We start from the raw sequence: 72089 nt of genomic DNA on the forward strand, positions 1-72089 counted from the left end.
ATTCAAAAATAACAAATCATGTGATCCAATGAAACAATGACAGTCTCTATCCCTATTTTATCACCACATTTAAGGCTTTTAATGTGTGGTTCTATGCAGTAACTATACATGTAACTATGTATTATACAACAAAAATGTTTAATTAAAAAACAGAGATATGTCTCGACTATCGGCATAAATTCATAAAAAAAAGACAATCTGATGGACAGCAGTTTTCCCAATTAACTATATATCATTGGACAATGAAATAATGGGCAAGGCATCGAAATGGTCACCAAACTGATATGTCCAGAAAGTAATGTATCTTTATAGAAAACATTGTTATATATTGTTAGTAATTTCTATCAAACTAACTTAGTCAGAAAGTTTAACATTGAAAATTAGTAATTAATTAGTCAAACTGATATGTACTTATAGTAATGCAACTTTATTAAATAAAATATATCGTCGATCTATCACACATATTTCCAATGAACAGCAGACAACTTAACATTTTAAATTGCTAAATAATTAAGTCACTGTTTCCTAACTTATAGGCCAGGACCTCAAAATATTCGGCAAACTGATATGTACTGAAGTAAAACAACTTCATGCAAAATATAATTGATCTATCATAAGTAGTTCTTCAAACTAACTTCGACAGAAAAATAACAATCATTGTCGCAAACGACGACAATGTCTTTATACTTATTACAGTTTTAAAGATAATAGGCTCAAATCAAAAGGTAAAATGGGTTATATAAAGGGGAAACTCCTATAAGTTATTTAACAGTTAAAAACTGTTATGATGTTACTGGCAGATTGATTTGTCAAGGGCTCACATTGTTTAGCAATTTTTAAGATAACAGCCAAACTTACATTTTACCCCTGTGATCTATTTTTAATCATAAGGTCCGAACCTCTTGACAATTTTTTAAGAAGGTACCCATATAATGATTGCAGTCAAGTGCTTCTGTTGGCCCAGCAGATTCATAGGAGAACGTTTTTGTAAAAGTCGATGAACAACGACGATAAGTAATGAGAATTTGTTCACTTGAAAATTTTGGTCAGACGAACTAAAATTGGATGAAACACATCCATAAAATAACAATCGACCCAAAAGATAAAGAACACATCTTTCTGAACAAAAAATACATAAAAGATACTATACATGCATTATTCAAAAAATGAAACAAATGCATATCATCGGACGGAACACAAGAAAGAACAAGTAATTCACACACAAAAAATATATAATACAGATACACAAACTCCGAAAATGTATTGATTTCAATGACCAACCATGATTAGTATTTCATTATACAATTCAATGTACTATCATTGTTTTAATTTCTTCAAACCCAGAGATATTATGAGCATAGTTTTTTTTTAACTAGAGGCACTCAAGAGCCTGTATCGCTCACCTGACTCTACTTGGGTTTTTTAAATCATATGAAAAGAGATTAAATTTGGCTACAAAGTAACAACACTTGGCCAGCGCCTCATTACGAAAGGAACATTTATGCTATGTTTGGTTTCATTTAATTCAGTGGTTCTCTAGAAGAAGACTTTTGTATGCATTTCCAATAGGGTCCTATGTTAAACTAAGTCACACAACTGGCGGCCATCTTGGATGTTGGATCGGCTACAAAGTAACAACACTTGGTCAGCACCTCATAAGGAACATTCATGCTATGTTTGGTTTCATTCAATTCAGTGGTTCTCTAAAAGAAGACTTTTGTATGTTAATCCCATAGGGTCCTATGTTAAACTAAGTCCCCCGCTGGCGGCCATCTTGGATGATGGATCGGCTACAAAGTAACAACATGTGGTCATCACCCCATAAGGAACATTCATACTATGTTTGGTTTCATTCCATTCAGTGGTTCTCTAAAAGAATTCATATGTATGCATTCCCATATGATCCCATGTTAAACTAAGTCCCTCGCTAGCAGCCATCTTGGATGATGGATCGGCTATACAGTAACAACACTTGGTCAACATCTCGTAAGGAACATTCATGCCATCTTTGATTTGATTCCATTCAGTGGTTCTCTAAAAGAAGACATTTGTATGTATTTCCCATTGGGTCCTATGTTAAACTAAGTCCCCAACTGGTGTCCATCTTTGATGATGGATCGGCTACAAAATAACAACACTTGGTCAGCACCTTATAAGGAACATTCAGACTATTTTTGGTTTCATTCCATTCAGTGGTTCTCTAGAAGAAGTTCAAAATGTAAAATGTTAACGCCGACGACGACGGACGTAGACGACGGACGCCAAGTGATGAGAAAAGTTCACCTGGCCCGAAGGCCAATGATCACATCTGCAAGAAAACATTCTTACTGAAATATCTAGCAGATAGATTGACCATTCAAACTCCTGAAGATCAAATTGGTTCTTTACCAATCAAAAGTTTAAATGACGACTATAAAACATGCAAGCAGAATGCATGCCTTTACTCCCATCTTTACATGATCAACAGCTTCTTTTTTAGAGGTGTTACTTAAGTATAAACACTGATGCTACACTAAAGATCTTCCTTTTCTTCATTGCACAACAACACAGCTTATTTTACTAGCAGCACCTGAAAAAAAAACATATATAATGTATAAGAATAGTTAAACTAAGTATTTTAAAATAGCTTGAGTCAATCTGCATACAACATGTCAAGTGTCTATAAAAGCCAGGTAATTGTTTTTGTATGTTCATATTATTGATCTAGGATAGAATGATGAACTGTATGCTGAACAGAAGGAAGACAATTGCTTACAAGACTCTTTAATTTATACACCAAACATATTATACTCGCCAATTATTTATACTTATAGCTGTAGAAAAAAACCAGACCAAATCATAGAAAAAAAATCACTTCAAGTTTAGGTGAACTCTGCTATGTTGACCTGTACGCCTAATCATTTTAAACAATCACAAATAAAGTCGACCCTTTACTTTCAGTAAAAGAGATATGCACCTAATTAGAAAATAATGACATGGATCAATGGGCCATGACAATTGTCTTGGTTAGATGAACCAACATATTCACTTTCTTACGCTTTAAAAACATTCCATACGCCAACTATAGTTGACTTTTTGCTTGTGATGAGTTTATTTGCTAGTAGTATCTAATAAATTGACATCATTACAAATAAAGGGGGAAATTTGAATGGGAACATATAGTTACAACCCCCTTTACTCTGGGTTAGGACCCCCCCCTTTTTTTTTAAATGGCTGGATCCGCCACTTGTTAAGCAACCACCTGCATATAACGTTATAAAGGGACAAAACTCAAGAACCTAAAAAAGTGACGCAACCCAAATGTAATCTTCATCTTTGTTTTGAAGATTCATAACATTTGGTCGAAGCAGACAAGTTTATAGAGAAGGGAAACGAAATATTCAGCAATATTTCCATTTGTAAAGGGGCATAGTTCTAAAACGGTAAAAACACGCTTATTTTTTAATTTGATTTGTTTTTAGTGGTAAAAAGCACTGTTTCCTAACGTTTGGTTGAGGCAAAATTAAATTAGAGAATGGAGACGACTTTCATGACTTTCATGAAGTACATGTATGTACGTAGGTACAGACGGACGAGCAGACTGAAAAGGGTAAAAAAATATCGCCCAATCCACTACGGCAGGGGCAAGCATTACCAAATAGAAAAACCGACCAATGCAAAGAACCATGAAAATTTTGTCAAGCACAGATGAACCCTGCTTGACAGACATGTCAATTTTACCTAAAATCATTTTACACACTTAATATCTTTGATCTTCAACTTCTAGTGTGTTATTTAGAAATCGACCTAATCACACAAAAAGTATCTATCTGTAATGACACTATGTACTATATGTTGCTAAATTAGTTTTCTTATTACTCATTATTGAAGAAAAAATACTTGAAAATTCACAAAATAACTAGTTTTTCAGCAGTCTTTGAGTGATGAAGAACAGAAGGCATCCGGATATATATATATATATATTAGATTAGAGTTAGATTACTGACAAATGAAAAATACATTGTGTATAAAATAACATCTACACACACTTAATAAACACGTGTCTCATGTCTATCTCTAGATTAGCCTTCCGTGACAAGGTAACACTACGACTATTGAAGTTATATTTTTATATAGCGGATGTGGTCGAGTGGTCTAGAGCGCTGGACATTAGGCTAAGCGATTGGTGCTGTAGTGTATCAAAGGTGTGAGTTCGAATCCCGCTGAGGGACGAACAAAAAATTGTCAGTAGAAAATCTAACTCTAACACTGTTTGGAGTAATTTTCAGACTTATATAAATATTTGTATTAAGGCCATGTATCTCTATCACTCTGAGATCCAGTGGGCATATATATTGTATGGTTTGTCACTTGTTTAGACTTGTTTGTATGATATACTTATTTCTAGTGACTGAATAATGAAATGCATCATGATCCCATATGATATATAAAAATTGTTGAGTTAGATTACTGACAAATGAAAAATACATTGTGTATAAAAATAATAATATAACATCTACACACACTTAATAAACACGTGTCTCATGTCTATCTCTAGATTAGCCTTCCGTGACAAGGTAACACTACGACTATTGAAGTTATATTTATATATAGTGGATGTGGTCGAGTGGTCTAGAGTGCTGGACATGAGGCTAAGCGATTGGTGCTGTAGTGTATCAAAGGTGTGAGTTCGAATCCCGATGAGGGACGAACAAAAAATTGTCAGTAGAAAATCTAACTCTAACACTGTTTGGAGTAATTTTCAGACTTATATATATATACTAAGAGGTTTTCATGTATTTTTTCCACTAAAATATAAAGCATTATGTGGAATTAACTAAATCTGTCTCGCATCCTCTTCCCTACAATTCAAATTTTGGTACTTTCACAACTGGAACAATAACTAATGTGATGAAACCGATGGACTCCTTGATTCATGAGAGTGCTGATTCATGGTCCCAGGTTCATGATCATGATGATGATAGCACTGTGTCAATGTGAGATGAATGTGAATCTGTTTTGTAAAAAGTTAAATAACAACAAGAATGTGTCCCCAGTACACCGATGTCCCACTCGCACTATCATTTTCTATGTTCAGTGGACCATGAAATTGGGGTAAAAACTCTAATTTGGCATTAAAATTGTAAAGATTGTATTATATGGAACATGTGTACTAAGTTTCTAGTTGATTGGACTTAAACTTCATCAAAAACTACCGTGACCAAAAACTTTAACCTGATACAGGACAGACGGACGGACAGACAAACAAACGGACAGAAGAACGGACACACAGACCAGAAAACATAATGTCCCTCTACTATCGTAGGTGGGGCATAAAAATACTGAACTCCAAGGAAAATATCAAACGAGTTGATAACAATATATAATATTTTGTCATTTCAGGGAACTAACTCATATAGGAAGTCGTTAGATAGTTTAGAGCTACTAGTATAGTAACAATGAGTAGAGATCATCATTCTGAACATTTTTCCTTCCGTTGTTAAAAATGAATATCCCAAATTATGAGTGTGGCCAAGTTTGGTTAAATTTGGGCCAGTACCTATACTGTGTCAGAGGTGAAGATATTTGTAAAAGTTAATTAAAGAACCTTGGAGAAATTAAATAAGTGTAATAAAAAAAAAATTGTATAAGAAAAAATATTGAATAATAATTTCCTGTCAATATGAACATCTACATAGTATGTCCTTATTATCTACAAAATTTCATGAAATACTGTTCTGCTTTCAGAGGAGTTGAGATGACAAACTGTTGAAGTAGTACCTTAAAGCAAATAAGTTCAAAGGGGCGTAACTCCTAGAAAAAAATTGAATCCTAATTTCCAGTCGATATGCACATCTAAATAGTATGTCCTTAATTGTTATCTAAAAAGGTTTCATGAAATTCTGTTGTGTGGTTTTAAAGGAGTTGAGACGACAAACTGTTGCAGTAGTACATTGAAGCAAATAAGTTCAAAGGGGCGTAACTCCTAAAAACAATTGAATCGTAATTTCCTGTCAACATGCACATCTACATAGTATGTCATTGTTATCTAAAAAGGTTTCATGAAATTCTGTTGTATGGTTTCAGAGGAGTTGTGATGACAAACTGTTGCAGTAGTACATTAAAGCAAATTAGTTCAAAGGGGCGGAACTCCTAGAAAAAAAATTGAATCGTAATTTCCTGTCGATATGCACAACAACATAATATGTCTTTTTTATCTAAAAATGTTTCGTGAAATTCTGTTGTGTGGTTTGAGAGGAGTTGCTATGACAAGAAACAGGACTGATGGACGGACTGACCGACAGACTGACAGGTCAAAAACATTATACCCTTCACAACTTCATTGCATGGGGTATAATAAAGATGAGGAACGACCATGAAGACACTTGGCCTTCAAGCTAAAAGTGTGTTATCAAAATCATTGTGAAAATTTTTATTAAAAACATTAATTGTTATAAATTAAAACAAATAAATTAAATGACATACATAAAATACATTAATGTACAATAATAAAAAATAAAAGGGATAACAAAGGTTATGGAACACATTTGATATGTTTGCATTAACCATTTTCATACATCAAGTCTTAGCTTGTCAATAACACAGACTATCTAACAGGTCTAATACCATGAATACCTTTGCATCTTCTTAATATCACAGATTATATAAATTAACTTTCTTGTATACATGCTTTTAAAAGATTCATTTACTCTGTCTATGGCTAACACAAAAACAATAGACAACTTTCGAGTTCGGTGCATTTCTGTCAAAAACTCTGGTTTTAGTGAACGTCATTTGTGCGTTTAGGGGCGTCGTCACTTCCATTCCAATGTTGAGCGAGTGGTTGGAAAACTATAATTCTATATTGTACGAATTATTCGGCAAATTGAATTCTCAAAATTGACAATCAGCATTGCTATCATTAGGGAATTGTCATAATGTACCTACAGAACAACCATTATTTCTAGTTTATCCTGCACAATGACGATCACTAAGACGCTTGATGAACATAAATAGTGCAGGGATACAGGCGACCCCCTCTATCTGGTAAATGACGTCATAAAGGCGTGTATAATTGATGAGTTTTTGCCGGTGACGGATGAACTCGAAAGTGGTCTATTAAAGAATAATCCCCCTAAACCTATGTTTCATTGTCTGACAATTTTGACTATAATGGAAAATAAGAAGAGCTGAACATTTGGAAATTTTTTACCATGTCAGACTTTTTCTATTTACAGCAATTTTCAAATAATGGACAGAACTTGGATTTCACCCCTGTTGTTAATTTTTGAGCCATGTGGGCCATCTAGGTTGGCAGGTGCAGTCATCAGACACATTTGCTAAACTATGTACCCTAATGTTGATTGTAGCCAAGTTTGGTTAAAATTTGGCTCAATAGAAGAAGATTTTTTTTAGTTAACAGACAATGATGAAAGACACCAAGTGATGAGAAAAGTTCATTTTGCTCTTTGGGCGAGGTGAGTGAAAAATCATACTTTTTTTCATTTACACATCACAGTGGCAGATCCAGGGGGAGGGTACCCCCCCCCCTTTTTTAGACGATCAATGCATTTGAATGGGGACATATAGTTTCAAATGGCTGGATCCGCCAATGCATCACACATTGCCAGGATCTTAAAATAAATATATTTTTTGAATTACTATTTTTAAATTATAAATCACACTCACAAAACATGCAAAATGACATATACAATACATAATATATAAATCTTCTATTGCATGTCTATAGGTATAAATAAATACATGTATTATTTTATACATATATTTTGTTTACAACAGGGTTGGAAAAGTATTACACTGGGGAAAATCCAGGCAGGAAAACCAAGGCTGGGCAATACTCCCAGGAATGGGTAATACTGGGCAATATGATGTTGTAAGCTTATTTCAACACAAATACTCACAAAACCCGGATTTTTGCCAACCATGGTTTACACCTCTATCATGTTTATTTTGATATTGTTCATTTGTCAAAAAAGAAATAGAATAATTAGTTTTTTTTATACAATTTTGCTCATTGTAAATTATTCATTGACTGGTGGATTTCTTAAACAAGAAAGCTTAAGGTCACAGTGAAAAACTACACAGAGATCAATAACTATTGAAAATAGAACTGACAAAACTTTAAACATATTGACCAATAGGAGATGACTCTGTGAAAAAGTTGGGTTAACAATAAAAGGTCTGACTTCACTTCTCAAAAATGTTGAATTTATATTTATTGAATGCGAGTCTATATTTTTTCATCTTTCAATAAATGCTAGAAAATTTAAAAAATAAGAGAAAGACTCATTTGCTTAATAAGACATGTAAGCCAAATAACCTGTAATTTGTTTGCTTTGAGTGCATCACAACTCTTCTTTTTGACAATTTACTCGAAATGCCTTATCATTATTTGTGTTAAAACTAAAAGTAATTAGTGATAATTAAACCTATGCACAGGCGCTCTCTAATCTCCCTGAAGTTTTAATTTTTCAACTTCACAAGAAGGACATTGACAAGTGGGGTACACATATTTGCATTTCCATTCTAAGAGATTTTTCTGATTCCTACATTTCTTTTTGAAAACATTATAAGATATTGCAGTATCCTGTAATAATATTTGTGGTATCAATGCACGCTTTCCAAATGATTGTGCCATGCATTGGTAACCTTTGCACAAAAGGCGATGAATCAAAGGGACAAATTCCTGTCCATTTTCTTTACATATTTCTAGTTCTGGAAATAAGTGTTCAAGATCTGTCTCAATTATTCCCAAATATGCAGCTACATCCACTATTTGGACAAGGTCAGTTCTTATAATAGGAAGAGCCACACTAAAGTTTATTCTATGTCTAAGATGCTGAAAACTAGCAAAACTAAATCGAGACAAATCAACTAAATAATAGTCCTTGTGATCATCTGTTGACAAGAAAAGTCCCGTAAAAAAATTACAAGTTGAAATGAGGTTTGCATCAAACTGACCAAGACAGATCTCCTTCTGGTCAAATTTCACATGTATTTTTCTGACCGTTATAGACTGCCTCATGTCTGTGAAGTAAAAAAAAAAAATGAATTACCAAGCTTGTCCATGTTTTGTTTTTTTTTCATTACTAATACCTGCATACAATGTAAAATATTTTATATTTTGAAATTTTCGGTGCAGAAAACATGTTAAATACTGTTTTGCATGACAGTCAGGGGTACTACTTGTACAAGTTATTTTTAATTACTTGAAGAAGTAATATAAATATACTTATATAAGTAAATTTGTAGGATACTTATACAAGTGAATTTTATTTACTTGTATAGGTAAAAAAATATTGACTGAGTTATGTCCCTTAGACATTCAGATTTTTTTACTTCATCCTATCTTCTTTTATTGAATTCTTAGGATTTCTTTGCTCTAATAGAATTTTAAATTATTTGCCCTTTGCTTATATACTTAATATCTTTGGGCAATATGTTTCTTTGTTGAATTAACGAGATGAAACATTGAACTCTAATAAAAAAAATTGAGCAAACCTGGGAAAAATCATTAAAGGCATGAATTTACATCTTAAAAATTGAGGACTTTTGTGGGATTGTTAGAAAAATTTACTTATACAGGTAAATTTTTGAAAAAAAATAAGGGGAGATTATTCAAACATTATTTATTTACTTATACATGTTATATGTGTATATTCTTTTTTACTTCTTCAAGTAAATAAAAATTACTTTACAAGTAGTACCCCTGACTGCATGATAGGATCACAAAATGATCATGGTGTCTGGTTGTCTTTTTACAGGTTTAAGTGTTATATATAGTGTTATATGGTTTTTTATTCTATTGCATCCTCCAGTCCATATTTGGGAGATTCAAAGCTTGTCATATGTCATGCTCATTGATGTAGATTTAATGGTATCATATCTCATCCATCTGGATTCAGCTGCATATTTATATATCTGCAAATTAAAGCTAAAGGACATCTCATTTTAACAAGATCTTTACTGACAGAGGGGAAAGTTTGATGATGACAATATGTCTCTATCCAAGTGAGCAACCCTAATGATTTCAGATGATTGAAATGCGGAATACACAAACACATGTTACATAGTACATTTTGTTGTATTTTTCATACAAAGAATGAGCCATAGACATTATAGACCTGCTAGTGCTAGTTATAGGTTTCATAACGAGTGAGAATTAGATATCGATTGATATCAACTCGAGTTATTTAATTTCAATAATAATAAACGAGCCTATGTCAAGCGATATCTAATTCTCACAAGTTGTTAAACCTATTTCTCTTATGGCAAAAAGTTGTATGTGCGTGGCCTATTTGTTGCGAGTTGTGTTGCTACGGCCGTTTTTCTTTGCAACCCATACTTGTTTACTTATGACAGATATTTATAATTTTTTAAAGTAAAATTTACCAAAATTGTCTAGGGATCATCAAATTAACGTAATTTTGATATCACTTTTTCATATCACACTCCGTACAGTGTGATACATAAAATATATATTCACGTGGGAGTTGGATAACAGGCCCCAACCATAAGAGAAAATATTTCACAATATTGTTGTTTCATGCCATTTTTTTTATTATTAATAATAAGGCTGGGAAAGACGACAGGTTTGTAGCATGTCCTATTTTCATGTAAATATTAACGTGATTAATGCTCAGTATTGGCAATTTAATTTGGAGAGCATGTCACAAAAGTGGATATTAGAAGCAGTGAATAACAGATAACAAGCTTTGGTTTGATTTAATAATTGTCTGTGAGAGTTTAGTGATACATTAAAGTATAACATGATAAATATACACATACTCATAAATTCTTCTAGAAATGATTAATTTCAATCTAAATGTGGTCATTATGCCCCACCTACGATAGTAGAGGGGCATTATGTTTTCTGGTCTGTGGCTCCGTTCGTCCGTCTGTCCATCCGTCTGTGCTTCCGTTCGTCCGTCTGTTCAGGTTAAAGTTTTTGGTCAAGGTAGTTTTCGATGAAGCTGAAGTCCAATCAACTTGAAACTTAGTACACTTGTTGCTTATGATATGATCTTTTTAATTTTAAAGCCAAATTAGACTTTTGACCCCAATTTCATGGTCCACTGAACATAGAAAATGAAAGTGGGAGTTTCAGGTTAAAGTTTTTGGTCAAGGTAGTTTTTGATGAAGCTGAAGTCTAATCAACTTGAAACTTAGTACACTTGTTGCTTATGATATGATCTTTTTAATTTTAAGCCAAATTAGACTTTTGACCCCAATTTCACCATCCACTGAACATAGAAAATGAAAGTGGGAGTTTCAGGTTAAAGTTTTTGGTCAAGGTAGTTAGTCCAATCAACTTGAAACTTAGTACACTTGTTGCTTATGATATGATCTTTCTAATTTTAAAGCCAAATTAGACTTTTGACCCCAAATTAGACTTTTGACCCCAATTTCACGGTCCACTGAACATAGAAAATGAAAGTGGGAGTTTCAGGTTAAAGTTTTTGGTCAAGGTAGTTTTTGATAAAATTGAAGTCCAATCAACTTGAAACTTAGTACATATGTTCCCTATAGTATAATCTTTCTAATTTTAATGCCAAATTAGATTATTACCCAATTTCATGGTCCATGGAACATGGTAAAGGATAGTGCGAGTGGGGCATCCGTGTACTTTGGACACATTCTTGTTACTGTATCATCTAAGAGTCAAAGTGCTTTTAAGCACTGAAGGGTAAAGATTTCTTTAATATATATCAGTAAAGTAAAATTAAATATTGTATTGTATAAAACATTGGTTGAAATTGATTCAACTACAATTCTGGACAATGAAAGATAACTCCAACTATTAAAGATGATTTTATACAATGGCATCATTGATATCTTTAGAACAGACATAAGATTACAGCACTTAGTAAAATTAATACATTTTTCTTGTCTAGTACATTGTATAACATCATTTTGTAATCTGAATATCTAAGCAAATATTTTATTGATATTTTTTTTAGAAATGTTCACGGACAAAATGATGGATAGGATGTGTAGAATGATATGATCAATGTGCTATATTTTGTGAATCTCAATAGTAGTGATAAACCTTGAAAGATTTAGATATCAGGTCAATGCAATAGGGCTTCAATTGCATTACATGTAATCTTCATCCAAAAATCCAAGAACATGCTGACAAATCAATATAAATTCAATTAGGTTCAATTTCATTGCAAGTAGGACATGTACATGTATAGATACCACTTAACATGTTTAACATTATTATTTAATCTACCATTTACACAGTTATTCCTGTGTCACAACTCATACAAAAGAAACAAAACCCCAAAATTATTATGTATTAAAAAATATAAGCCTTCAATAAAAAGTTCCAAAAACCTATCACATCATGCTTCTGCTTTTTTTTGCTGCAAACATGTTAAGGCCATAAAAAAGAATAGGTTTGTTTGCCCAAACGCTAAATACCCAGAAAAAAGCTGCCTACTCAAATTCTTTTATTGTCCTGATTTGAAGAAGTTTTTTTTAATCAGATAGGCATGAAGACTAATAAACACCCGATACTTCAAATTTCTCTTTTTGAAAAAAAAAAAAGAAAATGCCTACCTACCTACAAACTGTCTCAACTTTTGGGTAGGGTTTGGGCAAACCAAAATATTTTTAATTGTGGCCTAAAGAAATCTTCAACACGTTCAATGTCATAGCCAGGTTGATGCTTTGGACATTTCTAGTCTAATATTTCAGTCATTCTCAGTGAAGATATTCTATTCAATGAATTACAGTTAAACATCATAAAGTTTTAAACATAATCCTGATTAGTCAGTCCAAGGTTATATTTGTAGAATTGAAAAAAAAAAAATTTTCTATCATGTCTATAAACATGATAAACAAAATTCCTTAAAATCAGTACAATTTTCTGTGACATTACCATAAACTTTATATGCATTATTACTTTACAAAATGTGTTATCCTTGATTTGTAACACTTTGAATTGACTGTTTTAATCTTATTTGCTGATCTAGATCTAGTTATTTGGTCAATATTGACATTTAAACATGTTAAATGGGCTACCAAATGTCTATTTTCTATACATTTCAGAAAATGTTGATTGCATTTATCATTTGCCATGTTTGCTGCTGTTAATGTGGTACCTAACACTACAGGGAGATAACTCTGTAAAATCAGCAAAACGTTTTAATTACGTTGTGTGGTTACGGTAATATTAAGCTTCTCAATGATCAAAATAAAGTGTTTGTCAAACTGCTATACAACCAGTGTAACTTTTCTGAATAAACTGTTGGTTCAAAGTTTTTGAAATTTTTATATTTTTGTCAAAAGGTCAAAGTTAATACTTTGTCCAAATTTTAAGAAAATTGAACGAGCCAAATTAATTTTAGTTCAGGAGTTGGGTACCACCTTAAGATTATTGTGATTTTAGGAAAAGCTGAAGTTGCTTAACTCTGGGACTATTACACCAGAGACATATATACACATGTGTATATATATGTCTCTGCATACACTAAGAGGTTCCTGACTGGGTGACTGGTATATACATATATAGTGTATATGCAGCGAGGTTGATATATTTGAGTGGTGCCATGAGCTGCATACAAATAATGTATCAAAATTTAACAATACAACCAGGACACCTACAATACAACCAGGACACCTACAATACAACCAGGACAACTACAATACAACCAGGACACCTACAATACACCCAGGACACCTACAATACACCCAGGACACCTACAATACAACCAGGACACCTACAATACAACCAGGACACCTACAATACAACCAGGACAGACACCTACAATACAACCAGGACACCTACAATACAACTAGGACAACTACAATACAACCAGGACACCTACAATACAACTAGGACAACTACAATACAACTAGGACAACTACAATACAACCAGGACACCTACAATACAACTAGGACACCTACAATAGAACCAGGACACTCACAATACAACCAGGACACCTACAATACAACCAGGACACCTACAATTTTTTATTTTTGCAAAGCTATATATCCTGTCACAATTTTCTCAATGACCAAAAACGCTGCAACAATTTCTAAACTTACATTAACCATGTTAACAGTATATAATTATTCATGAATGACATGCAAGTGAAAAACAATTTAAATATAATTTACCTTCGAATATGTCTGTATCATCTAGGCAACACACAACCATTTCACATGCATCTGTGCTATTTAATCTGTCAAAAAAAGAAATTTACATATAACATGTATAATATCATCATAATCATAAAAGAAAAAAAGCATGATTAATAAATATTTTTATAAATATCATTTAATAAATGTTCAAAATACCATTGATTAATTATAACCTCATTATACATTTGTACATGTTATATAGACCTAAACCATGAACAAGTCTAAATCAACAAAAATCTTAATGATTTTGGGCCAAGCACTAAAAAGTTCAGAAGTTTAAAGCATTTACAAATGTACATGACAATGTTTAAAATGTTTTCCACATACTCTTTTATCAATAAACTAGAGGCTCTCAAGAGCCTGTATCGCTCACCTGACTCAATTTTTTTTTTTGAAATCATATAAAAAAAGATAAAATTTGGCTACAAAGTAACAACACTTGGCCAGCACCTCATAAAGGAAAGGATCATTCATGCTGTTTGGTTTCATTCAATTCAGTGGTTCTCTAGAAGAAAACTTTTGAATGCATTTCCCATAGGGTCCTGTGTTAAACTAAGTCCCCCACTGGCGGCCATCTTGGATAATGGATCGGCTACAAAGTAACAACACTTGGTCAGCACCTCATAAGGAACATTCATGCTATGTTTAATTTCATTCCACATGTTCCATTCAGTGGTTTTCTAAAAGAAGTCATTTGTATGCATTTCCCGTAGGGTCCTATGTTAAACTAAGTCCCCTGCTGGCAGCCATCTTGGATGATGGATCAGCTACAAAGTAACAACACTTGGTTAGCACCTCATAAGGAACATTCATGCTATGTTTGGTTTCATTCCATTCAGTTGTTCTCTAAAAGAAGTCATTTGTATGCATTTACCATAGGGTCCTATGTTTAACTAAGTCCCCCGCTGGCGGCCATCTTGGATGATGGATCGGCTATAAGGTAACAACACTTGGTCAGCACTTCATAAGGAACATTCATGTCATGTTTGGTTTCATTCCATTCAGTGGTTCTCTAGATGAAGTTCATAATGTAAATTGTTAATGACGACGGACGCCAAGTGATGAGAAAAGCTCACTTGGCCCTATGGGCCAGGTGAGTTAAAAAAAAAAGGGATCCCGCTAACATTTTTAACCCCGCCACATTCTGTATGTATGTGCCTGTCCCAAGTCAGGAGCCTATAATTCAGTGGTTGTCGTTTGTTTATGTGTTACTTTGTTTTTCGTTCATTTTTTGTAAAATTAAATAAATTACATGAATTAGCGCTATAGGCCGTTAGTTTTCTTGTTTGAATTGTTTACATTGTCATTCCGGGTCCATTTGTAGCTGACTATGTGGTATGGGCTTTGCTCATTATTGAAGGCCATACAGTGACCTGTAGTTGTTTATTTCTGTGTCATTTTGGTCTCTTGTGGAGAGTTGTCTCATTGGCAATCATACCACATCTTCTTTTTATATATCATATATGTAATAGACCATTTTGTGTAAGCTTTAGTACACGTAGTATGTCAGTTAGTGGTACTACTTGTCCAAGTTATCTTATTTACTTGAAGCAGTAAATATCAAAATACTTATATCAGTAAAATTGTAAGATACTTATACACATGATACAAGTTATATACTTGTAATTTTAGGTAGATTAAAGCAATGGCTTAGTTATCGTGGTTATGTCCCTTAGACAATCCAATTTTTTTTACTTTTACAAGTAAAAGGTCATACTATCTTCTTTTCTTGAATTTCTCAGCACTTCTTTGTTTTAACAGAATTTTTGATTGTCTCTACTAATCATTGAAATGTAATTGCATTGACACTGAAAATCCCATTTGTCAGTTACCTTCAAAACTCTTCTTATAACTAACCTGAACCTAACAGCTGAACACTGGGGTCCTACTTTCTTTTCAAAGTCTTTCACTGTTCCATAAGAGGCGATAAGATCTTGTAAAACAGAAATATCACAATCTACTGGGAGACCATCTAGCTGAATAACTGAATCACCATCTAATTTCCACGACACAGCCGCAGGAATTGATGTTCCATGTCCATTTTGTTGACAAGCATTAGAATTCATTTGACTTAAATTATTCTTTTGGCACTTGTGGCTTGCTTGTTTATTCCGATCCGTGTCATCATGGTCATTAACATGTTTATTATTACCTGGATAACTACTATGAAAATCTTTTGCTCTCGCTGCATCTCTTTTCTTCTTTCTATTTTTCCGACTTATTTTTTTAAAGCTTTCACTAGTTTCACTTTCATCTTTATCAGAGGTAGCCGAAGTTCTTTGATTGTCACTCTCAGTTTTTGATACTGACAACGTGGAATGATCAATGTCGGGACTAGATGAGGAATGGTCAGTTTGAGGACTAGAAGAGGAATGGTCAATATGGGGACTAGATAAGGAATGAGTATTGCCACTGATGACAACATTAGACACATTTCCCTGAGCTTCAACACTACCATCACCTGGTAATGTGAGATCAAAATTGGCACGAGGTAGAACATCACATCCTTTAACCTTGCTACTCATTGGCAAGGTTGATTTATCACATGGTAAAAGTGATTCGGTAGAAACCGACACATCTGTATCATCAGAATCTGTCCAAGTTTCTTCATTTTTACTGTTAGAATCGTAAACATCATCACCAGAATACCAAATTCCACCTTGTGCTTTACCCTCTGCAGGTGGAACTGGATCTTTTGCACTTTGAGAAAATCTTTGTTTAGATGCCTCAGATACTGAAATGTTTTCAAAATCCTCTAAACTCAAGTTGTCAAGTTCTGCTTCAAGTTTGTTGAAATATTCATCAGTTTTCTGTTTTAAATCTGAGTTAATTTCAATACTTTGTTCATTTTCCAGATAATCTCCTTTTATTTCATTATTTTCCTTGTATGAATTATCTCCCATTTCTAAATTGTCATCTTTGAATGATACATCTTCAAACTGATCCTCTTCAGTAAATTCGTCTTCCCAAGAGTCCATTAGAAACTTTGCCATATCTTTGAAATTTGTTCCATTTTTTGTATCATCAGTTTTTCTAATTTCTTCAAGAGTTTGTTGTTCATTTTCAGATTTTGCAGACAAATGTGGAAAATCTGATGTCAGAATTAGCGGTTTTGACTTTGGTTTCCGTAATTTATTTTTCCAGCTAGGACTTCTATGTGATAAGCCAACATGGTATATTCTTTCATCTGCACTACTTTCAGACTGAAAATTAAAAAAAATAAAGACATTTAACTTTCATGTTGAATTATTGCTAGAAAAAATCTGATGATTTTAAAATCAAATAGGCATAATTATTAAGTAATATTCGTGGAGGGTTGTCTCATTAGCAATCAAATTTTTTTTTACAGTCAAATTGCTCTAGATCGAGAACCTGCAAAAACACGGGATTACTTATACAATGTAATAAATTTTCAAAAGATTTACAAAGACTTAACAGTAATATTCATAGTTTTCCTGCCATGTCATGAAAATTATCAACAGGGTTTTTCAGATATACAGTTCATATTTCTTAATAATTATTTACCACTTCCACTTAGTTATTCATATTTTGATAATCAATGTGTTGATAGCTTTTCTTAGTTCCAATTAATGCATATATCTATATAGATACCATTAAATGAGAAGACCTCATTTTATGTGTCACTTCTCTTCCTTCCACAATAAATTGATAATTATAACTCTGTGTCCTATAGGTACCATGCATAGTCACATTTGTCATCCTTGCTTATGATTAATCAATTTGGGTTATGTTGGAAGAAAAACGAAAATAATGACGTCCGGATATTGTTTCCGTCATTGGACAGACTTTTAAGTCATAGACAAGACTTCCGTTTAGGGCTGTTTTAAATTTTTATAGTACTTGGGTACAGGACAATTATTTTCTGAATTCTTTGATCATACTTATACTATGAACAAAGTGTACTTACTATTTACAATCAATCAAAAAAGTGTGACAAGATGAATATTACAATTGGATTATCTCCCCTTGAATACATAAATAATGACTATGAAATCGACTATATACCTGATATATACAGTAAAAAAGTTGTGATAAAATTGAAAGAAAAATAAAGTTAACTTTAAATGTGATTATGGTTGATTCACTCTGAAATATCTCTCTTCCTAAGTAATATATGACAGTGTGTTTCTTTAAAACATTTGCTTTCAGTTTTTGTCATAAACGATTTTTCTTTAGTGAATTCCAGTATATAGACAACTTTTTTCTTTAAACATGTGTTGAGAGCATTGATAAATTCATTGTTTGTTATTTTAAAGAAACCTTCTTTTTTTTTTTAAATATGTGCATTAAAATTGAAATATTTTCAACAGTCCAGTTTACATCAAATGATTTGATTCTCTGCAAAAGAAATTTGCTACTGAATGAGAACTGGATTTAAATTGCTTTCAGCATGTTCAGTACGATAATCATTGATCCATTCTTTGCACAAAAAATCTAATATTCATTTTCTATTGACTGGTTGTCTGCCAGTCGTAAATAATATCTGAATACAATAATGTACGCCAATTTCAAATCTTTATAAAAAAGATGTGGTATGATTGTCGATGAGACAACTTTTTACAAAAAAACAAATGAAACAGAACTTTACAACTATAAGTCACTGTACAGCTTCAACAATGATCAAAGCCCAGACCGCAAAGTCAGCTTTAGAATGTTTGTAACAAAGCGATAAAAACTGTATAAATTTTGATTAATCATGTTAATCTTGACATGCATATATGGATATTAAAGACTGCTCTTTACACACTCAAGCATGAAGAGACCCTCGGCTCCTCAAGTTAAAAATAGTTTGATCAATGATAAAGACACAGCACTACATGATATTTGAATCTGAGGATGAACTTTAATTTAATTAATACAATGTACTAGTAGCCACTGTATACATGCATGACATGGTATATGCACTATTACAAGCTGTTAATTTCTGTGTCACTTGGTCTCTTGTGGAGAGTTCTCTCCTTGGCATGTTGGCAATCATACCACATCTTATTTTTTATAATCAATTGCATAATTTTTTTTTACAACACAAAGAAGTACCAACCAACCTTTGTGCTGTGATGATTTTCTTTTCATAAGGATAACCTTTTATTGAATAACTAATGTGAAATAGTAAAGCATTGCACATTTTGTTTCATACTTACTGCCGAATCTACCTTCCTCCCTACAGGAGGAAGATTCTGTGATACAATCTCTCTACATTTAGCTCTTCCTCTTCCTAACGTTCTCTTCTTTATTTCACTTTCTGCCACTCCCAAATGCCTTTGGAAGTCAACCTTATAAATATAAATCATCAAAAATTATATAACTTGTTTGTAGAGTAAATATAAATAAGAACATGATAGATGTAAACAAACTGATGTTTATTGATACTTTTTTTCATAGTTCACCTTTTCTAGCACACATTTTGTGTACGTAGACTTTATTACTTATGTTATTTGTTTGAATTCATTAATTTAAGAAGGGGTGATCCTAATTCGAAAAAAAATTCCCACAATTTCAATCAAAGTGATTTTGTTCAAAAATCAATAATGTGAACTGTATAGTTCATTAATATATTGGTTAAAGTTGTTTCATGTCTGTCATACTTGTTTTAGGTGAAATGTTGTGTTCTTAATTAGCCCTTTTGTTTTCTCAATTGAGTCTTTTTATATTTTTTATGTCTGGCTAAGAAATCTAATTAAATAAATATTAATTGTTTAACACTTCAATGCACATGTATACATATTTGTTGTCTTAAATGTATCATTCACATATTACTTGCAATTTAATAATGTACCTTCTTTTTATGAATGACTTTATAACTTGGAAGTCTTGGCATCATAACAGACTGACGTAACCGTCCTCTCGCACAGGAGGTACAAATAATTTCTTCTTCACTGTCAGAACTGCCATACATAACATCAAACAAATAAAAGTCATCCATGTCTGGAGAAATGAATGGTTCCATTCTTTTTTATATCTTTCTACAAGTCTGAAAATAAATCAAACAACTTTGATACATGTATATATTTCTCTAATTCTATGGAAATTTATCCCTTTCCTAACCCATTGTATAAAAAAATTTAATCAATGTGTGGTTGCTGGTGATCTCAAAAGATTATTGGATGATTTTAGGGGTCATGACCTTTTTAGCTATCTGGATGAATCAAAATATGCAGCCTAGGTTGTAAAGGATGTATAACTAGTTTATAAGTCAAACAACTAAAGTACAAAAAAAATGTACATACATTTTGTACTTGCTCTCACACAAAACAATTGGAATCAAATTATATAAATTAATGAAACTTTTTTCCATTTTTGTGAAAGAATATATGTATACAAAATGCAGGTCTTTGTACATGTTGTATATTTAATATAATATAAACAACATGGTAGTTATATACAAATGTAACATAATGTAAAAATGGTGAATGAATCCAACATCGCACGCTTACCACAGCGCTATCAAAAAATCCTGGGGAGAACACTGATGCTAACAGGTGTTAATGAAATTGATAACTTCGTGCAATGTGAAAGGCACTCAAAGGGGATTTTCGGTTAACAAAAAAAAGAAAATGTATTTTTTAATCATTAGAGAAACAGATTCTTACATAGTTACTCGTGGATTATCGGATTTATCCAATCTTGATAGTTAAATTATAAATTTTAAAGTTCTCGCCGAGGCGGCTCGGACTTTAAAATTGATAATATAACTATCTGGATTGGATAAATCTGATAATCCACTGGTATCAATGTAATAATCTATATATCAGACTTTTTATAAAAAATATTAGAATAAACCAAACAAACATGCAACAATAACCTTTGTGAGCTCATAATTTTAGGTCTGTAAGTCTTGTGTAGGAAATAAACTCATCATAGACATGATAGATACCAGGATTTAAATTTTGTATTTACGCCAGACACATGTTTCGTGTACAAAAGACTCATCAGTGACGCTTGATTCCAAAAAGGTAAATAAACAGCTGCGCCATGAGCGCAGGATACGCCCTTTGTCTTGTGTGAGAAGTTTTATGCAATAATTATAAATAGTTTCTGAGATACAGCATGACATATGAAAACACCCTCTTATCATTTTAAATGTATGTTAAGCTTTTGATTGGCATGATTAGGTTCTTCCTGTTTTGAATTTTCCTCAGAGTTCAGTATTTTAGTGAATTTACTTTATACCTCAATTGGTGTATCTCAATTTACATGTATGTCAAAAAGTGGATTATACCTGCTTTAAGGAATAATCTACCAATTAATGATTGATCAGGATCTTGACCTCGTTATTTTGTAAACTTAAGGTTCATGAACATGATGAATGTGGACTCTTGGGCTAAAACGGCTTACTAAAAATTTACTCTGAGTACACATGGTACCCCATCCCTAGATTTTCCATGCAGTTCAACTTTTTCCATGATAAAATGATGGAAAATGATGGAAATTGCGTTTTTTTCCATGAATTTCCATGGAATTTCATGGAAAAATAATCCATCTCAGATGGAAAACTTATATGTGTTACTTATTTCATCATTTTCCATGATAAGATGGAAAACTTTCCATGGAATTCCATGGAAAAATACTTTTTGGATGGAAAATGGGATGGAAAGTAGACTAATAAAACTTTGTAGATGGAAAAGAGGATGGAAAGTGGACTTAGAATATTTTTGAGATGGAAAAGAGGATGGAATCTTGACTTAGAATATTTTTAACATGGAAAAATTATAGAATCTTAACTTAGAATATTTTTGAGATGGAAAGTCATGGAAAAAATGTACACAAATTACATACACTAATTCTTTATCATCAATTAGACTGTGAAAGAAATGTAAAGTGCCATCTGGTTTTCATTGGTCTTTGTGTAGAAGACAAGAAGTGACATGACCATACAGTGTGAGGCCAAATGTAGGGTAGAACATGAATTTATACATTTTTGTGCAATTATTATTACTTTAAACATAAAAATGGTAAATAAACAATAAATGGATAATCTTTCATTAAAATATATATAAAATATCCAAGATATAAGTAAATAACAGTATTCAATTGGGGCTCTTTTAAAAGAAATCAGATAACTCCTCATACATCCCCCAACACATTGAAAATTTGAACTTGCAACGGATATGCAGGCAACAAACAAAGATGTCTTCTCTCCTGAACAAAATGCAAAATTTATATTGGACTTAGATTAAATAGTTCCAAATAGTTCTTGACATCGAATAGTGCAGATTTATTCTCTGATGACTTGCATTGACTGTTGGATTTAGGAGCATATTTTTTGGTAAGTACACTGAATTAGATTCTACCATTTTGAGTGTGTGCAAGCTCCTTTAGTTCAACATAACAACATCATGAAAACACCTATAGTAGATTTTTCGCTTATAATTATAATGATTGGGTATTAAGACAAGACAAACTGTATATGGTGTATTATAATAACTAATAATCCACTAATGAAGTAATTTGGTTATGAAATTTAAGATCCGTTGAAATTGGTTGCCAATGAGAAATAGATCCATATAAGTAAAAAAAAGTGTATCTTTACAGCAAACTGCAGATCAACACTAAGTTCTAAATATATATGGAAAATACCAATGAAGACATTTATATACAATAATTATGAAAAAAATTTATTTAGGACAAAGACTAAAGTGGTTAACCATTATTAATAATGTCATTATTTAAAGAATATCTCTTTATTTATAACAGTAAAATTATTTTTAGGTATCATGAGGAAGAAATGAAACTCCAATAAAATGGTTAATGATGTTCTACGAGATGGATCTACTGAACCCTGGTGTTGACATATTTGAGTGACATTTATAACCTTAATTTCTTGATATAAAGGCAGTGCAAAACATATACCAATATTGAAAGTTTTTGCTTGTTTATTGTATTTATCATAATACATCAAATGAGTTTGAATTAAAGGTTAAAATGATGGTTGAGTCTATTGCTTATTACTGACCATTGCAAGACTCAAAAGACCTAACCAAACCGAAAAAAGCATGGAACCTAGTTTTTTTTACCTTCATTATTACAGATACGGTTAAACAGGGTATATTGTCAAAAGGTTAATTTGGGCAATTCATTTTAAATGAAAACGATGGAAATATTTCCATGGAAAAAGAAATTCTATGTAATATATTTCCATGGAATTCCATGGAAAAACATCATGGAAAATATTTTCCATGGAATTCCATGGAAAATGTTTCAGATGGAAATATTATTAATTCCTTTTTTTCTCTTTTTATTTTCCATGGATTTCCATGGAAAACAGGTTCCAATACTCCATGGAATTCCATGGAAAAATATTCCATGAAATTCCATGAAGTTTTCCATGATAGATGATGGAAAATCTAGGGATGGGACAGACAAACCTGTATCAGAAAAAGTTTTAACATGTTTAAGGCAGAGCCATAGATAAAATAAATGTCAAATATATTTTATGTTTTAGAAAATAAAAAACACAACTGGATTTTGCAGTGCAACTCTTTTCATTCCTCCATTAAGAGCCAAAATAAACAAATTGGGAAAGAGGTTTTAGAACATCCCCACAGGTAATAATCTAATTGAAATGTGTTCATTGTGTTAATTTACGTTTTTTGATTGAGTTGAGCCTTCCAATTTATATTTTATCGTGTGTTTTTCTATGTTGTGATGTTATACTATTGTCTCATAAAAAGGGAGACGATTTGGTACCATTAAAACATTTAATCCCGCTGCAAATGTTTGCACCTGTCCTAAGTCAGGAATCTGATGTACAGTAGTTGTCGTGTTTTTTTTTTTATATAGATAAGATTAGATGGTTGGTTTTCCTGTTTGAATGGTTTTACACTAGTAATTTTGGGGCCCTTTATAGCTTGTTGTTCTGTGTGAGCCAAGGCTCTGTGTTGAAGGCCGTACCTTGACCTATAATGGTTTACTTTTATAAAGTGTTATCAGTCAGGGGACTTATTTAAATAAGTGATTTTTAAATCACTTATTTAAGTAGCAAATTTAAAGTTTTGTCACAAATTGTGATTTTGTAGTTTTACCAAAATTTAAAAAAACAGGTTTAAATAATATCTTTTCATTAGTAAAATTGAAAAAAATGACCTTTTTGCTTCTTATAAGTAGCAAGGTTTATGCCTTTAATGCTATCATTTGGCTGCAAATTCTATTTTAGTTGAAAAAATGCTATAATAATGGCTTTATATTATAATGAACTGATACTTTCTTAACAGATTTTTCCCAGCAGTGGGAGTATTTTTCCTGTGACGTTCAAGGTTTCATCTTTCAGATTATGTAATAAAATTCTACTGTTTGTGATAAAAATTTCACTGTTCGGGGGTGTTGAAATTAGTCATGTTAGTGGGGGTTATCAAAATAATGATACTAAGTGATTTTTGGGAAGGAAATTGAGGTATGATACTTAAATAAGTGATTTTTATGTCATTATCCTACAAGGTTATCACCTGAAGTGACCTGGTCATCCTATCAACACAGATGTTGGTTCTGATAATTTTAGAAACATAATTAGTCACTGGATCATTAGCATTCTATATTTAAAGCTACAATAAAATTAAATCACTTCTTCTAGTGATTGATTTGTACTACTTAAATGGGTGATTATTAAAGAGACTCTTACTTCCAACCTTTGTGGAAATAATGTTACTTGAATCAGTGATTTAGAAAATCACTCATTTTAGTAAGTCCCCTTACTGGTTATTTGGATGGAGAGTTGTCTCATTGTCACTCATACCACATCTTCCTATATCTATTTAACTGTCATGACTGCCTATACATTTTGTAATTCACTAATTGGTGATTTAAACTGTGTACCTGAATGGACCATATCAAGTGAAACTTGTTAATTTTATCATCTTCTGCAGGGACTAAAAATAGTGCACTGCAAAATTCAGTCTAGCTTTAACTTTTCTAAAACATGGAAGAAGTAAAATCACAAAAATACAGAGCTCACGCAAAATAGTGTTTATGAGGTCATTGTTTACTTTAACCACAGGGGCGCACAGAAACTTGTTTCTATCGTCTATAAATAGATCTAATATTTATATGGATAGCAGACCATCCCATGAATACACCTTATCGCTATTTGTCCGCCATTACTTGATATCACACAGGTTCCCGTAAAATTTTGACGTCATAAAACAAAATATCTGACGCCCCAATGAAGTGATTGTTGTATGCGTCAAAAGTTCAAGAGGCCGGGTCAGCCAGGATTAGTGATAAGGTGTATAGAAACAAGTGCCTGTGCAGGGTGTGTGTGCTTTACTGCTTAACCCTCTTGCTTCCAACCGTTTTTCATGGTTGCATTTCATATGCTGGAAAATACGACAGCTCGACGTCTGTGACGTTACATGCCAAACAACGACGTCATTCAATATATGACGTCACAACATAATGACCATTACATTTGGGACCCATTGCAGAAAAACATAACACTGTTTAATCCTCTGTCTTCTAATTGAAAGAAATACAGCATTGATGAGAAGCTTGCATAAATTTAACCATGACATATGTGTCCCTCCGGCACTGCCTGTGTGGACATCTATGGACAGCAGCAAGAGGATTTTAAAACTAACCATAACATTTTGAGAAATGTAACTTTTGGTGAAAGAGAAATATATTTAGATCCTCATCATTTAAAGGATAGTAATAACATTGAGGTTTACCCTTTGTTTGTGGGGTTGTTCGATTCCCAACCTGTAAAAACCGATGCAGGACGTAACGGCCATACTACCATGACGGCCATAGGATGAAACGGCCATACCCCGAAAAGATGAAACGGCCATAGTACAAAAATGGCCATACTTTGTAAAGACGTATCGTCCATGTTTTTTTTATTTTTTTAAAATGTTATAGATGAATTATTTTGATACTTATAGATGGTTATTATAACTTTTAAATAAACTATACTGTTTTTACAATATTTTTCATCTTAATTTTTTTATATCATTTGTTTACTCATTATATATTTACGTAAATTAATGTGTTTAATCTAATAAAATATTAAAATATCATATTGTTTTCTGATGATTGTTTGATATCTTGAGCAAACAGAACAAATATTGATGACTATATCCGAATGGGAGATTAATTTCTGTCATAGTTAAAACAATGAGTTAAGTTTTGAAATATAAAACAAGGTAATCAGCTGTAATCAAGTAATGATTAAGTTGGAAATTTAAGAAGATTGTTGATTGCTTATTATTACTTCTTTGATGAACACAAGTATTAATTATGCTTTTGTCAAGAAATTGTAAAGAAAATACAATTCAAGATCACTATAAAAACACAACTCCCAAGCTGAGTTCAAGCGGAGTGAAAACATCACGGGGGTTCAACTTCCTATTGTTGGGTATACGGGGATGTGCCAAAAATATGGGTCATAATTTTGCGAGATTTTATATAAAAATGACCCTCCTTTGTTTGAGCAGTCTTTTTGATGTACCGACCTTGCTTTATAAAAGTAACCAGAAATGTCGGTGGCACTCATTTGGGAAATTGCTGTTCATCATGTCGTACCCTTGTGTGCTATGTGACCAGCAAGTCCGACCAAGACAACATGCTCTCCAATGTCAAGATTGTGATAAATGGCAACACAGGCTTTGCAATACAGGTATTTACAAATTTGTTATTAATTTAGTTTTTCCTTTGAATCATATTTCGTACTTTCGGTCATATTTGATACAATTTGTTTTACTTTAATTTGGGTTACGACCCTTCCCTTATAAGAATTAAATCTTTATTAAGTGTTATTTGCATTACACCTTTTTCTAATAAATGGACAATAGGTATCAATTAATAGATATAAAAAGAAGATGTGGTATGATTGCGGTATGATTCCCAATGAGACAACTATCCATCAGAGTCCAAATGATACAGAAATTAACAACTATAGGTCACCTCACTACGGCCTTTAATCTTTTTATCAGTGTATTAATATTACTTGACTGTAAAGAAATATATGCTATATTTTTTTTTTATTTCAGGTATAATTTATCAATTGCTGATTACCGGCTGATGGTCAATGAAGAAGTCGACATCATTTTCCACTGTGTAGAATGTGTCCGCATACCACAAGATATGGAGGTTGAGGTACATATACGTTATTGTATTATTTCTTTAAATGTTGTGTGTTCGACAAAATTGTTTAATTTCTTATCGTTTCTTCATTATTTTAATAGTCCGAATAAGTGCTGTTATGCCAAAGTTCTCAAACCGTTACTAGTATTTATGATAATGTATGATTACCTATAAAAGACCGATCATAAATCCATTGGGCGCGTGTCTCTGTTTAATGCAAAGTAAACAAATTACGGAGGTGTTAATCCTTTAATTAGTTTATGTGATTGCCAATTATCAAACAATGTTACAAATATTAATGTGAATTTATATATTTTGACAATATTTTTTATAATATAATATTATATTTGACATTTTTTCTTTACTTTTTCTTTTGTGCAAAAATACACAATTATATTTTGTTTCACGACTTTTATACATATGTTTTTCGTTTACGCTCCAGAAGTATTAGAAGCACCACCATCACCAGCACCACCATCACCACCACCAGCATCTCCACATCCACTTGACGATACACTTCCAGACCACTCTTTTGACATTACACTTGAGGTAGCAGAAGAAAATTTTACATATATTTTAATTGTGTTAAAAAATAATTAAATAATTGAGCCAACTCAGATAACATTAACTGCATGTTTATGTATTTTAGTGCTTTATGATATAGGTTATATGTGTGAGTGTGAATATAAATGTTTGAATAGTGGAATAAATGAATGAGTGACAAGAGCATATGAGAGAAAACGTATGAGATTGTTAATTTAAAAAATGTATATAAGATGAATGTCCTACATGTATGAACGAAATGTATATATATATGAATGGTTTGTGTATGTTGTATGTATGATGTAAGGTTTATATGTTTGGTGTATATTTGTTTATCTGTATGACTGAATTAATAAATAAAATATATTAAAAAAAATATCATCTTTTTGTTTCCTATACTAGAGTATATTGGTATGATTGCCCATAATACAATTATCCATCAACAAATGCACAAAAATGGGAACATTTAAATTGTCAACAAATAGTATTCAACACAATGAACAAAGCAAAAAGAACATTCAGTATGATAAAAATGAAACTGGCCATCTTTAATCATGTAATTAGCCAATCGGGTGCACATTCCTGTCAGATTTTACGGGTAATTTGTTATGTTATTGGAAAATTCTGCAGTAGTCTCTGTCTTGGAAAGATGTTCAGCAAATAGAATGACTCTAAACTATATAAGAAAGAAAAAAAAAATCAGAATTATTAAACAATGTGTCTGATGATCATGACAAATATAACTCGAACTTGATGAATTGCCTTCCTTAGAGTTAACCTTTACACTGAGTCCTGTTTTTAATTTCACCAAGACTGAGATTGAGAAGATTTTTATAGTTTAGAATAATTCATATTTTTTACAGATATAATTAAAAGATCTGTAACATGTGCTTGTATTTATATATCGTCATTGACAGCGATAGTCAACATTCCTACAGTTTAAACTTCATATAAAATATGATGCCTTTAGATCACATTACAATAAAAATGATTCTTCAGAAATTGTTTACAACTGGTAATGAAGAAATAATCAATATACTTACATAATATGGCCGCAACAAGTTGTAAACACGAGCGATGATGATCAAGCAAAGATCACTCTTACAAGAATAAATAAAATCTTCTGTACAGAAAAAAAGTACTACACAATCATATTTATTTTATTATTATGAACAAATACTTATTTTTTGTATTATATTTTATGTAATAAACTCAATAAAAAAAATTAAAAGTGTGGACGATACGTCTCACAATGTGTGGCCGATATGTCCCATGGACGATATGACGGTATGGCCGACACATCCTAGGGCCGTTATGGAAGTATGGCCGTCGCGTCTCGAAAGCGTAAAAACAGTTTTATTAACTTTTAGAAAGATTAAACTTTTATCATGTCGATAACTTTTTGTCTTTCTGCTCAAGTTTTATAAGTTTTATATAGCTTACACATAAATTTGAGGAAATAAGTAAGAATCAGTATTTTGCAATTAATGTCTTCCTGATTCTGATCTTGCAAAATACCAAGAATAATTTTCTTGTGCTACAGGGCACAGCTTCAAAATTTAACCGGAAGTCGCCTGAAGAAAAAAAAGGAAGGTTCGAAAAAATAGCATTCCTCATCAAAGCTGCAAACAAAATGCTCTGACTATAATTGCACTGAAAATCATTTAAAGTAAAAACCCAAGTTCAAATTTCATTTCCCTCAAATAAATCTTACACTTGAATATTGTTCTACGAAAGAATATATTACATATTATGATCCATTACGTTTAGATTTCAGAGTAGTATTTTCGAACACACACTAACGTAGTTTTAAAACTGGTTTCCAAACTATAACTGGTATCCAATCGTAACTACTCGGCCATTCTCGCTACGCAGTACAATAGCCTCGTATGCACTACGGAGAAATTCTTCTTAAATTGTTGGCCGGAATTGTAGTGATCCGCGACACAAAGAAGTTCTATCCTCCAGGTGGCGCTATAATTTGGTTACATATCACAGAGTAATCAAGAACTTTAACTCTGCCAAATATTTTGGCGCGAAAGAAGGAGCAAAGTAAATAAGTAATGGTAAAAAATTTGTACCATTCCAGTCGAAAAAATATAAAATTCAATCGGATCGGAAAATTTTCCGGACAGGAGCAAGTTAAATCAGTAGTGGTAAAAAAAATGTACCAGTCCAGTCGAAAAAATATAATTTTGAATCGAATCGGAAAATTTTCCGGACAATGATTCCTCCGCCTAATGCATACGAGGTTATTTCTTCGTGCAACCAGAAAGGCCGAGTTGTTCCGATTGAACTGGTATCTAGTTTATGAAATTGAAATGGCAGGGTTTATGTCAACAAGATTAGGACGAAAACCTCCAGATAAAGGGAGCTTTCCACTTGATCATGATGGTAAACTACCCAACCTTCAAAATCCTGTCTGAAAATTCATGCTTTTTAAAACATCAATATATAATCAGATGCAAAATTACCAGAAACTCAACTCTGTCTCTGTTAGTGTTACTCTGTTACTGGCTTGCATAACATGCACCTGTATTATTATATTTATATTTCGTAGAGTCATGCATCTATTTCCAGTCTCAGATCGGTGTCGGATTGTGTATTGCATCACAGATGTTGCAAAAGCGGGGCAAAATATACATGTACCAGAGGCAGAGGGACAGTCAAACTCAAAGATCGCATAAACTGACAACGCTGTGGCTAACAAAGAAATAGTCAAAACAGACCACAGGGGCTTGTTACAATTGCCGGGTTTACTGTCCATACGAACCCCTAAAAAAACATTTTTTTGGATATTTTTCCCACAAGCTTGATTTTTTTATTGGTAATTAAAAAGACAAGAATTCCATTGAAAAAACAACTATGTACATGCAGAAATTGTCATTTGCTTGATAAGCCTGCCAGTTTTTACAGTTTATTTGAATAAAATTGGAATAATTTGTAGATCAGGACATAACCTTAAAATAAATCATTCTAATTCTAAGGAAAACCAATCAGATCACCTAATATTGTTGACCTTTGTCTGATAGTAAGAGTAGTTAATGAATATTTGATTACAGAACAATTCCCAAGGGTACTTTTAAAAGCTTTAGCGCACTAACTTACTGCCCAAGCGCACTGGTGAAATTGTTATCCAAAGATAAAGTGATAATTGATTTATGAAGGAAAATTATAGAAAAGTCTGTGAAAATATGGAAAATCATTGAAATTAGCATTTGAAATCAAAGAAAACACCAAAATCACTTAAATTGGTGATAAATATAACTGAATATAAAAAAATCACTGAAATAGGTGATAATGAAATCACTTGTTTAAGTAGCACCCCTGACTGGTAAGCGGCCACCGTCAACAGGTTGACTATTCTGCCACATTTTTCTTTCTTTTCTTCATATCAGCTTCCTATTATAAGGAACACCCCTTAACAGGTAATATTTAAATGTTCAATAGGAAAAAAGGTAAAATATATCATGTATATTACATCGAGGTAAAATTCATACAACTTGTACAAGTTTTTTTTAATTACTTAAAGAAGTAAATATAATATAATACATGTACTTAAACAAGTAAATTTGAAGGTCACTTATACATGTTATACACACATATTTATTTACTTTTTACAGGTAAATAATTTTTTGGCTCAGTCATGAAAGTTATCATGGTTATGTCCCTTGGACATTTAGATTTTTGTCGAGCCTGCAACTTTTGTTGCAGAAAGCTAGACATAGGGATAGTGATCCGGCAGTTAGCTAACTTCTTAAAAGGTTTATATTTTAGAAGGTGAAAGACCTGGATGCTTCATACTTTGTATATACATAGATGCCTCATGTTATGAAGTTTCCGTCAGTCACATGTCCAATGTCCTTGACCTCATTTTCATGGTTCAGTGATCACTTGAAAAAAAGTTCAGAATTTTTGTAATCTTGAATTCTCTCTTATTATAAGTAATAGGATAACTATATTTGGTATGTGCATACCTTGCAAGGTCCTCATGCCCATCAGACAGTTTTCACTTGACCTCGACCTCATTTCATGGATCAGTGGACAAGGTTAAGTTTTGGTGGTCAAGTCCATATCTCAGATACTATAAGCAATAGGGCTAGTATATTTGGTGTATGAAAGGACTGGAAGGTGTACATGTCCAACTGGCAGGTGTCATCTGACCTTGACCTCATTTTCATGGTTCAGTGGTTATAGTTAAGTTTTTGTGTTTTGGTCTGTTTTTCTCATACTTTATGCAATATGTCTACTATATTTGTTGTATGGAATAATTGTAAGGTGTACATGTCTAGCGGGCAGATGTGATCTGACCTTGACCTCATTTTCATGGTTCAGTGGTCAAAGTTAAGTTTTTAAGTTTTGGTCTTTTTATCTAATATTATATATGCCAAAGGTCAACTATATTTGGTGTATGGAAATATATTACAGTATGATCTATATGTCAGTTTTATTTGACCTGACCTCAATTGCATGGTTCATTGCACAGTGTTAAGTTTTTGTGTTTTGGTCTATTTTTCTTGAATTATAAGTAATAGGTCAACTACATGTATATTTGTTGTATGGAAGCTTTTTTAGCTGTACATGTCTGCCTGGCATGGTTCATCTGACATTGACCTCATTTTCATGGTTCATTGGTCTTTGTTTAGCTATCTTGGTTAATGTTAAGTTTATGTAACAGTTGTAATAAAGCTTTATACTTAGGACTATCAACATAATATCAATGATTAGTAAAGAAGGCGAGACATTTCAGTGTGTGCACTCTTGTTTAAATTATACAACATGTTCAAGTCAAAAAGTCATCCTATGATCATGATGATATCTTCATTTATTGATTTCTTAGGACTTCTTTGCATGAATAGAATATTTTATTGTCTGTCCTTTGCAGATGTATTAACTAATCATTTAAGTGTAGTTTCATGGACAATGAAAATCTCATTTGTCTGTTATCTTTGGAACACTGCTCCTTTGAAAGCCCTCATATGGGCAATTTTTGAAGGCCTTGCACAAATAGTTAAGATCTTTGCGCAATCAGTTTCTTTGTTGAATTAATGAGATGAAACCTTGAACACGAATAAAAATGAGGTAACCTGAGAAAAATTGGTAAAGGCATGTTTTTATGCGACCGCAAAAAAAAATTTTTTGGTTGTATTATATTGATATCACGTTGGCGTCGTCGGCGTTGTCGTCCGAAGACATTTGGTTTTCCCACTCTAACTTTAGTGAAAGTAAATAGAAATCTATGAAATTTAAACACAAGGTTTATGACCATAAAAAGAAGGTTGGGATTGATTTTGGGTGTATTGGTCCCAACAGTTCAGGAATTAGGGGCCAAAAAGGGCCCAAATAAGCATTTTTCTTGGTTTTCGCACAATAACTCTAGTATATAAGTTAACAGAAATCTATGAAATTTTAACATAAGGTCTATGACCACAAAAGGAAGGTTTGGATTGATTTTGGGAGTTTTGGTCCCAACGAATTAGGGGCCAAAAGGGTCCAAAATTAAACTTTGTTTGATTTCATCAAAAAATGAATTATTGGGGTTCTTTGATATGCCAAATTTAACCCTGTATTCAGATTCTTAATTTTTGGTCCTGTTTTCAAATTGGTCTACATTAAGGTCCAAGGGGTTCAAAATTAGACTTGATTTTAACAAAAATTGAATTCTTGGGGTTCTTTGATATGCTGAATCTAAACATGTACTTAGATTTTTGATTATGGGCCCAGTTTTCAAGTTGGTCCAAATCGGGATCCAAAATTATTATATATTAAGTATTGTGCAATAGCGGGAAATCTTCAATTGCACAGTATTGCACAACAGCAAGAAATATCTAATTGCACAATATTGTGCAATAGCAAGAAATTTTCAATTGCACAGTTTTCACAATAGCAAGAAATATTCAATTGCACAGTATTGTCCCGTTTTCAAATTGGTCTACATTAAGGTCCAAAGGGTCAAAAATTAAACTTTGTTTGATTTCAACAAAAATAGGATATATGGGGTTCTTCAATATGCTGAATCTAACCATGTATTTAGATTTTTAATATTTGGGCCCTGGTTATCAAATTGGTCCACATTGTGGTCTAAAGGGTCTAAAATTGAACATTATTTGATTTCATCAAAAATTGAATTCTTGGGGTTCTATGATATGCTGATTCTAACCATGTATTTAGATTTTGGATATTGGACCATAATAGGTAAATGTCCAATTTAAAATTTTTAAGTTTTTAAGTTTAAGTTCTTAGACCACACTCATTCTGTGTCAGAAACCTATGTTGTGTCAACTATTTAATCACAATCCAAATTCAGAGCTGTATCAAGCTTAAATGTTGTGTCCATACTTGCCCCAACTGTTCAGAGTTCGACCACTGCGGTCGTATAAAGCTGCGCCCTGCGGAGCATCTGGTTACATCTCAAATATGTCAAAACTTGAGAATTTTTGTGGGATTGTAAAACAAAAATTACTAAAATTCAAACTTTATAATTAACTTATAAATACTTAAACTATAGGTTTAACTAATGAAAATGATGAGTCAAAGAGATTATATGCAACTTTAACTGGTATATTATTCAATGATCTTGTATATGACTTCATAGAAATAAAGTTATTTTCCTTTAACATGTTTAAACAATGTTTAACAGAAATGGTTTAACTAAGAGGTATTTCATAAAAAAAATAGATCTTGGGTATGTGCATGATGCACAAATGTATATGTGATACTGTTTTTAGCTCATCTGATCTGAAAGGTCAAGTGAGCTTTTCTCATCACTTGGCTTCAGTTGTCTGTCATCCGTCGTCCATCGTCTGTCGTCCGTCGTCCGTAAACTTTTCCAAAAATCTTCTTCTCTGAAACTACTGGGCCAAATTTAACCACACTTGGCCACAATTGTCATTAGGGCATCTAGTTTAAAAAATGTGTGGCGTGACCCTGCCAACCAACCAAGATGGCCACAATGGCTAAAAATAGAACATGGGGTTAAAATGTAGATTTTGGCTTATAACTCTGAAACCAAAGCATTTAGAGCAAGTCTGACAGGGGTAAAACTGTCTCTTAGGTCAAGATCTATCTGCCCTGAAATTTTCAGACAAATCGGACAACCCGTTGTTGGGTTGCTGCCCCCAAATTAGTAATTTTAAGGAAATTTTGCAGTTTTTGGTTATTATCTTGAATATTATTATAGGTAGAGATAAACTGTAACAGCAATAATGTTCAGCAAAATAAGATCTACAAATAAGTCAACATGACCAAAATTGTCAATTGACCCCTTAAGGAGTTATTGCCCTTGATAGTCAATTTTTTACAATATTCATAAATTTTTGTAAATTTTTGTAAATTTTTAGAAAATATTTTCCACTGTAATTACTGGGCCAAGTTCATTATAGATAGAGATAATTGTAGCAACAAGAATGTTCAATAAAGTAAGATCTACAAACACATCCCCATCACCAAAACACAATTTTGTCATGAATTTATCTGTGTCCATTGTTTGATATGGACACAGACCAAGGTGAGCGACACAGGCTCTTGAGAACCTCTAGTTTTTCCATTTCAGGTGAATGTAAAAAAGAAATGTTAAGATATATTATTTGTCTTCGGAAGAGTGATCATGACAACAATTCATGCAGGGTAGAATCAAAAGACTATCTTAAATGTCGGATGGATAAGTGAGTACAAATACATGCAGGGTAGAATCAAAAGACTATCTTAAATGTCGGATGGATAAGTGAGTACAAATACATGCAGGGTAGAATCAAAAGACTATCTTAAATGTCGGATGGATAAGTGAGTACAAATACATGCAGGGTAGAATCAAAAGACTATCTTAAATGTCGGATGGATAAGTGAGTACAAATGCATGCAGGGTAGAATCAAAAGACTATCTTAAATGTCGGATGGATAAGTGAGTACAAATACATGCAGGGTAGAATCAAAAGACTATCTTAAATGTCAGATGGATAAGTGAGTACAAATACATGCAGGGTAGAATCAAAAGACTATCTTAAATGTCAGATGGATAAGTGAGTACAAATACATGCAGGGTAGAATCAAAAGACTATCTTAAATGTCGGATGGATAAGTGAGTACAAATGCATGCAGGGTAGAATCAAAAGACTATCTTAAATGTCGGATGGATAAGTGAGTACAAATGCATGCAGGGTAGAATCAAAAGACTATCTTAAATGTCGGATGGATAAGTGAGTACAAATGCATGCAGGGTAGAATCAAAAGACTATCTTAAATGTCGCATGGATAAGTGAGTACAAATGCATTGGAATGCTGTGAATATGTAAATAAGTAGATGTGGTATAGAATTGAGAAAAGTATGGTTGTCATTGAGACAAATTTATATCTACCAGAGTTCCAAATGTCATGGGTAAATGTTAGACCTTAAAAGACAAGGACTATGTACAATTTGAATTACTTTTGAGTATAACCAATGTTAGAGACAGCACACTCACTACATAAAACAATAAAAAAGCCTCTTAAATAAAATAGATTATGGAAATATGGAATATGTCAGAGACAACAACCCGACCAAGGAGCAGACAACAGGTCTTCACCAATGGGTCTTCAACACAGCGAGAAAATCCCACACTTGAAAGGGACTTCAGCTGGTAATAGAAATACCCCTGAACATGTTAAACTGTTTACAACAGCAAAATGAATGTGAGCCTTTTTTTGTTGTTTCCATTCTTGTCCTTTTGTTGATAGTTCACAATCATCATGATCATATTTTGTAATGGATGGGTCTTTTGTAGCTAACTAAGTAGTATGAATTTTGCTCATGCATTTAGTTGAGATGTTCAAAAAATTAAATTACAAAAATACTGAACTCTGAGGAAAATTCAAAATGGAAAGTCCCTAATCAAATGGCAAAATTAGAAGCTAAAACACATCAAACAAATAGATAACAACTGCCATATTCCTGACTTGGTAAAGGAATTTTCTTATGTAGAAAATGGTGGATCAAACCTGGTTTAATAGCTTGCTAAACCTCTCACTTGTACAAAAATGTATGACAGTTGCATCAAATTCCATTATACTGACAATGATGTGTGAACAAAACAAACAGACATGATATGTAGAAATGTCAAAGATAAGGGTACAGCAGTCAACATTGTATTATAAAAACAAACAAATATGTAACAAAAAAGTACAAAAAGGCATATTAACAAAGCACATAAGCAAAAATGATAGACATGATAGACAAGAATACAAAAAATAACAATAGTACAATAACATAATGACAGGATTTATAAGTACAGAGTCCCATCATATATGTGTCAAAGAAACACAAAAAGGCATATAGTGTTTAAATTAATTAGTGAGAGATATAAAGGTACCCTTTTTTTTTTAAGAAATATCTTTAACATGTTTAAGAAGATGTTGTTTTTTTTCAGCAATCTCATGGCAAAAGAAGACTGGAAGAAGCTTGGATATTCTGACGATACAGATATAAAAAAGACTGAGGACACTTGAATAAATGAAAGATAAAAGACTGTAATTTTTATGTCTTGGTATTAAAACTGTGATAATCATGTATAGAGATTTCTAAAGAAATCAACATCATAAATTGTAAACTACCTGTATTTTTATTTTTATGCCTTAAAACTTTTGTATGTGTATGAGTTTGTTTACAATCACTGGGAGGATGCCAGTGTTGGTGGAGTTTTCATTCCCTGAGGGTATCACCAGCCCTGTAGTCAGCACTTCTGTTGACATAAATTATCATTGATATGGTCATAGATATATATAAACTGTTTACAAAACTTTGTATTTTTGGAATACTAAGTATTTTCTACCATAGAAACAGATTACTTTAGCTGTATTTGGCAAAACTTGTAGTAATAGTTATCAAAGGTACCAGGATTGTAATTTAGTACGCCAGATGCGCGTTTCGTCTACATAAGACTCATCAGTGACTCAAATCAAAATGTTTATAAAGCCAAACAAGTATAAAGTTGAAGAGCATTGAGGATCCAAAATTCTAAAAAGTCGTGCCAAATACGGCTAAGGTAATCTATACCTGGGATAAGAAAATCCTTAGTTTTTTCGAAAATTCAAAGTTTTGTAAACAGGAAATTTATAAAAATGACCTCATTATTGATATTCCTCAATGCTCTCCAATTTCGTATTTAAAAAAAAAAGATGAGAACGTGCTTATTTAAAACAGGAATGTTCCTGCATGTTTTATACATTGGAAAATTCATGAAATAGTTACCACTTTACACCCTTTTTAGCTTATCTGGCAAAAAAGGCCTAATCAGCAGTGAGCTATTGCATTGGTGCCTGTCGTCTTCTATAATTTTTTCAAACATTGTCTCCTCTGAAACTGCTTTACCAATTCCAATCAAACTTTGGGTGATTGATCTTTATGTTATCTAGTATAAAGTTTATGTTTTGCATTTATGTCAACAACCAACATGGCCACCATGGCAAAAAATAGAACATAAGGGTAAAGTACAGATTTTGGCTTATATCTAACGAACTCAAAGCAAATAGAGCAAATTGACATTATATAAATGTTATTTTATGTAAGGAAGATTCTGAAATTAACTGTCTACAAGAACTGCTTTGATGAATTGTTTTCAGAGTGTGAATGAACCCTTAAGTTGAAAACACTTTACATTAAATAATTACCCATCATTGATTTTTCAATGAACACCTTCGAAATAAAAATGAGAAGGTTTTGTCAGGAAAGTGATAATCATTTTGGATCGAACCTGTTGACATCTGTTGTAACTTCTGACAAGAGTAATACTTTTTTAAGATGCAAGAATCTTATATTCGTTTTAAAAAACATCAACAATGTCATTAGTATTCTTTAAAATCTAAGTTATCTTCCATTGTCCATAATTGTAGTTGAATCAACTACAACCAATGTTTTTACAATGCAATGTTTAATTCCACTGTTCACTGATTAATATGTTGCCGAAAGACAACGACTGATAGTAAAAAGGTTATATTCAAATATACATAAACACAACAAATTATTTAAAAGTATTATTATTGTATTAAAGTAAAAATAACAAAAATACATGTACCTAACTCCAAGGAAATTTCAAAATTTAAAGCTCAAACACATCACAAAATTAGAAATCATCTGTCTTATTCTTGACTTAGAACTTAATCTCTCATTTGGCAAAACTTTTAGGAACTTTGGTCCTTAATGCTCTTCAACTTATTAATTTATTTGGCCTTTATAACTTTTTGGATTCGAGTGTCACTGATGAGTCTATTGTTGTCTGGTGTAAATACAAATTTTAATCCTGATATCTGTGATGAGTTTATTTACAACCATGCACTGGATTGATGCCACTGCTGGTGGAGTTTTAATTCCACGAGGGTATCACCAGCCCAGTAGTCAGCACTTCTGTGAAACTTTTGTAGACAAAACGCACGTCTGGTATTAATACAAATTTTAATCCTGATATCTGTGATCAGTTTATTTGCATGACAGTCGCATAAAATTCCATTATATTGACAACAATATGTGAACAAAACGAATGTAGGAAAAAAAGTCACAGAAAAAATGTCACAGGAAAAAAGGACACAGGAAAAAAAGTCACAATATATATTTTGCATGAAGTAGTCACATAGTTTTCCTTTTATTACGTTTTTTGAGTAAAAAAAAAGAAAAAAAGTCACAATTATTAAATATATAAGTTATATATTTGACCACATGTTATTTTGATTTTTTAAGATGAGAATCCTTAGATTGAGTGTTAAACAAACAACTCATTGCCGTTAGTATGGTTTGGTATTTACAACAATTATTGATTGGGACTGTTGATATCGTTTAGTGGCTTCTTGTGGCACATTTCCCTTTTTAAAGACTTTTCACTACCTGTATTGGTAGGAAGCCATGCCAATGAAAAACAATTTATGCTCATTATTAAATAAAAGGAAACAATAAGCTTTCCCTGTTTATTAAAAAGTCAGTTTTGAATAAAAAGAACATATTCTTTTACACCATTATTAGTTGATATAATAGTATGTCAGATATAATGAAATAAAATTTACCACTTGAGATAATTAATCTGATACAAGTATAAAATGACTTTTTTCTATGCATTGAAAAAGTTTAGTTATCGATTGCATACATGCAAATAGTGAATTTTTCATGTGCATTCCATTATACTTAAATATATATTGTGACTTTTTTCCTGTGACTTTTTTTCTTGTGACTTTTTTTCCTGTGACTTTTTTTCCTAGGGTTTTTGTGACTTTTTTCCAGTGACTTTTTTTCCTGTGACTTTTTTCCGTTTACCGAACAGAACAACGGACATCAAATAGGTTAGAAGGTATAAAATAGGGATTCTGTTTTTAATTTTAGTTTCTTGTGTATAATTCGGAGTTAAGTATGACGTCCATTATCACTGTACTAGTATACATATTCTTTAAGGGGCCAGCTGAAGGACTCTTACGGGTGCGGGAGTTTCTCACTACATGGAAGACCCATTGGTGGCCTTCGGCTGTTGTCTGCTCTATGGTCGGGTTGTTGTCGCTTTGACACATTCCCCATTTCCTTTCTCAATTGTATTCAGCAGTCAAAATTGTTATAAAAACAAACAAATGATTCAACAACGAAAAACTAATTGGCATAAAGACAAAGCACATATAAGCCAAAATCACAGACAAGTAAACAAAAATTTACAATAGCACAATAATACAATGACTCGACGTGCATATATCAGTACCGCTCTTCTTCAAAGTGAATTTAGCAAACATAGACTGAACAGTAACGGTAATAATTAACAAAGACAAAGAAATGAACACTTCATTAACACGGTTTTAAGATGTTAAACAAAGTCAGTACCTAAAATCTATAGTTCAGGACCATTATGTATTATTTTTTAAGTATACATGGAATGTTTGTCACCAAGGTCTTGTATCTTCCGATGAACTTTTCAGATTAAGAACGAGACGTTATTTGACACCTTTAATACTGCTCAGACACTTGTGACGATTTCTAAAGTCTGAGTAGCAGTTCCAATCTCTTGAATTCTGAATGAAATAAGAGAAGGAGGGGATATCCTTTATGTAGTTGAATTTGATATATTGCTACTAAGGTGGGAACGTTGATTATATCAAAATTCAAATCTTCTCGTTTGTGATAGATTCTGGTTCTGAGATGACCGTTTATGACAAATTTTAGGTATAAACTTAAAAATGAGACAGAAGAAGCCGTCTCTGTTGTTTCTTGAATTTCTAGTTCTGAAGGACATATAAGTGGAACCCAATCAGAAATGTTTGGATTGTAAATGGAAAGAAATCATCAACCGACTCATATGAAAATAAAAAGAGGGGACAAGGACAGTCGTACAGTTCACATAGGAATGTCTCAAATTCTACAAATATTTTTTCAATAAGAATTCGAACTCCAGCTTATTGACCACTTGTTCCACTGTGTAGCATGTTTACCTTTTTGTTCCCGACCGCCACATCGAATTAATTGTTCAATTAAATCATACTGACATCATTTTGTATTTTATACATAATTATGCGGAGTTTTATGAACTCTTGCAGTTTATTTTCTGCAGCGAGCGATATTTGAATTATTAAGAATAATGACAATTCATTCTTTTTATAGACCGAACATGAATAGAATAGAAAAGTTGAGATTTGACAAAGGTACCAGGATTATAATTTGATACGCCAGACGCGCGTTTCTTCTACAGAAGACTCATCAGTGACGCTCAGATCAAAATAGTTATAAAGCCAAACAAGTACAAAGTTGAAGAGCATTCATTTGAGGACCCAAAATTCCAAAACGTTGTGCTAAATACGGCTAAGGTAATGTATTCCTGGGATAAGAAAATCATTAGTTCAAAGTTTTATAAAAAAAATACCATATAATTGATTTTCATGTCAACACCAAAGTGCTGACTGATTGAAACGAGGAATTCAAAAGTCAAGAGGCTATGACTTGGATAAAGACCATACTGACTAATTTCTTAATCTTTGTCAAAAATGCATACATCCTGGGATTTATACATCTATTGCATGTCTACATGGTCTGAAGTTAGGACAATAATCCAATTAAAACAAAAAAATATATAAGGTGCTCCGAATTAGTGAAATATGCTATGAATCCAACTGTTTAATATCATTTCCAGCATTTAATGTAATACTAGTACAACTTTAAGTGCTTGTATGAAAAGTCGGCTTACGTGACTTAGCAGGTGACCGTATTTTTCTATCGACCTACTAATCGACATATTTACAAGTATTCTATTTAATTCGTGTTATATAATTCTTTTTATAATAAAAACAGTTATGTGTTAATGCTGTACTTATTGTTTTAATTAATTAATGTGAACGTGTTAGATATTATAGTATAATAAACTGTGACGGATGGAATGTTATAGCAACGAATCATTTAATCAAACGTCAAACTTCTGTAAAAAAAAATAATAATTAAGGTAGCATACAAGGGCTACAAGAATTAAGTAGTTACTACGTATTCCTTTTCATTTATGTTACTTATTTTTGAGTGTGAATTCACATTACTATAAGACGTGTCACGGTAAATATCTATCCCAAATTCACACATGTAGTTGGTTTTGATGTTATATTTGTTTTCTCATAGGATTTTGTCTAATGCTTAGTCCGTTCCTGTGTGTGTTACATTTTAATGTTGTGTCGTTGTTCTCCTCTTATATTTAATGCGTTTCCCTCAATTTTGGTTTGTTACCCCAATTTTGTTTTTGTCCATGGATTTATGAGTTTTGAACAGCGATTTACTACTGTTGCCTTTATTTATATAATCTGTGGCCTGTAAAATAGTACACATAAAACATCTGTATGTCTAAACATCTAACATTATGAAGAAAAAAAAAAAAAAAAAAAAAAAAAGATATGACTATGAATCTTAGATATTGCATCCTTTATAAACATTGATGCTTTTCCATCCCAAATTATTTTGTTGGGTTTTGATGTTGTGTTTGTTGTTGTCATCGGATTTTGTCACATGTATTAACGTTTGTAGTTATAAATTGTATTTTTTTCTGTTGTATTCGTGTGTTGTGTTGGGGATAACTACTCATCCAGTTCATTTGGTAGAATTAATTTTGGATCAACGAAATTTACACGATACATTTGATTTGCAGTTTGACTTAGAAGCAACGCTTGTATCTAATTACTACTACAATTAAATATTTATTAGTATTATAATATTCACTGTTATTAATATAAGTAAGATAAGTCATACAAATCTAATCTTGAATTTCATTCAAATTCTTTCTTAATTTTCGGAACACGTTTTAGAAATTTAAATGTGACGTCACTTTGGGCGTTACATTGACAGGGTTGTGATTTTGTAATGTATTCGGTTTTTTTTTCTATAGCTAGTCACCACTTCAGTTTAATGATGCATATCTGTTATATAGTCATTTTATAATATTTACTGTTTGCAAAACTATGTATTATTGTCGAGCCTTCGACTTCAGTCGAAAAAGCGAGACTAAGCGATCCTACATTCCGTCGTCGTCGTCGGCGGCGGCGTCCACAAATATTCACTCTGTGGTTAAAGTTTTTAAAATTTTAATAACTTTCTTAAACTATCCTGGATTTCTACCAAACTTGGACAGAAGCTTGTTTATGATCATAAGATAGTATCCAGAAGTAAATTGTGTAAAAATAAAATTCCATTTTTTCCGTATTTTACTTTTAAATGGATTTAGATTTTCTGTCAGGAAACAGCACATTCATTCTGTGGTTAAACTTTTTAAATTTAAATAACTTTCTTATACTATTTTGGATTTGTACCAAACTTGGACAGAAGCTTGTTAATGATCAAAAGCTAGTATCTAGAAGGAAATTTTGTAAAAATAAAATTCCATTTTTTTCGTATTTTACTTTTAAATGGACTTCAATTTTCTGCCAGGAAACAACACATTCACTCTGTAGTTAAACTTTTTAAAATTTAATTTCCTTATACTATTTTGGATTTGTACCAAACTTGGACAGAAGCTTGTTTATGAACAAAAGCTAGTATCTAGAACGAAATTTAGTTTTTTTCCAGTTAACATTACATTTAGTCTGCAGTTAAAAGTTTTTAAACAGTATTAAATTCATAAACCATCCTGGATTTTTACCAAACTTGGACAGAAGCTTTTTACAAATTAAAGATAATATCAACAGGAATATTTTATTGATTTATTTCCTCATTTTTGTTGAGCCTGCGATTAACCGAAAGAGTAGGCGAGACACTGGGTTCTGCAGAACCTTTACAAATTTTTTTTGATAATAATCATGTTTTTGTCCCAGGTGGATAACCCTGGCCTCACAACTATTTGGAACTTTTGGTCCTCGGTCATCTTCAACTTTGGAGTTGTTATGGCTTTCAAACTTTTTACATCTGAGCAAAGTTTTGTGTGGACGTAGCGCGTGTCTGGCGTACAAAAATATTTTTTAACCTGTTACCTTTTGACGGCTATTATTCGTTTGTTTCTCTGTCCTATATTTTCTCCCATTTATCTGTTTATTTATTGTAACCCTGTCGTGCAATGTTGTCATTTTAATGATATAATTAACACTGCCATTAAAGCGGGATGTTTGGCATGCCACAAAACCATGTTCATCCCACCATTTTTCATAAAATGCCCTGTACCAAGTCAGGAAAATGGCCATTGTTACATTATAGTTCGTTTCTGTATGTGTTACATGTCGGTGTTGTGTCTCTGTTGTGTCGTAGTTCTCTTATATTTGATACGTTTCCCTAAGTTTTAGTTTGTAACCTGATTTGTTTTTTCTCTGTATCGATTTATGAATTTTGAACAGTGGTATACTACTATTGCCTTTATGATATATATCTGGAATTTTGTACTTTTTCAATTACATTCGATTACTTTTCTATACCGTCATAAAATAAAACTTTCGAAGAAAAGACTTCCACTGCTCTGTTATGAACTTCACTTGTATGACAGTCGCATACAATTGAAAAATATTGACGATGAGTGAACAAAACAAATATACATAATAGGCAATAGGTGAAAATGTCAGAATAGGGGGACAGTAGTCAACATTGTGTTATGATCTTAATCACTATGAAAACAGACCATTATATTACATAGAAACAAAAGAAGGCATACACCAAAAATACAATAAAAAATAACATGTCGAACTCAGACAAAACCGCGCATACTATGGTCATGAAGAAAAAAGACGAACAGACGAAAAGACAAACAACAGTCCTGGCACTACAGACTACAAACTAAATTTAGCAACGCAAACCCTACAAAACAAAAAGGGATGATTATATAGCGTCGGACGGCAAATCATTTACTGAGACTAACACAAGGCGATCAAGGATATACGTCAATGACAGAGCAACTTAACAAATAAAAAAAACATATTGTTATATAAACTGTAGACTTCATGTTCAACATACAGGAATAGCACCAAACACATTTCTTTATTATATATCAGGTTCTAAATCAGCCAAAGTCTAAAATATATTTGAGTAAATTAGAACCAGAACCATGAGAACTAGGAGAGGAGAAAGTAAAATTGAGTACCTTGCAATTGTGTTATTCTATAGAAAAGTAAATATAAAATTGACTTATCTCCCCTTTCATATGTTTGAACATGGTGATAATCTTTCTGCATATCCTTAAATAGTACACATCACCAGTGTAAAGTTTAAGCAATGTTCGTCAAGACGCAAACTAAGGTGCATGCCCTTTAGACAGACAAAAAGACAAAGGACTTTCCATATCTATATAGGAATCTCACTAAATGTCATGTATAAGTAAGCTTGATGGGTTGTAGTCTGAGAAGTGTTTACCAGATGATATCGTGATGATTTATCTTAGGTTATATAATTTACATTAGTAACTCTTCGGTAAGTTTGTTCCTGGCCAAGTATTAATAAAAAAATGTAAAAATTAAAATAATAAATATACCAAACTCCTAGGAAAATTCAAAATGGAAAGTTCTTTATCAAATGGTAAAACCAAGAGCTCCAACACGTCAAACGAATGGATAACAACTGTCATATTCCTGACTTGGGACAGGCATTTCCTAATTTTAGAAAATGAAAAATTAAACTAGGTTTTAAAGACATCTAATCCTCTCACTTGTATGACAGTCGCATATAATTCCATTATTTTGACAACAATGTGTTGGCATAACAACAGACAGTATAGGAGATGATGTCAAAAAATGGAGTGAAGCAGTCAACATATTTTTTTTTAAATGGCACATAGACTCTCATAAGGTGAATTCGTTTATTTTTGGAGGAAGATTTTTTGAAAACTTCAAAAGAGGGACGAAAGATACCAGAGGGACAGTCAAACTCATAAATCGAAAATAAACTGACAACGATTGGATGAAAGAAGACAAACAGACAAACAATTGAACACATAACACAACATAGAAAACTAAAAAATAAGCAACACGAACCCCACCAAAAACTAGGGGTGATCTCAGGTACTCCGGAAGGGTAACTATGTTATTTTTTACGACATTTTATAGCGTGACTTTGCTAACGTCTACACATAGCCTTATAGAACGTTGGTGAATCATTAAACATTCAAAGTCGTGGTTCAGAATACATCCACATGATCCTCAAAATTGGTCATTACGATTAATGTATCTAAAAGTTCATGGAATGATATAATTTCATGAATACAGTTTACTTGTTAAATAATTTATTGATATGATTTTGGATCCCTTATCAAACTGGTACAGATCCTTAATATGTTGACAGTTATATTTACTTAGGTAGTCTGTTTCTTTTTATGTTGCAATTCAGTGTTTCTGATGTTCCGTTGTTTTCCTCCTATAGTTGATGTGTTTCTCTTGATTTGGGTTTGCGCTTTATCGATTTATGACTATTGAACAACGATTTTCTTCTGTTGCCTTTATTAATATATAAAAGACACACTCATCTATGATTTAACATAATTTTACGTATTCTTTGTTTGGTTTGATCACTGTGTTGTCAATTTAATAAAATTCTATGCGACTGTCATATAATTGAGAAGTTTAGCTAGCTTTAAAACCAGGTTGATTCCACCATTTTCTACATACGTAAATGCCTGAACAAAGCCAGGAGTCCTCGGATTTCGGTATTTTTGTTGTTTTACTTATAACTCTGTGTAAACGTTACAAAATATGATAGCTAGGGAAATATAGGATCTAAATTGTTTAATCTTACATTCATTGTGAAAGATTATATCGAATTTGATCATCACATGAAATGATCATAAACGCTCCTCGTTAGAATATGTATATCAAAATTGATACCTGTTGCACCAATCACAATGGTTCATTTATTTTAAAATAGTTTTCTTCAACTTTAAATTTGCAGCAGTGTAGTTGCGTTAAGCATATGCATTGGTTTTTACGATCGACAGTCGTACATGCAAAACTTTGTTTGATTGAGATTTATTAAACAATAGTTCAATCGGGAATCAAAATTCCAATTATTTCTATGGATTATAGAATTGACGAGTTGATAAAACAAATACAAGATATTGAAGAAACAAGTTTTAAAGAATGAGTGTTGTTTCTTCAACTTTAAAAGATCAAAGTGCACGTATAAAAAGATATTTCTATTGCAAGAAATGATTCTGGTGTGGGTTCATAAGGGTCCCTATTGTCCTTAAAGACAGATAATACATGTGATTGGTAAACACACACTAGCCCGATTACTATATATTAAGAAATAAGGCAATACTTTGTTGTTACCTATAGATAACTTTTGTTCTATGGAATTATATATATTTGGCTATGAGCTAATTTGAAAATTTTATGTGTTATTGAAACTAGTTGTCATTTAATTTCATAAACGTCATGCAATCTACAAATTTAAAGTACTATTTTTGAAAGCCGATACTGGTTTAAACTAGATAAAACAAAGGAGAAACAGCATTATTTGCCAAATTCGTCAGTCATTAACTATCACAGCGATTTATATAGTTTACTACATAGGGTATTTAAATATATTAAATAAACTTATGTACACCCTATACTAATAAAATGGAGAATGGGAAATGTGTAAAAGAGACAACAACCCGACCATAGAACAGACAACAGCAGAAGGTCACCAATAGGTCTTCAATGCAGCGAGAACTTCCCGCACCCGGAGGCGTCCTTCAGCTGGCCCCATAACAAATATATATATACTAGTTCAGTGATAATGAACGCCATACTATACTCCAAATTATACACAAGGAACAAAAATTAAAATTAATACAAAACTAACAAAGGTCACAGGCTCCTGACTTGGGACACAATGCGGCGAGATTTAACATGTATATGGTTAAAATATCGGAAACACATTTTACAATTGCTGATCGCCTTCAAGACTAGAAGGACACCGAATTTTATCATAATCTTATACATACTATAACTAATTTCATGTAAACTTTTAAAACCAAGTTTTGATCTGTCATAAACCAACCTGCCGGCCAGGAAAAACAATAGATGGATTAACTCAGTTGATATGGAAACATTTGTTGAAACATAATTCTGAGAAGGTTGTCTCGAGAGTTGTACATTGGACAGTACTGAACATTTTCGACATAAACAAAATACAATAAAAATGAATACTGGTAAACAATAATGAATCAACATTAAATTATAACTTGGCCAGTTCGAAGTTAGCGAGAGAATTGTCTAATTAGAAAATTAACCCAGTACAGGAAAAATGACCACTCTCGTTATAGCACAGTTAATATTAGGTGTCCATACATGTACATATGAAAGAACCGTTAGTACAATAATTTTCTTCGTTACTTCGAAACGCGAAAATTTATGAAGAATAAATAGAAATCAAGAAAACGTTGACAAAAGTTTTATCTATACGGTCGTCCGAACGGCCGGACAGACTGACAGACAGAATCAAGTGGATACTTTCTTTAGGTAAGCTGGCCGATTTTAAGGGAGAACTGGTATTCAGATGGACGGTTTATAGAGGTTTCACTTTATAGCCCTTTGCGTGTTAGTTTTATACATCCTTTGGATTTATATGTTTAGGTTTAGGCATTTCAGGTGAAGGTAAATCAAGAAAAGCGTGATGGACGCATGATATTTTTAAAAAGTGTTTTTCACTTAATTGATGAGTATAACCATTTTGTTTGTTTGTCACATATTTTTTTGCGAGGCCGTTGACTTTGTTATAAATTTTAGAGATAAAAATCTAGTTTTAGAGATGTGTGAAAGAATGTAGTAAGTTCCTTAAATGGGCATAGCTACGAGATATATAAAAACACAAGTTATGTTTTTTTTTGTTCATTAATTGAAAAAGGGAAATAATATATCGCTTTTATCAGCCAGTATGGTTCAATTTTGTCACAATAAACTAGTATTATGAATTATTCAGTTGCAAGTGAATAATTCGACTTCATTAAATCCACATTCATGTGAACTTCAGTTTAACCCCTTAACTAAAGACGCATACCGCATGCACTGTGCGTGTCCAATTATTTAAATGAAAAGAATGTCATTAGTTATCAAGGTACCAGGATCATAATTTAATACATCAGACGCACGTTTCGTCTTTATTAGACTCATCAGTGACGCTCAGATCAAAATAGTTATAAAGCCAAACAAGTACAAAGTTGAAGAGCATTGCGGACCCCAAATTCCAAACAATTGTGCCAAATACGGCTAAAGTAATCTATGCCCGGATACGAAAGTTCTTAGTTTTTCGAAAAATTCAAAAGATGTGTAAACAGGAAATTTATATAAAAAAAAATGACCATTTAATTGATATTCATGTTTAAACCGAAGTGCTGACTACTGGGCTTGTTATACACTCAGGAACGAAACTTCCACCAACAATGGCATCGATCCAGTGGTGTAAATAGTACAAGGATTATAACATTGATAACGAAACAAAGGTTAATCCTTTGATTGACTGATTTGATCCACAAAAAATCATTCTTATACAGGTAAAAACGATGATTAAAGAAGATTTCTCTTATCGATATGAAATTAAATAGACATAGACAAATCCAAATGCACGTGTCTAATATTTATTTTTATCTAAATTTATGTTTATATCGCTAATATGAGGTCTTCGAGTGTCAAATCGACAGTTAATTAAATGGCGTCTAGATTCAAATACACACGGAACAAAGCTACAAATTATCGATGCCATGCCCGGTATATTAATTGTTTATTTTAGATTTTTTTTTTATATTTTGAATAAAAGTTTTACATTATTAAAAATCAAATATGATTATTTGAGTAAAATCGGTATTTGAGTCAAATTGGTGAACTTGAACTTGACAGCTAGTGTTCCTTTAAGATACATTAGACGTACACTGTTTCCTAAACTTAAAGGTCATTTTTTCATTATTGACATGGCGATATATACATTAACTTTTTGAATAGTTGTATCTGTACACAGCTACTTTTGCATAGGTACTATTTCTGTACTGTAGTACCTCAATTTCAAGTGCAAATTAAGTACTGTAAAATACAGGTACCTAAATATTACAATAATTTTAAAGTAACAAAATAGTATTGAATATTAAAAGTAAATTTCCAGTATTACAGATTTTTAGTACAGAAATAGTACCTATGCAAAAGTAGCTGTGTATATCATCTTAGGAAATGTTTGTACCGAAATGTGGCCACGAAACTTTATTTATATTTCCTAATAACCTAATAAAGTAAACTAGTATATGGTGGCTTTAAATGTTTTTCTTTTTCTTTAAGTTTGAGAACCATCAAAGTTGATTGTTATATAAGTTGTTGTACTACAAAGTTATATTCGACCAGGTAATCTTAATTAATAAGAACTGAAGGGCACTTGTACGTTCAACAGTGAAGGGTATACGTCTGATAAACTTTTGAACTTTCAAATACAGAAAGTTGGTCTTGTTATTGGACATTAAAATGAAAACGATGTTAACGAAACATGACAAATGTTAATTGCATCTTCGGATATTTTTTTCAGCCTTAAGATTTGTGCAACTATACTGATAAAAGATAGTAATATACGACAAATATGTGGACTTAGTAAATTGTATTTCTCTGTGTCAATGTATCTTGTCTCTATCAAGTGTTACACAATACTAGGATATTAGGTGTTTATATTTAAAATAGCTCTTTAATGGTTTACTTTTACAAATTGTTACTTGGATGGAAAGTTGTTTCAGTGGCACTCATACCACATCTTCCTATATCTCTTTACTAAATTTTTAACTAAAAAGTATTTCTAAATACACATATTGGCGAAAAAATACAAAATTAAACCACATTTAAATCAATATTAATTCATATTAGAAAAATATCAATCACTTGGACTTTGATACAAGTGAGAGGTTTAGCTAGCTATGAAACCAGGTTTAGCCATTTTCTAGAGAGGAAATGCATGTACCAAGTAAGAAATTTGACAGTTGTTATCTGTTCGTTGGATTTGTTTGGGCTTTTTATTTTGATATTTGGTTAGAGACTTTCCATTTTGAATTTTCCTCTGAGTTCGGTATTTTTTTTTATTTTACTTTTTGGAATGTTTGTTATTTTATAACTTTACGATTAATAAACATGTTTTATATCTTGTTTGTTTGACACATACAGTGTTTCCCCTACAGTACATAGTGCATTTTAGGGGTGTTGTCTAATAAAAGATAACTGAACCTTTTTGCATGTCAGATAAGATATATTGTTTTGATAATTGGATGTTTGTATTAGATACACATTGAGAGTGTTATCACAAATGGGTGTATCTAATTCTCACCAAAATATATTTGTCAATTTAGAATAATAGTTGTCCATAATTTATGAGGAGAGTCTTTCATTGATGTGATTATATGTTATCAAAAAAGAGAAGCGAAGGATACCAAAGTGAAATTCAGTAGATATTTCATAAACCAGGTTCAACTCACAATTTTTGTTTGTTTTTTTGTGTCAATTCAGTGTTCTGTTGTTTCGTTGTTTTTATTTTAGTTGGTGTGTTTTTCCTAAGTGTTAACCGGGATAGTTTTCTCTCAATCGATTTATGATTTTTCAACAGCGGTATACTACTAAATTGCCTTTATTCATAGCTATATCGAGTTTGAATGAAATCTGAATTGCGTCTATTTTTCTGTCATCAAATTGATATCTTATCACTACTTCCGTGCAACAATCTAAATCACTGTACCATCTTATCTTTCGTGGTTTAATTGCCAAATCCTGAACTTTTTGTTAATAAATTATCATAATACTTCTATGTTAATACATATTCTGCATTTGTGGTGTTGTTGTTAGTTTAACATGTTTAAGAAGTATATATTTAAACAAGTGCATAGCATTACTTCATCATTGTCAACAACGTGATGTAGTATATTAATATATGTAAACATTAAAAATGTATGAATGTCAAAAATTGAAAACAACACGTTAGATTTTCATGCGTCTGAAGTGATTAAATAAATTTACCTTCACCAGGTACAAATTGTATTATATCGATGCGTAAACGTAAGGAGCTAAATGAACAAAAGGGAACGCAAAAGAATAGCCAATGTAGTAAATTTACTGTTTATCAAAAATTGAATTATTCGAAACATTAATGGTTTCTACCCCTAGATAAAAGAGGGACGAAAGATACCAGAGGGACAATCAAACTCATAAATCGAAAATAAACTGACAACGCCATGGCTAAAAAAGAAAAAGACAAACAGACAAACAATAGTACACATGACACAACATAGAAAACTAAGGAATAAGCAACACGAACCCCATCAAAAACTAGGGTGATCTCATGTGCTCTGGAAGGGTAAGCAGATCCTGCTCAACATGTTGTACCCGTCGTGTTGCTTATGTGATAAGTATTGCTTAACACTTATTACACAATGACCCTCTTGTTTCTTTCTCCCCTTTTGCACATCATTCCAGAATAATGTTCGATTTAGAATGCTCTTCAAAAACGCCGTATCTCATTTGACCTTCCTACTTTTCTGTTATTGGTGGCACCGGTGAGTCATCTGTTAACGATTTTTTGATAGCCAACTGGTCGATGCCACTGTTGATGGATAATTTGTCTCTAGGAGCATCATCACTTCCATGACTTCAGAAATCGACACTTTTTTGTTGACAGGGAATATCATTGATAAATTCATTTTCCGTAATTTGACTGTTTTAAAAAAAGTTGAAATAATTCAGGTTGTTTATGACGCTAGCCAAAGATTCCTAATGCGTGACATGCCTAGATTTTCGGTATTTAAAGCTCTGGTACTTTGTTATTTGTTTTGGCCTACATTTTTTTGTTGAGTGCCACTGATGAGTTTTATCAAGATGAAACGAGCGTCAATCGTACCAAATTATAAGTCTAAAACCTTTGACGAGTTTTTGTTAGATAAAACTCATATCGATGATATCAAAGCTTGCGCACTCAAATTTGTAATTATATATCATATAGATAGATGGTTTTGCTTTTTTGCTTTTTTTTGGTTTCATGGTTTTGTTTGTTAAATGTATTTTGTGTATGTTTATATTATTTGTCACAAACTTATTGTTCAGTGTTTATATGACAATAAATATTTGAATTGAACTGAATTGAAGTTCATGCTAATATTTAATTCTCGTAGTATACATTATGAGACCTGAATAACGAATAAACTTGTAAGAGTGAAGTTTATAGATAAACTTTTGAACTTCTAAATAAAGAATTTTTGTTCTTGATTATGGACAGCGAAGTTGAACAAAATATGCCTAACCTTCTAATTTTAGTTCAGATTGAAAATAACACACATTTGAATGCTATGTTTTTGTATTTGTACCAAGAAAAAAAAAGTAAAACTATTTTTTGGAATATTTTTAAAGAATCAGATTTTTCAAAAAATAAATTACTAACTATAGATTGAAATTAAAGTTTTTTTCCACCAATAGAGGTATTTTCATTCCATCATTTTCTATATAAGATAATGTCTGTACCAGGTCAGGAATATGACAGTTGTAATTATGCATTCGTTTAATGTGTTTTTGCTTTTGATTCTACCATTTGATTAGAGTTCAGTTTTTTGTGAATTTACGCAAAAGTGAAAAGAACAATGAAGCAAGAATGAAATAAAATTTACATATTTATTATTGAAAGAAGTAATATAAATTTTGTTTAAAAAGATAATATATAAATGAAATTGTTCTTAAACAGCATGCTATAATTAATTAGAAAGGTATATTTGGTTGGTCTAAAAAAACAAGTGTAGCATAATTACAATAGAAACCATGCAGTCACCGAAATCAAAATAATGAGATGTGTTATGATTGGCAATGAGAACTGCTAATGAAGTGGATGTTAGCAAGTATAGGTAACAGTATGGCCTTTAACAATGATAAAGCCCTTCTCGTATATTATTGGCTATAAAATGTCCCGACATGAAAAATGTAAACTACAAAAAAAATAATCAAAAGAGAAAAAAATCGGCATAATTCATAGCTAAACAATGTATGAAAACAAAATAGGACTATTATGAACCCTCGACACCGCTGATCTACAATACATGCGCCGGACTTATATGGGGTTAAACACTCGATGTTGAACATGTTTGTGAGCGTGCACGTGTTACCATGCCTTATGCTGTGAAAGTGGGTGTGTACAACACAGCATAAGTACAAACTGTAAAAATACGTAGCAATTGGATTAACTCAAAAGATCGGTATGAGCACCACAACAATTAAAAAATGAAAAAAAAAATTAGATTCAAAGCCCTAAACTAGAGTACTCGTAGTTACATAAAGCTTATATTCAGCAATAACTACATGATTTTCAATTGCACAAGTCTTTTTGGTAATTTCTTTATATAAATGTATCTCCATTTATTAATAATTAAGGGATTACTTAATAAACAATTCATCCTTAAATCTTGAATTTCAATAATTTCAATTATATGCATGAGACGATCCTGATTCTTATATAAGGGAACGACCATTTACCTCTGACAACATGGATAAGGGATGATGAAATATTCTGATTACCAAATTTAAAGACAAACATATATTTTAATCAGGAAACGGAGACATGCTTCGTATAGAGATTATTTGACATTTATAAATAACACAATTCACCCTTGCGCAACAAAACAAAACACAATATTATACTTATTGCGTCATAAAGATCGTCTTTAGTTGATTGACCTTTAAACTAAATGTTAAAATTTATTACATAACAGGTGTGGTTTTTCCTGTTAGTACTGACAAAGATGTCATTGGTATAAAGTGTATTAACATACGATATATCATTAACTTTTTTTACATCTGATTTAAAGGAGTAGGTGTTGAAGTACAGCTATTCATCTAAATAACAGGAAACAACGTTTGAGGTACATAAATGGTTTAAAACCTTCTCGAAGTAAATCTGTTGATGGCTGTATTTTTGACCACTTGATGTCGTGTTTGTCTTTGTAGGTTTTTGTTTCATTGACATTTATTCGGAATATCCGTTCATTCATAAATAATATATTTTCTATCATAACAATTGTGTTTACTTTTTGAAATTTTGGGTTCTCAATGCTCATCAACTTTGTACTTGTTTGGCTTTATAAATATTTAGATCTGAGCGTCACTGATGAGTTTTATGAAGAAGAAACGCGCTTCTGGCGGCGTAATAAATTATAATCATGGTACCTTTGATAATTATTATCACTGTACCAGTATACGTATTGTTTAAGGGGCAAACTGAAGGACGCTAACGGGTGCCGGAGTTTCTCGCTACATTGAAGACCCATTGGTGGCCTTCGGCTGTTGTCTGCTCTATGTTGTCGCTTTGGCACATTCCCCTTTTCCTTTCTCAATTTTATCTTGAATGAAAGTTTAGTTCGACATCAAGAGAAAAATGTCGTGTTCGTTTACCATTATTTGGTTTTTGGTTGTGGTTTCATCCACTATTTTATACACATGAAAATGCATGTACCAAGCCAGGAATGTGACCAGTTTATGCATTCGTTTGATGCGTTTTGAGCTTTTAATTTTGCCATTTAGTTTGAGACTTTCCGTTTAGAATTTTTCTCGAAGTTCGTTTTTTTTATTTTATTTTACTTTTAACCTTCTTGGTGGTGGGACAAAATAAACATTTTCATTGAATACTTCGTACATTGTAACTAGTGTCAATATATTAATGGTCAAAATGTGAATAGACTATAAGTGAAAGAACTTATAAGGACACCTTTATTATCAATATTGTCATATCAACTTTTCGACTACAATGGAAAAGGATTTAATCTTATTGTGAACTTTATAGTAGAGTGGATAGTATTATGATCACAATCCTGATGTCTTTAACAAAAGTTTAAAGATGAAATGTGAATATGAAATGTAAAACAAAACGTGACAAATTCTTTACACAGAGTGAATGAATTCTGTATATATATCAAAGCCAATGGTCTTTATTTTCGTGTTTTATAGCACAATATGAACATAAATATAATGCAAATAATTTGTATTTCCAATTTACTATCAATTCCGAGTTTACTATCCATAGCGGTATCTGATATGTTATATAGAGGGGGGCAAGGGGTTTAACTGTTATGCTGTTATGGGGCAATTTAATTCTTTGTTATCTGTTATTGTGAAAATATATTTGCTGTTAGCTGTTATTGTCTTATTCTTTGTTAGCTGTTATTGAACTATTATATTTTTGTTATCTGTTATTGTGATAATGTATTTACTGTTAACTGTTATTGAAATTTCAAATGTTAGCATTTGTTTTTGACAGCAAATAGTCGGTAGAAATTGAAGATCATTGGACATTGGGGTCTTCCACTATTAATATGGTGGTCCCGTATTCTAAGAAGGATTCTATTAACATATACCCATCACAGATCATCACATAAGCATATTAATAGCAGTGAGGTCCAGGATAATTCCTGTATATCTTATGATTATCCTTTGTAATAAATTCTATTTTTCTTATGAATATGTATTTAGAATTATCTTAATTTCTTTGTATGGGAATAATGTTTCTTGTTTCTCGTACGTAAATATTAAATTCGAACAATTCTTAATATAACAAAAAGGAAAACATATGGCCAGGGATATCTGATGAGGATCTCAATTAAGGACTAGATCCTTATAACCAGTTGATGTTTTTTATAATAAAGTAAGGTACACAGACTCAGCTCTGTGATTCTTTTCAAAGCAGAATCAAATACATTGTACAATGATAGTTCCAACCATGTACTGGGTTCCGAAGCTGCACATAACTCATTACAAACAAAGATTTAATTCATCTTCAAGCCATTGTTCCATGTATTCTACTTACTAGTACACTTGGTACAATCAAAAACCTGTTAATAAATTGTTCAAATAAGGCCTATGAAAATAGTGGAATAAATTACTTTTGGAGTGTCAAAATTCATTCGAAGCACTTGATAGATTGCATGCTTATAATTGGTGCTTTTTGATATTTAAAAAAAAATCACACACCTCATTGAACGGGCATTTAAAAAAAATGTGTGAATATATATTATATATTATATAGATATTCTAACTCTTTTATGTGCCTTTGATAACTTTTAACACCACTGGGTCGTTATCAGTGCTGGTGGACGTTTCGTATCCGAGATTATCACCAGCCCAGTAGTCAGCACTTCGGTGTTGACATGAATATCAATTATATGATCATTTTTATAAATTTCCTGTTTACCAAACTTTGAATTTTTGAAACTAAGGCACAACTTTTTGGAATTTTGGCTCCTCAATGCTCTTCAACTTTGTACTTGTTTGACTTTACACCTATTTTGATATGAGCGTCACTGATTAGTCTTAATATGTATTTAATTGTAATCCTGGTACCTTTGATAACTTTAAGGTTATTTATTTAGTAAAAACAAACACAAGAATTATGTCAATTGGATCAGCTTTGATACCATAACTGCCCTTGAATTTTTACTAGATATCATTATGTCTGCTATGGATTTTCCGTATATCGTTAAGTTAATTTGAATTCCCATGGGGACTTACTGTGCACCACTTATTGCGGAGCTGTTTCTGTATTGTTACATTACTCAGAAACGTAAAATCTAAAATTTACAAAAATCAATAGGGAGCTCACGTCAATAGATAAACAATTTGCCTTGTTTTATGCAAATACATGTAGGTTACAGAGTTTTTGAGTTCATGTCCAACGTGTTGACCACGGACGGTCAACGGTATACCATAATACCTCCAGAAAACGGGCGTATACAAAATATTATCATATATTAAGTAGTAAACACATTCTAGTATTTCTAGATACATAATTCTAAAATCATGTTCATAGAAAATGGAATTCATTACAAAGGATTATACCCGTAATAAGAAATTTGTTCCAGGACCCGACTTATTTTAATATTTCATTTACTGTTATCTGTTTTTGTCCATTTTAATTCCTTGTTATCTGTTATAAGCCAAATCAATTTGCTGTTTTGCTGTTATTGGGACCCCCTTGCCCCCCCCTATATAGAGTATATCAGTGACCGCTGTGGATAGTTGACTTGGAATTGATAGTTAATAGCAAATTCAAGTTATTTCTGGTATGTGTATGTTCATATTGTATTGTAAAACACGAAAAGAATTGAATGTAATGGAAAATCAAATGGATTTTGAAAAAAAGCGGGAGGGCAAAAAAGAATTGTACTGTACCTATGTAATATTGTACATCGGGTGAATTAGTGACGTGTTGATTATTTTAACATATGGTGATCCCCTTTGTGTTAGTAGAATTCATAAGGACACATAGCGTATGTTTACTTGTATTTTCAGCAAAGCTTGATATATATAAAGTCTATAGAAAGGACCAACCAGCAAATATGATATGAACCGGATCGTCCAGACGATGCTGCGTAGATAATGAAAAAATATACAACTAGTTGCAACCGTTTGAAGCGCGTATACTTTAAAGGTTGCGTAAAAAATCGAGTAAGAGTTGAATGAAATCCAATTATTTCTCTTATTTGAAACGGTTTAAAATCATCACTTCACAATTTAAACCATTGCCGAATTTCCTGATTTGCCGTGTCCTAAACTGCGTCCTAATCTACCGTTTCCTAAACCTTTGCCTGATTAACCATGCCATAAACCATCACCTGACCTAACGAGTGCAAAACCATCGCCTTATCTACCATGTCAAAACGATCGCCTAACATATTACGTGCCTGATCTAATGTATACAGACTAAGAATATGTGGTATGAGTGGCAATGGGACAACTTTCCATCCAAGACACAATAGTAGAAGTAAATCACTATAGGTCAGAGTACAGTTTTCAAAACGGAGCATTGGTTCACACCGAACAGCAGGCTACAAAGGGCCCCAGAGATAACTAGTGCTAATCTATTCAAACTGGAAAACCAAAAGTCTAATCTATATAAAAAACGAGAAACACTTATGAACCTCATCAACAAACGATAACCACTGAACATCAGGTTCCTGAATTAGGATAGGTGCACACAAATGCATCGGGTTTAATCGTTTTTATGTGTACCAATCTTCACCCTTTACCTGAAACAATAGTGTAACATCAAAACAAAGAAAGAAACACTATAAAATATCAACTGAAATGGCTTAACTCAATCAAAAGACATATCAACATTAACAAGCCAACCTTATCCAATATTTCCTTTATTATGGCCTGATCTAACGTGCTGTTAGCCAGGGCCTGATCCAATGTGTCCTTAACCATGGCCTGATTTAATATGTCCTGAATCACCAACTGTTTTAATGTGCTGTTAGCCATGGCCTGATCTTTAACTGTCAGGTGACCTAGTAATTTGACTCAGTAGAACAAACCAAATGTGCATGAGATAAGGGAAAGTATATCATTCTGTACTTTAACAGTACTGTACTTTACGTGATGTTAACAGTACACTCAATGATATAGCAACTTTACAATTACTGCCTGACAACCTTATGACAATGTAGATCTCTAGTTATGCTCGTATGGGCTCATATTTACGAGCACGCGATATAATGTCTGAATCAGATTGGCAGCCAAATTATGTCTACAAGTTTTACTGTCAATTTGAATTAAGCATTAAATTTTGTAAATGCGGGATATATATATAGTTATACGATAATGGTCATATTTTTCATATATGATCATATATCACAGTAACTTTATTCATTTGAGCTCATGTCTTAATTTGTAGGTAAATAAAGGCAACAGTAGTATACAACTGTTCAAAACTCATAAATCCATGGACAAAAAACAAAATCGGGGTACCAAACCAAAACCGAGGGAAACGCATCAAATATAAGAGGAGAACAACGACACAACATTAAAATGTGACACACACAGAAACGGACTAAGCATTAGACAAAATCCTATGAGAATAACAAATATAACATCAAAACCAAATACATGAATTTGGGATAGATAAGTACCGTGACACGTCTTATAGTCATGTGAATTCACACTCAAAAATAAGAGAAAACAACCGACACAACGGAAACACAACGTTAAAATATAACACACACAGAAACGAACTATAATATAGCAATGGCCATATTCCTGACTTGGTACAGGACATTTTTAAAGGAAAAAATGGTGGGTTGAACCTGGTTTTGCAAGGATAGAGGAGGAGGAGCTATAGAAAATCAGTACACATAGAGAAAAAAATCAAGCAAAATACAAATAAATTTTTACTTATGTCGGACATATAAATGTCTTTCATGATCTTTGTTGTGTTGTAGATTTTTGCACTAGCAAATAGCGAGTTTCTGTGGCGGTCCTGGATGAAAAGCGGAATATAGACTACCAGTGGCAATTGAGCGCATATTGGATACGGGCAAACACTAGAACATGCAACATACCATTTACGGACCCTCGATTATAGTTGGTACAATGTTTCAGATAACATGAAACTCTTTTTAAACGAAGCGTCTTATGTCTTGTCCCACATTCCGAACGGACGTGGCTACGTATTATACGTATTGCACATACAAACGAACTCCCCAGTGTACTGCTGGACGGGAAAGGACCAAGTGATCATTTTATTTCTACACCTAAGTCAATTATTGAAATAAGATGATCAGATTATAAAACCCTAAACTAAAAGGGAATGATTCGTTTAATAAGTACCAAGAGTTAGTTTCTTTGATTTTTAAAGTCATTGACTACCTCAAATAACATTTTTGTCAATTTGCAAGTATCAAATTTCCTACTTTGTTAAATTCAATAATTTGAACTCTTGAAACTGAAGTCACTGTCCTTTAAACAATGGACTAAAACGATATATAGCTGATATCTAATGCACTGTTAACAATTTGGTAACTTTATTCTATGAATAAAAAGATATGCCGGCTATCAAATAGCGTCAATATATTTACAGTGCTAATCTAACCAGATAACTGATGAGAAGCTCACAAATCAGTACCCCGCTCAGATATATCTGTGGAAAATCACACAAATCCATACCCCGCTCAGGTATCTGTAGAAAACCACACATAAATTCATACCCGCTCAGATATCTGTGGAAAACCACACATAAATTCATACCCGCTCAGATAACTGTACAAAACCTCACACAAATCCGTACCCGCTCAGATAACTGTACACAACCACACACAAATCCGTACCCGCTCAGATAACTGTAGAAAACCTGACACAAATCCGTACCCGCTCAGATAACTGTAGACAACCACACACAAATCCATAACCCGTTCAGATATCTGTAGAAAACCACACACATATCAATACCCCGTTCAGACAACTGTGTAGAACCACACACAAATCCATACCCCACTCAGATAACTGCAGAAAACCACACACAAATCCATACCCGCTCAGATAACTGTAGACAACCACATTCAAATACATACCCCGTTCAGATAACTGTGGAAAACCACACACAAATCCATACCCTACTCAGATAACTGTAGAAAACCACACACAAATTCGTACTCGCTCAGATAACAGTAGACAACCACACAAATCCATACCCCGCGCTCACATATCTGTAGAAAACCACACACAAATCCATAACCCGTTCAGATATCTGTGGAAAACCACACACTAATCAATAACCCGTTCAGATATCTGTGGAAAACCACACACTAATCCATACCCGCTCAAATAACTGTACTGAGAAAACCACACACAAATCCGTACCCGCTCATATAACTTTAGACAACCACATTCAAATCCATAACCCGCTCAGATATCTGTGGAAAACCACAAACTAATCCACACCCCCTCAAATAACTGTGGAAAACCTCACAGGTCAATATCCCGATCAGATAACTATGGAAAACCTCACAGATCCATACTCCGCTCAGATAACTGGGGGAAATCTCACAAATCCATTTCACGCTCAGATGAATTTGAAAAGGTCATAAATCCGTACACTGCTTATATAAGTGTGGGCACGCTCACATACATTGTATCCAAACCCCATTCAGATAAGGCAGCAACCATTTGATTTTCTGGGGGGGGGGGGGGGGGCTATGGTTTTTTTTTCTGGACAAATTTTTTTTCGCGACAAGTCGAAAACAATTTTTTTCTTTCAATTTTAGCATTACATATAGTGGCAAACAAATTATTTTTATTATCCAAAAAAAAAAAACATAGCCCCCCCCCCCCCCAGAAAGTCAAATGGTTGCTGCCTAACTGTGGAAAAGCTCACGAATCCGTACCCCGGACTGAGAACAGTGTATAAGTACATAAAACCATACTTCGCTCACAAACTTGAATATTTTAATTTTCTTTATTGATCTTTTCTAATCATTCTTTTATTGTTCTTTTGTGTTTTTGTGTTTTTAGATAACTGTTGCCTAAACCAATCTGTTTTTCGTTAAAAAAAAATCATAATGGGGTGTGAATTTTCTCAATATTAATTACCTATTTTTGTCTAGTTTAAATTTACTGTGTTTACGGATTGTAACTTTGTATACTTTAGTTTTACTTTGTTTTACTAACGGATTATAACTTTGTATTCATAAATATTATTGTTCATATCATTTGATATAACTAATTATAACGTGTTGACATTGGTTTAATGTTTGCCTGTCCAAAATGTGTACCAATTTTAAGTATTTAAAAGTCGTCCATGACCGGGAGCAGCCTTTCTAATTGAAGGACAACAATCTAATAATTTTGACAAACAAACATCCATATAACAACATATTTGTCTTTTATTATTCCAACCGCGTTTATCAACATTGTCACTCGAGCTTCTCTCGCCCGAAATTAAGGTTCATGCTCATATATGTCTATTAAGCTACGCATGATGCAACCACGTTCAGTCTGAATAAGAACGTTGATGATCAGTACTTAGAGAATAACTTTGCTCTCAGCACTCTTTAACTTCTCTTTGAATGTACAACAGTAAATCTTTATCAGGACAACTCTCATACCCTTTCCAATAAACCCTCCTTTTCAGTGACAGTCCAAGTATCACCCCTTTCATACCGATTGACCCAACAGAGCTTACCTTGACTTTGTTCTCAACCTGAATATGCATGAGATATTTCCCACTGGACAATATGTAATTATCATTAATTTGTCCACTGATTGAGATGATTGCAGGAAACTGAGGGCCGCTATACATTTTTTTTGCTGTTTGTGTTGTTGTGATTCTGTCATATTTCCTCAACATGTATGCTATATAAAAATATATAAGGTACATTGTAGATGTGGTATGATTGCAAATGAGAAAAATCTCCATGCTATTATATATAATCAATGTATATCCATTAATCATATGTTATTTAAAGCGTCGTCTTTGGTTAATTGAACTTTTGTACAAGTCAAACAAAAGATTGTTTTATTTTCAACGCTTAGGTAGAACCTGATACTTGTCAATTATGACATAACATTTTCCCGATTGACCTTGGTTTCATATTGAAACTCTCATACTATTGGTTTGAGGGTTTAGTCCCTTGGTCCATATGGATCAAAAGGACAGTACTATGACTGTAAAATGGACTCTCATGTAATGATATGCAAGTATTTATCACATATTTAAGTATGTGAAATTTAAAAAAATAACAATTGAATAAACCGATAAGTCATTTCTATTTGTTATTCAGCAAAGGTATTGTTTCTGTTAATGATTTTACTGGAAGACCATGTGTCTTGTAATGGAGTCAACATGGGCACTGTTTCTTGCAATGAATTCACCGTAAGACAATGTTTCTTACAATGAAGTCATCTTAGGACGTTGCTTTTATCAAAGAAGTCACCATAGGACATTGTTTTTCGCATTGACGTCACCTCTGGACAGTGTTTCTTACAATGTAGTTACCGGATGACATTTTGTCTGGCAATGAAGTCATCGCAGGATATAATTTTCAATGTTTTTGGCAATGACTGTCACCGTTGGAATTATTTTGAAATTACAGATGAAAACTTGTTTTGTTTGAATGCTAATTATTAAAATAAACAGACATGTAAATGACAGGGCGAGACCTATTTTTTTTTAATTCATATATTCATTTTTCTAAAAGAGGAACAAAAGGAGATTTGGTGTAAATGTAAATTAAAATATAAAAATAACGTAATAAACAGTATGTCATATCAAAATATCGCTACATGTTTATGCCATATACATGTATCTAAAGCACTAGCACTACTTTAGGGGACGATCATTTGATATTCTGGAGAGGTTGACGTGCGGGATAATTTGTACGGATCGATATTTTTTTCATCATTGGTTGTGCTTTTTTCCATTTTTGTACACATTTGTGTTCGCAGAGATGTGCCCCTTTAATCAAGGTATTTCTTATTGTCCTCTTCGTCTTCTGTCGACTGTGTAGTAAAAATTATTGGAGTGCATGTACTGCCACTACATCTGCAAGTTATAAAATAACATACACGGTACTATTTGTGGAGTTGTCTGTATGTAACCTGTTACATGCAAAATTCCGTTCCCTATCCGAAACAATTCCACTTCAAAAATTGTCCTCTCTCAACGATTTTGCATTTTTGACTGTTGATCTCAGGTTTACTGAGGAAATAATCAGTAGTTTACTTCTGTATAATCTTTTAATCATATGATTCACGATCAACAAATATAAAGATTAATTTATTTATAGCAGTTGAATAAATTGTTAAAAATACGCATTCTTTTATTTAATATTTATATGATTAATAAGTCTTTTTGGCAACAAAACAACTTTAATTGTTATTAAAAACAATTGATTGACAGTATATTTAGTTCAATTAGAATTAATTTAGACTCTAAATTGGCATCAAAACATTGATAATGTTTCTTGTAATGAAGTCACCTAATTTTTGCGCCTGTCCGAATTCAGGAGCCTCACCTTTGTTAGTCTTGTACGATTTTTAATTTAGTTCATTTATGTATTTCGGAGTTTAGTATGACGTCCATTATCACTAAACTAGTACACATGTTTGATTACGGGTAAGCTGAAGCACGCCTCCGGCTGCGGGATTTTCTCGTTGTTTTTTGAATACTTCATGTATTAGATACAATACAAAGGTAACAAAGAAACAGTCCGGTAACAACCGTTGCCGGATAGTTTTTCTGCACGAGTAGTCAGTTCAAGGTCCGAGGCGCTAGCCGAGGACCTTGACCTGACTACAAGTGCAGAAAACTATACGGCAGTTTGTTTCCGGCCTGTTTTTTTGTTACTTTTGTTTTGTATCTGACTTGTACGACGTTTCAAGGAAGAAGTATTACATTTTGCAAGCTTAATATTTGAAAAACTTAAATGGCCTCAAATCAGTAAATGCAAGTTATAGAATAAACACATTTTTTTCATTTTCCTTCAACGGAGTTTTTTTTTCAGAAAAAAAAATCAGGAATCTAATAATTTGATAAAAACAAAAGAAACCATTTCAAGTATAAGATTTATGTTATCAAGTTTGAGACTTTTTTAAAATGCAACTTCGTTGAAATGTAATATATTTAAGAAATATTTTAGTGGTAAGTAAGCTAACGTTTAATTTTATGGGTGAAACGGAAAGCGGGAGAGGGCCTTAATGGATTTGAAATAAACAGGCTGTGATCTTTACTTTGATGAAAAAATGCAGGATGTGCCATTTCATTTCCCCATTCCCCCTTTAAACATTTCGTGAAAATCGCACGTTTGCTGTCAAATACATGAATTTAATATTCAGTGGGGGAGGGGTGCCGGGGGTTGGAATCCCTTTTTTTGGACGATCAATGCATGTGAATGTGGACAAATAGTGGAAACCCCCTTTTTCCTGGGTTGGGAACCCCTTTCTTAAAATGACTGGATCCGCCCCTGATAGATTTGAATTCAACTTATAATTAAATTCAATAACAATATAAATGTATCAAAAGAATGAATTTTCTACTTCATTATTGAGTGAAATGTTACATAAAAAAGGATTTTGTTCTGTTATTGTATATATTAAGACAAATACTTAAAAAAAAAAATCATGCTCGGTCTCTGCAAGTGTTGATCGCGATTAATTAAACACGTGTTACTATATGACCAATCGGAGCCAACCGTCCAAAATTGAGGCCTGATACAAGTTGGATGATTTTCTTCAAGAGTTGCTGCTTATTTGGACATGTATTACACGAACACTTTTTATTTATAGGATCAATCGTGCATTGGTGAGTTGATAGGGATTTTATCTTTTGATGAGATTTGTTTCTTATTTACATATTTTCTGTCTTTTTAAATTGAAATATAAACGTCGGTATCATCATTTCTTCACTTTCAGCATTATCTAAAATTACTATTCATATCCATGCTCCATAAAAAGGGGGGAGGGGTATGTACTTTTCTAATTATATTAACTATTTACCTTTACAACACCATCACCCAACACATATATATATATATATATATATATATATATATATATATATATATATATATATATATATATATATATTAAATTAGCACTATAATATATATACGGTATTCGAAAAATCAGGAATCATGCAGATCATTAATTTGTTATCTGCTTGACCATAGTAATTTTTTTCTCATAAAATTTGGGATCAAAATATCTTTTTTATTCGAAGAAAAACATACCCCCCCCCCCTTTTAGAAGTTAAATGAACGAATCTATTAGTATACTGATATGAATAGTATTTTACTGGAAATGTTTAAAAAAAAATATTGATGATAACGGAAATATTTATTAAAAAAAAGACAGGAAATATGTCGGTGAACCAAAAAGTTCAAATCTAATTGAAAGTTAAAGTGCCCATGAACTCATTGTTCATGCACGAGTGATTCTATTCATAAAAAGTGTCCGTGTAACAACTAAAAAGAGTCCGTGTATCGTCTAAAAAGAGTCCGTGTAACACCCGTTAATGTACTGTTTTTCTATAGCTCTGCGGGGGGCAAAGTTGTACAATGTATGGTGGACTCTGGCTGTTTTCTGCTCTTTGGTCGGGTTGTTGACTTTTTGACACCTTCTCTATTTTCAATTTCATTTTTTTAACCCTCATTACGGTTATACACAGTATTACAGTGAGGTTGTAATTAATTGGAATTGAATAAAAGCGGTGCAAGTGATTCCGGAAAAGGACATATTCATGAAAATTTAACATTGACTTATGAACCATGAGAAATAGTTAGGTCAAGGTCTGATAACACTTGGGGTGTGTTTGGATATACGCCTGAGGCGGCCTATGGTTTGATATTTTGTGTATAACCATAGGCCGCCTCAGGCGTATATCCAAACACCCCTGTATTATACCAAACACAAAACCAGCTGACCTCTTACTTAAAGGGTGTGTTTGGATATACACCTGAGGCGGCCTATGGTTACCCATAGGTACCTATGGTTTGATATTTTGTGTATAAAATATCAAACCATAGGTACCTATGGGTAACCATAGGCCGCCTCAGGCGTTTATCCAAACACCCCCAAAGTATCCGAGATTCAACCCATATCTCGGGGAAAAGTTCCAAAATATATATGAATAAATTGATTAAATTGATTATCAAGAAATCTACGCAATCAAAAAAACTTATCGTCTCATAGATAGAATTGCCAACTAGAAATTGTTACCAAAACTCATTTTAATTTATGGGTTTAGTTCTTAGTTAAACATAAAAAATAATAAATTAATAACACACTTCAATCTTTCTATTACATTTCTATAGATATACGTTGATGTGTCCCATTATATTCACAGGTCATGCTAGAACCTTGGCTCTTTCACATTGTTTACTTCTTACGTATGTGTCAATGTCCGAATGTGTATAATACGTAACCACTTACATATACTAGCCATTGATATAATCACACAGCATACTTTTATGACATACATTGTATACAATAAGAATGTATTGCGTACTGATCTAAAATTTGCTGCTGCAATGGACAGCAGCCTTCTTTTAAGACAATATTGATTTGCAACAGAAGCTGAAGAATATCGAATCAAACGAGTATTCGCTCCTTATATAGAAAAAACCCTGGTATGATCCAGGAGATTGCGTTCCAGGGCAAAGGTTGTGTTGGAGGAGGGGGTTATGGTTTAGGGATTGCTGGACTCATGTTTTAGCACTGCAAAGAGGCAAACACCATGCACCCGGTATAAAGTCGCTACTGACATTAATATACCATTTCTATTTAGCGGAAACAGTTGACATATTGAGTGACTGTCAGTTGCTCAAAATAATTGTTTAGAAGTGAATATTATTGACGTCGAAAAAACGTTAACATTCAAAAAAGACATATTTCAGGAATCATATGCAATATAAATGAATGCAAGATTAAAACATATCCAGCCTTTTTTCAAACATAACATGATTTTTCTCTGAGTGGTCCAATTAAAATGTGACGATAATTTAAAACGATGACCAGTGGCAGATCCAGACATTTTCATAAGTGGGGGTCAATTGACTGCCTAAGAGGAAGCCTACTCCGGTCATGCTTCAATGATTCCCTATATAATCAATCACATTTCCTAGAAAAGGGTGTGGGCCCTCTCTAAATCCGCGTTTGAAGGACTCTATATGACAATTCACTTTCCAATACGACACCTCACTCTTCACTATGACACCTCACTTTCCGTTATCACATATCACTTTCCACTTTGACATCTTCCTTTCCACTATCACATCTCACTTCACTATGACAGCTCACTCTTTACTATCACATCTCACTTTTCAGTATGACATCTCACTTTCCACTATGACGTCGGTTTCCACTATGACGTCTCACTTTCCACTATGACGTCTGTTTCCACTATGAGGTCTGTTTCCACTATTACGTATATTTCCACTATGACGTCTGTTTCCACTATTACGTCTCACTTTCCACGTTGACATCTCACTTTCCACTATGACGTCTGTTTCCACTATGACATCTCACTTTCCACTATGGCGTCTGTTTCCACTATGACATCTTACTTTCCACTATGACGTATATTTCCACTATGACGTCTGTTTCCATTATGACGTCTCACTTTCCACTATGACGTTTCACTTTCCTCTTTGATATCTCACTTGCCACTATGACGTCTGTTTCCACTATGACGTCTCACTTTCCACTATGACGTCTCATTTTCCACTATGACGTGTCACTTTTCACTTTGACGTCTCACTTTCCACTATGACGTCTCACTTTCCACTATGACGTCTCACTTTCCACTATGACGTCTCATTTTCCACTATGACGTCTACCTTTCTACTTTGACATCTGACTTTCAGCAAATTTTAAAATTTCATATTATATATTATCATTATTTTAAGATTTAATCTAAGGTAATATAGAAGTCATGACCTTCTGAAATCTAATAATGTGAAGAATTGTATTATCTTCGCGACACGATCTAAAAGATTGTGAATAGAAACAAAGTCAAAGGGTTAATCATATCAACGTTGAGCGGCATCCATTTCTGGGAGCATGTCATTGCATACTAAGTCTTATTTTATACTGTAAATAAATAAAGTTTTTGTTTATTTACACAAAATTTTGATATGCTGCCAATTGTATATGATTGTTATTGTACGTTAATAATGTTATACTGTTATAAGATTTATAATGATACGCATTAAATATTTTATAGAAATTAAAAAAACAACACTTAAATTGAACACTTTGAAGTAAAACTGGTGTCGATTTTGGATTTTAATAGTTCATTGTTTGGTTAACGTTTAAAACTTGTTTAACACAAAGTTTGAAACATATCAAAAGTTCTGACAATAATTGTTTGTTAGAGCTAATTTCCTAATGCTTGTAGAGTTAAACTTTGGTTGGCTTACTTTAATTTGTTTGCATACACCAAATCTAAGCTGTGCAATTAAGATTGATAATGTGATTGATTGATTAGTGTTTGCTTAATGGCACATGAGCGCAAAAAGGCTACATCGCGGCGACAGCTAATTCGAATATTTTTACAATCTTTGACATCGTAAAACAATATCGATAGGCAAAGTTAAATATATAATATATTATATTTAAATTTTATTGGAAATCATTTAAATTACTCTATATTGTGCCATATACAAACCAAAACAAGCTAGCTTTCTAAATGAATTAGATAATTAGCTTTAACCTGCTCATACACCAAACGTACTGTGACCTATAGTTGTTAATTTCTGTGTCATTTTGGTCTTTTGTGGAGAGTTGTCGCATTGGCAATCATAACACATCTTCTTTTTTATAAAACAATGATGTTTGATATAAAGTTTTGGAAAATGAAATGGGATTCATCATTTAGATCTTGCACTTGTATATATTGTAAGGTGCAGATCCAGAGCGACCGAATAAATACAGAAACGGCACCTTGACCCCTAATTGGTTGACACCGAAAGCATAGTTCTTTTCTTAATTTGAGAAGATTAGAGTTTAAAGTAATGAGGGTTTCAAAAGACAATACTAAATATAATGGATGCTAAAGTGTAAATGTGAAAATGACTTCACATGTGTAGCAGGATATTCTTACCCTTCCGGAGCATATGGTGTCATCCTTAGTGTTTGGTGGGGTTCTTTATAGCTTACTGTTCGTTGTGAGCCTAGGCATCGTGTTGAAGGTCGTACTTTGACTTATGATGGTTTAATTTTACAAATTGTGACTTGGATAAAGAGTTGTCTCATTGGTACTCATACCACATCTTCTTATATCTATTTAGTTTACAATGTTGTGTTTAGTGTACTATTGTTTGTCTGTTTGTCTTTTTCTTTTCTATCCATATCGTTGTCAGTTTATTTACGACTTATGCATGTTATGAGTTTGATATCTTTTGCCTCTCTTTTACTACAGCGTAATGTTAACTCTAGTGGATATAATCCTCATTATCGCCATTATACCACATCTCCTCATTTTATATTAAGACTATCAGTGGCTTCGGTAAGATCTTAGATATTCGATAGCAGTGAAGATAAAAATTAATGATCTTCACTAAAGTTTATTTTAAAGTTAAGATATTTTATCTTTAAAAGGAGGCTCGAGGATATTAAAAAAATCGGAAAACATTTATTACCATTATTAGATGGTACTTTATCATATGGTACAAAAATCATTCAAACAAATCAATTTGTGTTGACCCCCAGATGACTTTTAAAATGTATATATACATTGAAAAAGCTCCAAATTATCTCCCTTTGGAACAAAAATGTCATTTTTTTGGCATTAAAGTTGAAATATCTTTTTTTAACTCATCTGTGACCTATATTTTTTATTATCATTTTCAAATAAGCTGCACTTAAACTAAACTTTTGTAAAATTTGACCGATTTCTGTAACTTAGTTCTTTTTTTATTTCGATATTACCTTTTTTTCTCCTATTAGTAACTTTACAAAAATGTATGCTTCTTTCGAAGGCAGATTGTGAGCATAAATGAACGGTGACCCCATCTTTTTATTTTATTTTTCTATTAAGTATAAGATTAAGTTAATTTGTAGAAAAATATACGGCAAAATCCTATATAAAAAAATGTTGATTTTAGACCCGCGAGCCACCTTAAGAACAAAATAACCAAATATGTATGTTTTAGCTCGTCTATACATATATAGACAATGTACTTTATAATGAAAACATCCTGCTGTTTATCCGCCCAGGAACATATATTATACTGTTCCCAGATCCGCTCAATATTTGTATGCTGTTTACTCATATCGTAATCTCGTCACAATTATTAGAAGGTACATCTCATTCGCGTAGTCATCTCACAAGATTTTGTTTTTGTTTTTCAATAAACTAATCATAGACATGATAGATACCAGAACTGATATTTCATATTTATGCCAGAAGCGCGTTTCGTCTACTAAATACTCATCAGTGACGATCGAATAAAAAATGTAAAAAGGCCAAATAAAGTTCGAAGTTGAAGAGCATTTAGGACCAAAATTCCTAAAAGTTTTGCCAAATACAGCTAAGCCTTAGAAAAGCCTAAAGTATTTATCAATTCATTATTCATGTGTTTTTACCTTTTACAATGTTGGCATCAAGCGATCGTACCCTATGACTTTTATTCCAGAT

General features: G+C 32.5%; 2 protein-coding genes and 1 long non-coding RNA gene across 4 annotated transcripts; 2 read left to right on the plus strand and 1 right to left on the minus strand.

Moving 5' to 3' along the window:
- Positions 1-406: 406 nt before the first annotated feature.
- On the minus strand, positions 407-29363 carry LOC143044217 (uncharacterized). 2 transcript variants are annotated; one of them, XM_076216143.1, is made up of 6 exons: positions 29234-29363; positions 19950-20144; positions 19315-19446; positions 16010-17355; positions 14129-14193; positions 407-2569 (listed from the first exon to the last, which is right to left on the minus strand). In XM_076216143.1, the coding sequence occupies exons 2-6, from the start codon at positions 20118-20120 to the stop codon at positions 2532-2534; spliced, it is 1752 nt and encodes a 583-aa protein (XP_076072258.1). In that variant the 5' UTR covers positions 20121-20144; positions 29234-29363; the 3' UTR covers positions 407-2531. The 2 variants fall into 2 exon arrangements, with proteins under 2 accessions (XP_076072258.1, XP_076072257.1); XM_076216142.1 differs by lacking the exon at positions 407-2569 and adding an exon at positions 6948-9027.
- Positions 26279-27890, plus strand: LOC143044215 (uncharacterized). The gene is made up of 3 exons (XR_012968597.1): positions 26279-26780; positions 27154-27259; positions 27690-27890. It is a non-coding gene; the product is annotated as an uncharacterized LOC143044215 (long non-coding RNA).
- Positions 29364-30090: 727 nt separating the features above from the next.
- LOC143044218 (uncharacterized) lies at positions 30091-37376 on the plus strand. The gene is made up of 3 exons (XM_076216144.1): positions 30091-30184; positions 35343-35454; positions 37192-37376. The coding sequence occupies exons 1-3, from the start codon at positions 30112-30114 to the stop codon at positions 37268-37270; spliced, it is 264 nt and encodes an 87-aa protein (XP_076072259.1). The 5' UTR covers positions 30091-30111; the 3' UTR covers positions 37271-37376.
- The last annotated feature ends 34713 nt before the right edge of the window (positions 37377-72089 follow it).

Source organism: Mytilus galloprovincialis, chromosome 9 (assembly GCF_965363235.1).
Source record: "Mytilus galloprovincialis chromosome 9, xbMytGall1.hap1.1, whole genome shotgun sequence".
Classification (NCBI taxonomy): domain Eukaryota; kingdom Metazoa; phylum Mollusca; class Bivalvia; order Mytilida; family Mytilidae; genus Mytilus; species Mytilus galloprovincialis.

Excerpts from the sequence above, each read along its gene's own strand:
- LOC143044217 (XM_076216142.1), bottom strand. The coding sequence starts at position 20,120 with ATGGAACCATTCATTTCTCCAGACATGGATGACTTTTATTTGTTTGAT. Across the intron at positions 19,447-19,949 it reads AAGTCATTCATAAAAAGAAG|GTTGACTTCCAAAGGCATTT; the intron begins GTACATTATTAA and ends TATATTTATAAG. Across the intron at positions 9,028-14,128 it reads TGATACAGACATATTCGAAG|ACATGAGGCAGTCTATAACG; the intron begins GTAAATTATATT and ends TTTACTTCACAG.
- LOC143044218 (XM_076216144.1), top strand. The coding sequence starts at position 30,112 with ATGGCAGGGTTTATGTCAACAAGATTAGGACGAAAACCTCCAGATAAA. Across the intron at positions 30,185-35,342 it reads CTTTCCACTTGATCATGATG|GTGAATGTAAAAAAGAAATG; the intron begins GTAAACTACCCA and ends TTTCCATTTCAG. Across the intron at positions 35,455-37,191 it reads CTTAAATGTCGGATGGATAA|CAATCTCATGGCAAAAGAAG; the intron begins GTGAGTACAAAT and ends GTTTTTTTTCAG.